This window comes from Echiichthys vipera, assembly GCF_963691815.1.
Source record: "Echiichthys vipera genome assembly, chromosome: X".
In the NCBI taxonomy this organism is placed as follows: domain Eukaryota; kingdom Metazoa; phylum Chordata; class Actinopteri; order Perciformes; family Trachinidae; genus Echiichthys; species Echiichthys vipera.
The window spans coordinates 25,096,888-25,168,976 of NC_139825.1; the positions used below are offsets into that span (position 1 = coordinate 25,096,888).

The 72,089-nt window shown below is 39.3% G+C and overlaps 3 protein-coding genes across 3 annotated transcripts in view; 1 reads left to right on the forward strand and 2 right to left on the reverse strand.

Moving 5' to 3' along the window:
- Positions 1 to 7,585: 7,585 nt before the first annotated feature.
- Positions 7,586 to 33,138, reverse strand: LOC310965805 (sodium- and chloride-dependent GABA transporter 2-like; the record flags this gene model as incomplete). Its single annotated transcript, XM_083939558.1, has 17 exons — positions 7,586 to 7,590; positions 8,564 to 8,744; positions 9,313 to 9,483; positions 10,398 to 10,498; positions 10,861 to 10,963; positions 11,264 to 11,401; positions 11,493 to 11,605; positions 11,702 to 11,826; positions 11,935 to 12,038; positions 12,518 to 12,652; positions 12,751 to 12,883; positions 12,964 to 13,042; positions 13,133 to 13,273; positions 13,864 to 13,998; positions 14,222 to 14,390; positions 32,540 to 32,808; positions 33,024 to 33,138. 17 exons carry the CDS (start codon positions 33,136 to 33,138, stop codon positions 7,586 to 7,588), a joined length of 2,217 nt encoding a protein of 738 aa, XP_083795684.1.
- Positions 33,139 to 50,167: 17,029 nt separating this feature from the next.
- LOC310965140 (sodium- and chloride-dependent GABA transporter 2-like) lies at positions 50,168 to 66,760 on the forward strand. Its single transcript, XM_083938566.1, has 15 exons — positions 50,168 to 50,329; positions 56,879 to 57,069; positions 57,699 to 57,833; positions 58,899 to 59,039; positions 59,637 to 59,724; positions 59,813 to 59,945; positions 60,567 to 60,701; positions 61,179 to 61,282; positions 61,631 to 61,755; positions 62,363 to 62,475; positions 62,645 to 62,782; positions 62,877 to 62,979; positions 63,065 to 63,165; positions 63,919 to 64,089; positions 64,191 to 66,760. The coding sequence occupies exons 2-15, from the start codon at positions 56,883 to 56,885 to the stop codon at positions 64,299 to 64,301; spliced, it is 1,785 nt and encodes a 594-aa protein (XP_083794692.1). The 5' UTR covers positions 50,168 to 50,329; positions 56,879 to 56,882; the 3' UTR covers positions 64,302 to 66,760.
- Positions 66,761 to 68,440: 1,680 nt separating this feature from the next.
- The window catches only part of fkbp5 (FKBP prolyl isomerase 5), a 16,159-nt gene continuing 12,510 nt past the window's right edge, over positions 68,441 to 72,089 (reverse strand). Inside the window, exon 11 of the mRNA XM_083938567.1 lies at positions 68,441 to 70,858. Coding sequence (XP_083794693.1) covers positions 70,757 to 70,858 — 102 coding nt within the window. The 3' untranslated portion in view covers positions 68,441 to 70,756. The remainder of the gene's footprint in view (positions 70,859 to 72,089) is intronic.

Genomic DNA, 72,089 nt, shown 5'->3' on the forward strand with positions numbered 1-72,089 from the left:
TTCATTTATTTAGTTACCAGAAAACAGCTATGTGATCTATATCATTATTAAGATATGGAGTTACCTCCATCAGGATATAATATTTTGGCCATATTGACCACTGTATATATAAACTCTGGCACTCTTCATATATACTACATTACGAATGTATATTCATTTGACCTTCTCATCTTAGTGATGGAAATCCAGTGCAACTTACTAAGAACAATTTGACTCAATCCGATGATATATGAACCAATCAAAATGTTTTTGTGTATTTGCATACATTTGTGTTCTGCCAATCAATAAAAAAAACAAACAGCAACTAATAAATTAACTTCTTGGCAATAATACAAGCTACAATTATACATACAAATAGGCATTCAAAATCTGTTTTAACATGGTTAAAAAAAAGGGTCAGAGTGGTGATTTGCTTATGTGGGGCATCTGGTACAAAAAGGATGTGAGAGCTGAGCTCTAAATGAGATTGATATAGAAGCTTGGAGGTACTCATAAGCCACAGGCAGGTGAGAAGTCTAAGGCTTAGATCAAAAGGGTGACTGCCTGCGTAAAGTCACACGTACACAACAGTTAATTGGGATTAGCTCTCTGCTTAGCAGCTACGCAAGTACTTAACACACTCCTGTGGAGGTTAAGTGTGTTGAAACTGTAACAGGAAGTACTGTACCTGTGACACACAGGAACTGTAGTTAATCTGTTAGCCGGTCAGGAAGACGCATTATATGACTGATCTAGAACAAATTGTGCCACATTGTGTCAATGAATAAACATATGTTGCAGAGCACACAGACTGCATGGTTTTATGTGATATTGAACAAACATGATATTCAGTATAATACATCATTTACTGCTATGGAGTAACAGCCTCCCAGATTTACTCACTTGATTTGACACAGAATAAAGAATCTGATTATTCTCAACCATAACAGAGTTTTGTTTCTGGGGCATAATACAGAGCCCTGTTTCTTAAGTTGTATGTAAAATAAGTACTTTCTATGACACATGGTTGCAAATGCAAAGCGGACTGAAAGGAAGGTTCATATGGCTGAATACAAACTCTCCGGGAGAGTTGGTGGCATGATAAACTATGTAAAAAGTGTTTTATTAGTGACCAACGCATTTTCTAATATCTGTAATTGACATTATTTTTGATTTGTTGTCCTGATAAATAATTCGTTCATAACTAGAAAACTTAGAGTTCTATGGGGAAACTTTTTGAATATTACTGTAAAATCATGATGAACTTCCTGTGTTTCTTGTTAGAGTATTCTATATAGGTCACTATGATGCAGTGGGGTACACATAAAATAGGTGAACACTTTCTCTCAGGACCTAATGTCACAGACTCTAGGTCTGTGCTCTATTTAATCTCTGACCTAGACACTCATGTGCAGTGAAGGATTAGGATTTAATGCTATCGTCTGCTATGGATATAGGTCTTTGCATAGATACTACAACCCATTGATACGGAATCCAACAGTTTATACTTGTTACAAACACATAAAATCTCTCTACAACAAATATATCTGCCAACATTACGTTGAGACAAAGCGGGACATTTTCTTCTAAACTGCAGAAGAATTGAATAAATGGAAGGATGTGAAAGTACAATGACTTTTAATTGGTCTTAAAATTAGAATAAATGCATATGCCTAAAAAACGTAGTTCTACAAAAAATTGATCATCAAAAGTCAACATGTCAAATTAACATCACAAAATGTCAAGTGTGTGTGTGTGTGTGTGTGTGTGTGTGTGTGTGTGTGTGTGTGTGTGTGTGTGTGGCAGCCTATAGTATGGGAGGCCGTTTAGGGTGAAACATTGAAATATATGCGCACACACACTGAAATACATGCACGTACACGCACACACTGAAATACATGCACGTACACACTGAAAACGTACACACACACACTGACAATGTGCAGAAACACACTGAAAGTGTCCACACCCTACCAACTTCTCACACAGCGAAATATAGGCTAACTGTGTGTGTGTGTCCGAGTATCTGAGTGTGCGTGTAAAATGTCAGTGCGCCCGGAAGTTGTTTCAATGTAACCGGAAGGCACCGCCGACAGCTACTTCTCTCTCCATAGGTTCAGGCATGTCGAACTAAATATTGTTATTATTATTATTTCGTTAATCTGTGAGCACGTGATAATTGTGCATATGGTTGCCTAGCTCCATAATCTGTAACTACGAGGCACATCACCTGCTCATAAATCTTATTTATCATTCGCCGTTATTTTATTTTGGAAAATTAGGACAGGAAGTAGTGACCTTTGACCGCGGACGACCCGGACCATCAAGTTCGTTGGAGAGAAAAAACTTGGACAGTCGCGATGGCGGGCAACAACTCGGAGGAGGCTATCGGTGTTTTGAGGAGGCTTCTCGGTTCACCAGAACTCATTAATTGTCTTGTGAACCAAGGAGCCTCTGTAAACACGAGAAATCCCGTCAACAATGAGAATAATGAGATAAGCGTGTTGTTTAGGCCAAACCAATGCCTAAATGTTAATATGAGGAGCGACACCCCCCCTCCCGCCGTGGCCCCACAGGCGCAGACACCGCGCTTCCAAGCCAGGCGATTCAGCAACTGGGGCGGGCCAAAGGCAAAGAGAAGGTGGGTGACATGCGAATGATTTTGCTTTATTATTTCCTGTGCCTCAATTAAACATAAATAAATGACGCCTATTCATTTTGTCCACTTTCCAGACCAAAACTATCGCCCCGCCGTGAAACAGCATTTTTTAAGGACGTAATATTGCTCTGCAGCCCCCGGGACAAAACCGTCCCAAAGCAACAAAAGAAGGCCATGTTATATGAAAAGGGCCACATCGTGAGTGCACTGGAGGTGGATAAAACATGGGACCACACGACCCTGCTACTCAATCTGCGTCAGGCGTTTGATGGGAAGATTCCTTCTGGAGCGAGGTATGTCATGTTAGCATGCTAGCGGAGCTAGCTCGATAAAGCTAACGTTTCGTAGTTGAGCTGAAATAAGACAGCTAGTCAGCTAAATGAAGCAAACCTTACGTTAACTAGCTAACGTTAATACTGGCAGCTAAAGAGTAAGCGGGACCTGTTAGCCATGAACGGGTAACGTTAGTTCTCCCTGTGTGTTAAATATTGTGAAGTAACGGTAATTATTGTGTTAAAGTTGTTTAGTAGGGTGTGATCTAAGTATTTGGATGTTCGTGTGTGTGCATGGATTCTTGTTTTTCTCAGTCTGGAGATGCTTCTGCCGTGTGGGAACACACTGGTTACACCCACGCTTAGCAGAGGTCAGCAGTTAGACGCTTCTATGGTGCACAAGATCTTCAAAAGAGCTCCGCTGTATATCAGGCCGTCAGTGGCCCTGGAGGTAAGCAGCGGAGGACAGATCCGCTGTATATCAGGCCGTCAGTGGCCCTGGAGGTAAGCAGCGGAGGACAGATGCATGAGAACTTGATCTGCCCCTGTCACATTTATGATGTAGCATTAGACTAAATATAGTAGAGCTTCATATTCATGTCAAATTTTAATACACCCCAGTCAGACTATCATTTTGACATATCTGTTAAATTGTTAAAAAAAAAAAATATATATATATATATATATGAGTGTTGCACGGTATACCGATACTAGAAAGGTACCGCGGTACCCAGCCGTTAAGAACGATACTTTTTCACGTTTTATTAGTATCGGTACTTTCTGAATTTTCTGCGACAGCATGTCTGTGCTGCTTCTCTCTGCTTCCTCGCTGCCTGCAGACGGAGTGGGCGTGGCTTTACGGTGACAGACAGTCGCAGAGCAGAGCGAGACAGACATGGCCGAAAGTCTCACGAGTGCTCCTGCCGACCGTCCGAGGCTTGTTGTAAAAGCAGACGCACGGAGCGAAATATGGAAATATTTCGCTTACATTGCAGACAGCGAGGGCAAGCCCACGGACACCACAAGGCCCGTATGTAAGAGATGCTATAAGTCGGTGATGACCAAGGAAGGCAACACGTCCAACCTGGAGAAGCGTCTCGCGGACAGACACCCCGATTTGCACCGAGAGTTCAAAGAGCTGCAGGTTAGCAATAGATAACGTTAAATATCCCCCGGATGAAGTCAAGCGAACTGTTTTCCCCATCAGAATTGCAGGAGGCAGTCAGGGGAGAAGCTGTTTAACAGTCCGATGTGGTTCCACATATCTCTGTCTGCTAACGCAACGTTCACACTGGTGACATGAACTTTACGATAACATGCGCTGGTGTTCACAAGTATGATAATCAACAACACTCATTTTAAGTCAATTGGTGCTAGTAATATAATCATAGCATGTACATTATTGTCAAAAATTTACAAGATATATTGTAATTTACATTATTAGAAAATGGTATGGTAAGAGCACAGACCTCCACCGGGTCTGGGTCATTTGTGTTATACTTTACTGCACTAATGTAGTTTGCAGGCTGATAATACAAGGTTTGAATTTTATCAACTTAAAATACAAATTGCAAATTTCCCTTTTGTGGGACGAATAAAGTATTATCTAATTTTATGAATTGCCAGATTTACAATTATTTTTATGCTGAATAGAATTGTAGTTAATGTGCTGTTAATTTTTTTCTACTACAAACACTGAGCTTTAAATGGAAAATCAGGTCATTAAATAATCTGTGAGAGCAAACAAGACAAATAAACAACACAAGACACTTGTCTTTTTGGACACAGAGATGCTTGTAACCACATTGGCAGCTAAGTTAACTATCAGCCTGAAATAATGATGATAATATTAGTAGTATTGAAGCATAAGCATACAGTTCTGCAGCTTTGACAAAAATCTCTATATTTATTTTGACTTTTTAAGTTTAAGTGTTGTAATGAATAAAAAATAAATAATTTTAAGTTCCACATTTTGTGATCTAATATTTTATTCCATTACTTTTGCTGATGTTTTAGTTTTCTGCCGTGGTATCGTTTCAGTATCGGTATCGAGATATTTTAGGCAGGTATCGTACCGAAGTCATAATTTTGGTATCGTGACAACGACACCTTGTAATGACTCTAAAAGAGTGGTACAGTCTCTTGCCTCGGGGCTTTCACCACGACGAACCACGTAAATCATAGAACTCCTTGTATGGTGCCACAGCTCAGTGAAGTGTCTGGCTACCGGGTTGTCTTGTATAGATTGGATGCAGTGCATGACGCGGACGAAGAAATCAGAAATGTCGTCCGTATTTGCAGAAACACAAGTCTTATCACAGGCTAAAAGGCCAACTACAATTAATAGTAATAACTGCATCTTCTCTTTGAAACGGCAACACCGCACAGCTACGTAGCCGAGGCCGAGGTCCAGGTCGCGAACTTGATGGTCCGGGTCGTCCGCGGTCAAAGGTCACTACTTCCTGTCCTAATTTTCCAAAATAAAATAACGGCGAATGATAAATAAGATTTATGAGCAGGTGATGTGCCTTGTAGTGACAGGTTATGGATCTAGGCAACAATATGCACAATTAATCACGTGCTCACAGATTAACGAAATAATAATAATAATAATAATATTTAGTTCGACATCCCTGAACCTATGGAGAGAGAAGTAGCTGTCGGCGGTGCCTTCCGGTTACATTGAAACAACTTCCGGGCGCACTGACATTTTACACGCACACACACACACACAGTTAGCCTATATTTCGCTGTGTGAGAAGTTGGTAGGGTGTGGACACTTTCAGTGTGTTTCTGCACATTGTCAGTGTGTGTGTGTATGTTTTCAGTGTGTACGTGCATGTATTTCAGTGTGTGTGTGTATGTTTTCAGTGTGTACGTGCACATTGTCAGTGTGTGTGTGTACGTTTTCAGTGTGTATGCACGTTTTCAGTGTGTATGTGCACATTGTCAGTGTGTGTGTGTACGTTTTCAGTGTGTATGTGCACATTGTCAGTGTGTGTGTGTGTACGTTTTCAGTGTGTACATGCATGTATTTCAGTGTGTGTGTGTGCACATATTTCAATGTTTTCACCCCAAACGGCCTCCCATACTATAGACCTCTGTGCCACCAAAATCACCGGGAATAACATCCAAAGTACAAGTGAGTGTTGCATTGTAATCGTATAGTTTCATCCTATGGAGAACTGAACCTGCCAAAATAAAAAAATAAAATGATGAATAAATCAATATACCAAGTAGCCCATGCAGAAAATACTATCTTGAGTCATGCATGCAGTGTGTGATGGTTACAGAGATGTATGGTGGGGTGTGCCAGAGTCCCACCGTGCGCGTGGGGAAGAGGGCCCGTTTAATGCTGTTTGCAGCTTTAATTTACTTTTGTGTAATTCCTGCATTTATTTACTTTCATATTTTTGCCACAGAGGGTAAAGCCAGTGTGAAGTCACAAATGTGACTACACTTCAATGTAGTGGTATAAAAAGGGGGAAGTTTTAAGTTTAACAGTGCAAAAAAATGCAAGACCATGAGTTCACTTGCTTCAATTATATTACAAAACAACATCATCATAAGTATCCTCTTCTGAGCATATGAGTGATGATCTCAGACAGCATAAGAACTACTTACACATTATATTATATTATATTATATTATATTATGAACAAGGAAAACATATATGGTGAACAGTCTAACAGCAAGACAATGACAGGTAACATTGGCATTGTAAAATAGTGTGGTGTAAATAGATTTTTTGCATTTGCTGCCCTCTGTTGGTCATTTAATAATGCTTAGCATGGTTCAATATCAGCAAATAAATGTTGGTGGTCGTTAGATACTGTATTTTAGAAACAGCCCAACATTACTGCCAATAATAATAAAAGATAAAATGCAAACCTTTACTGTGCTGGTCTAATATCGATTCAACTGCTGGTTAATTAGCTATAGGAGTTCAAACCACACTGTTAAATGACCAATTAATGATGCTCCACAGGATTCTGTAATATTTGTATGTTTCCTGTAATAGTTTTTTTAGAGAACATGTTTTTATTTTATATGCAATGCTTATGTCATTGGTCTTTATTTTTTCTGATTCATTAGAATTTTGCATTTTATTAATTGACCTATTGTATTTCGATTGTTTTTTTTTTTTTCATGTAGCGGCTCCGATACAAATGTCCTCTTCTAAATGTTAAGTTGCAGTGACATTATGTGGTCTAACTATAAAGAATATGCAAAAAATTGGGCATAAAGTTATTGCTTATTCCTACACCTTAGCAGAAGTTCCAGCTAGAGCTATGAATTTTCATATACAGCTTCATCAATGCAATGAACTCCTTTATCTGTGTCATGCGAAAAGTTGAGCCAAAAGATGTCCTACTGTCTACATCCACTTCATTTCAAAGTGCTTATAACTTTGTAGTTAAGCTAAGATAAACAAAACATATAAGCAACAATATTCTCACTATTCCTAGGTGGGAAGAAAATGACAAAAGTGACAAATTGCATAGGTACATGCCATGGATATACTCCTGCAGAAGCTGGAGACCTAACAAAACACATTGGTTTTGAAACAGAATGTTTTCAATAGAGGCCTACAGCGCCTCCAAGAGACCAAACGTTGGAATAGGTGACCTGTATGATAGAGCTATATCTTTTTTTTTTCACTTAAAAGGTAGAGTCATACTGTTAGAGAGTAAGAAAAAAGAACGTCGAGTCATAAGATAATTGTGACACAATGTATTCAGAAATGACAATATATATTTATATATAAATATGATATATGTGTATGTTGTTACTGCATTTGTTATGATGATACCTTAGCTTGTACACAACAAGCTTCATGTTGCAGCCCACACAATGTGTACTTGCACTGTAATTAAAGTGTATAACGGTTGGACAATGACACTTTATATTACTCTGTCATTTAAATGAGAAAAGCTCTTAACATGCATTGTGTTGAATTACAGCCTGCATACCTAGTGTTACACAGGTACACAGGTGGGGTCTGTTATACTTTCATTGATCCATTTCAAAGTGTTGTACTCACCAACTATCTTCTTTTTATTTAAATTGTATATGTTACCTACAGTAAGTATAGCATACATTTAGAGACAGTTTTATTCATAGGAATGGCTTTAGTGATGATTATAGTTATGTATTAAAGACTGTGTATTTAGAACGTTGTACTTTTTTAAGCATATCATCATGTTAAGCATATCATCATGAATGAGACAAAAACCTATATATTGGTGTTATTCTAAATATTCTTTAACAGCCATTCTCAACTGCCAACCAACATAACATGTACTGTATACAACACAAAATCAAAAAACATACACAAAACTATTCTGTAGCGTATTCGTAATGACAAATATGTATGAAAAAAAAAATACATTTCTTTACAAGTTCTGGTTTCATGACCCTGTAAAAATGATAATGCACTCTGTAGTTATTTAGTCTTCCAGAATTATCCCAATGAGATTTCCAAATGCATCTGCAACATAAATCATGTATATGTTGTCTTCACGCACAAGAATTAGAAGTATGTATGTATGTATGTATGAACGTACGTATGTATGTATGTATAGCATACATTCACAGCCTGGCAGATCATACTCCCTTGTTTTTTAGCAGTTTGACAAGTAAGACTGCTTACAATCTGCACTCCTCATGGTTATTGGTACTTTTCGCTGTTCCCTGTCGCCTTTGTCATCAGTACTTTCTGTCAAACAAAGTGTGTAGAAGTCCGTGAAAGTCTGAAATGCTTCTTTATTTAATGCCTTCTTCAACGTTGCTGTAGGTAAGTCCTTTGCCGGGGTGCACAAAACTTTCAGTCTCTGAGTGGAAAAAGAGAGGACAGTTTGCCGTTAATGTCTATAGTATGTTATAGTAACTGTGGTGAAATAACAAATCTGCTGAACTTTAATCATATTTCTCCATTGTTAACACTAACTGTCAGTAATGGTCAGGTTCTACGCCTAAAACCAATAACAACTATAATACAATTTTATTTGTTCTTTCAAATAAAAGCAGAACACAGGATGCCTTAGTACTGCATAAAAAGTGTCAAAGGAAATAGCAGCAAACACCAAAAACTTTTGGTACTTATTCTCTGATCTACAACTGGACCTACTTAAGAAGTAGTTGGTCAATCAATTAATCAATTGATATCAGAGATTTGGTGCTAATAATACCGGAGTATCCTTCAGATGTGACCAATATATACAGTAACGCTTTGTTTTCAATGTCACTATACAAAGTTACATTAATTCATTCAGCTATCCTGTTGCAGACCCTAAGTTGAGGCACTCTGAAACTAATTTATACCTTTATGACTCTTAGTTTCTATACTAACTCTATTGTTTGGTCTACTTTTGTTTTTTAACAGTAACAACATGCGACTACCTGTCTCAGTGTTCCTGGAGTGACACTCACGGCATATAGCATCCACAGAGGAACCATGAGTGTTGAAGAGAGAGTGAAGAATCCTCCAATGGTGTAGCCCCACCAGGGATATTCATAAGTGTTGTTAAATTTGAGTGGAGTGTATTTGACCAAGGAGAAGAGAAAGGTGCACTAAAGCACAAGCAGAGAGAAGAGAAGAGAAGAGGAGAGAAGACACAAATGATCAGATTATTCATTCATATTACACACAGAAAGAAAATTCACAATTCAAATCAAAATTCATGCAACTCCTCTATGTACTCCACCAATCAGGCCATAGCTGTCAAAAGTTTAAATTTGGTCTCTCTCTGATGTCAGTTGTCATTCCAGGTTGTCATGTTGGCAAACACCCACCTCCACCCCATACACCTCCAAGTCCCTGCAGCAGCTCCATCATCAGGACTTCTTCTCCAGTCTCAGACATCTCCTCCTAACCACTACCAGTGTTAAGACTCCATCAGGGGTACCCTGCTCTACCCTTGGCTTCATTACCCCTTATACAAGATGTCTCGATGGAGGTTAATCATCAAAGACTCTCCTTCTATCTACTATTTGTCATGCATTCTTAATACATTCTTGCTTTCACATCTAAAACCGGAATCCTTGTCTTCCTGATTGGAATATCCATATATGTTTTCAGTTCTATCTAACTATCTAACACTATAACTATTTGCAATACTTGAAATGGTCAACCATTTTGACTTGAAAATAAAATTTAAATAGTGAATCATCTCAGGTTACATTACTATCCCTGACTACTGATTTTGAGTTTGGTTATTGTTGTTGTTGCCAATGTAAAGATTGAAAATAATTCCATCTCTTCTTTTTGCTGACAATGGTGACAACTACAGAATACATTTTTCCAAAAAGACTGCATATTCTTCATTCTCTAAAGGTAAGCATAGCCTTGAGTTACAATACAGTGTCCATCAATGGTGCTGGTCTCTATCTGGTTGAGACACTGACCACCTTTAGGACAAAAGCCTCTGGCAGCTGTCAAATACACTCGCTTGTTATCAAAGCATGCCTACATCTCTAATACTTACAGTACAGATAGCTGGTGTGAAGTATTGCCAACAATATTTCATATAAGGCCATGGTCGATATCCAATCATGTCCTTTATATTATCATACTGACGATCTGCACCTGAGGACAATAAGTAGTGTTAGTTAGATCAGTGTTATGGCCATGAAATTGAAAATTCCAATGTTGGATCATTTATAAAGCTCTTCCAAATCCAGCCTCAGATAGAAACTTTTGGATCTCAGCTTGCATTCAAAATAATAGTTATGGCTCAGTGGTTAGAGCAGGAGCCCCATAAACAGGGGTTATATGTCATCACCACAGCAGCCTTTGTTCGACTCTGACCAGAGGTCCTTTCTGCATGTCTCTGAAGAGGTTAACCAAATCACTAATGTATTCATTTTTCTCTATCCTATCCTGTCAACTATCTTGCGACCGCTCAGTTGTAGAACTACTGGTTTAAAAACTGTGAAATGTTTCCTTACCATAGACCCATCCAATACAGACAGACTGAAGAACAGCAAAAAACAAGAGTGTCATCCCACTGCAGGCGTAGTAGTCAAACAGCTGGAAGATGTAAAGGCCTCCCTGTTAAGGAGAAGAAGAGTCTCTCGGTGAAAGTTAAAACACGGATGTCATTGCATCATCCACACTCGGTGGTTTTTCAAAAGGTTGTTGTACAAGGTATTTACCATGTACAACCGAAAATATATTCTACAAAAGAGTATTGTTCATGCCAATATAAACCGTTGAATAAGGCTGTTCCTCTCTCTTTTATGTCTTCACCTTCACACTAACAGTAGCTGCATTTATCACATTGATATATATTGTAAATTAAAGCTTAGTTGCTTTAAAAAAAATCAATATCACAATGTTCTCACCACTCACCTCTGTAACCATCAGAAGCCCAATAAAGAAACTTCCAACAGAAATGGCAAGAAGAAGAAGTTTGCGGCGACATTGGCTTTGAAAGAAGTCAGGATACATGTCCGAGATGGTTGTGACCAATGCCTCTTGACATACAAACTGAATGGTGATGAAAGAGATGATTTTGTATTCATACAATGTACATGTATTACTGTGTGTGAATCTAATCCAAACATATTGTTAGTCCTACCTCACTATCTAAACCTAAGAAGATGATCATAACGAAGAAGAAAACAGCCCAGAGCTGGGGAAGTGGCATTAGAGCCACGGCATGAGGATAAGCAATAAATGCCAACCCTGGACCTGCAAAGGTACATGGAAAGAAAATAGACATATTCTTTTAACAATTCAAAACAGAGTAACTCTGGGTTTCTGCCAAGCATTATAACCCTCCCATACCTGATTCAGCCACCATTGATATATCAACTCCTTGCTCTTTTGCCATAAAACCAAGCACAGAAAAGATGGCGAAACCAGCTACAAAGCTGGTTAAACTGTTTAACAGGCACAGGTAAACACAGTCTCTGTATGGGAAATATAGAAACATCAGTAAACCTCTAATTCAAACCACAGCATGATATGAATGAAATTTTGAATTGAGCACAGTTAGTGCAGATGAAAGAAATATAAACCTGTAGCAGTTGTTGCTGTATTTGTTGTAACTGCCTAAAGATGTCAAGACGCCTGTGCAAACTCCATAGGAGTAGAAAATTTGGCTGCCAGCATCCATCCATACCTGGGGGGTTTGAATGACTTTATATGTGTCACAGGATGTCCATAATGTTAGTATGCAAAATGATCCTGTGTCATTTGCTTTTCTACAAGTCTGCCCATACAATGCAATATCTGCCCATAGCAACTTAAGCGTGATGTACATTGTTTGTCATTGTGCTGCTTTTAGAGTTGTTAATAATTAAAAGTTAAACAAGTTAAAAAGTGAAGTGTGTATAGGATTTGGTGGTTAAGTGACATCTAGCAGTGAAGTGCCAATTGCAGCCACGTGTGTAGTAGAACCTACGATGGCATTCAGGTATCATTTAACGTAAAACCTTCATGATGAAGTGATAAAGTGCACCTCAGTCTGAAACTATTGCATTGCATTTTGTGCCCCAATGCAGCGCTTTTCATTAGGTGGAAGATAGAGCCTTTGGGGGTTTTTTTTTGGTTATATTTAGGCACTCAAAGCACTTGCTTAAGGTTAGGGAAAGGTCATACCTCAGGATCCATGAGGCGGGATGGGTCTGGGTAGAGGTAGAACATGATTCCGTCTTTTGCCCCCTGTAATGTAAGACCACGAACAAGCAGCACCACTAGCATTACATATGGAAATGTGGCAGTGAAGTAGACAACCTAAGACAGAACCAACAGCGTATTTGTTACTTTTTAAGAATAAACAATTTAAGGGTTTACATTAAATCAGAAATTACAAATTAACATTACAATTGTACCTTTCCCGTGGACTTTACTCCATTCCAGACACAGAAGTAACACAATGTCCATGCAAGAATTAGACAAAGGGCTAAGTCCCAACGAACATTTCCAATTTCCTCAATTCCACTGGACAGGCCTAAGATTCTCCTCCTGAAACAAAGCTTGTTAAGGAACATATACAACAAAAAACACACCAGCCCTTATATGATGCTTTAATTCATGCTACTTACTCCCAAAATTCTACAACTGAAGAAGTGCTATTTTCATGCAGAGGGGATGTTTGATTGTGACCATGCTCAAAACAGCCATCTTACATGAAAGAATTCGTGAAAATGGATTAGGTAAGTGAATGTGTTGCGCAGTTTTATGTGTCATAGCTGGAAAACAAAGTGTTGGTACCTGTGTTCCAGCTGTTGTGACAGCTTGCCCATGGAAGCTCAGAGCTAAAGGATGAAAACAGGTAGAGAAACGTCCAAGCAAGTATGATGATGTAATACACCCCTGTGTACAAAACAACCACTTGGCTTCCGTAACCCAAGCCTGTAGAGACATAGAGATTTCATAATGTAATACCATGAAAAATCGCTACGTTTGTACTTTACTTGAGTACAATTCTGAGGTACTTGTACTTTACTTGAGTATTTCCATTTTGTGCTGCTTAATAATTTTACTCCACAACATTTAAGAGTAAAATACTGCACATGATAATCTTATAAAATACAATGAATTGTTTCAGATTAAATCTTGTTTGTGACCTCTTACAGAAAAATCAGTGTGTGGTTAAGGCCCCTTGTTACAATTCAGACAGTTGTTAGAGTCTCCACAAAAGAGGGATTCCTTCTTTAAACTTCTTCAACTTTGAAATGTTACAAGGAGCTACAGTAATAGCAACAAGTTTTGCATTTTTTAATTTAAAAATATGAGATAAAAGTCAAAATACAAATGCAATTTTGCTTAGAATAACCAATGGTTATTTTGCCAACCAACCTGATCCCTTGGTTGGCAAACACTGAACTATTTACCATGAGGGACCCCTTTCACATACACAATCATTTGAAACAAATAACCAGTATGCTTTAAGTACAGAAAAAATGAAACTAAAAACCTGGCTAAACATTGTGAAGACTTACCTTCAAAAAGAGGGCAGATTTTTCTCCAACATGTTATTCCACCTTGACTGGTGTACTGGCCCATTGATGTCTCCAGGAAGAAGAGTGGAATGCCACAGGTGAACAAAAACAAAACATATGGTATGAAGAAAACCCCTTTAAAATAAAAAATGAAATATCATGTCAAAAATATTGATGAAATCACATAGACATTTACACACAAATAATAACTGGTAGAAATTAAATATTTTTGACATTAAAATTCCTAATCACTATAATAATACTGACACAACATTTTCAGAATGTTGTCAAACAAGCCAATTATTAACTGACTACAATCTTTGATTATTTACATCCGGCCGCAAGAACAAACATTTACCTCCTCCATTTTTGTAGCAAAGGTATGGAAACCTCCAGATGTTTCCCAGACCAACAATATGCCCGGCCACTGCCAGGATGAACTCAATCTTGCTGCCCCACTGGTCCCTCTCCTGTGGTTTCGCCTGAGTATTTCCTGCTCTGATGTCATTCATCAGATTCATTTTCATCTGTGAAAATTGAATTGAATGTCATTGTGTCAAGCTCTTGTACACAGGGATACATGTCAGATTACATTCAGTATTTTCAGTCAGTATAAGTATAGCTAAAATGCTTCTCATGAATTGTTTCCTGAATGGCACAACACATATGCCATAATAGATACTAGACCATAACAAGGGCAGAGATAAGCTGCACACCTCACTTGCCACCTTCTAAATTAGATATTACAGTCAAACATTATGAAACAAGACTAAGAGTCTAAAGACATGACAGCGGCTCTGTAAGGTACAGCAGGGCTATGAGCTAAATGCTAATGTCAGCATCCTAATATGCTTAAAATATCAGTCTTCATTTGGACATCAGCTCCAAAATGACATTGAGTCATTATATTTGTTTAGTTTGTTCACAGCAGTTACATTTATAATTTTTAATTTTCTATAAATGGGACATGTACCCTCAGTTTACATAATGATCTAATCACTTGTTCGACCTGATCCGAGATACCAGGACACGGGTATTCTAATTGTGCCTAATTATATTATAGGCTTTTTTTGTTGGTTTTTTTGTTTTTTTCAAATCTCTTTATTGAGTTTTTGCAGACAGGCAAATAAAAGTACAACAGTTGTATATTGAGTCGGAGTGTCTGCTTTAATGTGAAAAGGAAAAACAAAAAAACAACAACATGAATCCCATTATCCCTCCCAGCAACCCGTGTCAGATGTAGTCACACTAAATACCTAGGTAATTAACTAGCATATAACATAAGTAAATGATTAAGATACAATGAGATAAAATAGAGTTAAAGAAAATTTAAATAATAGTTAAAGTGAATAAAGAAAGAAAAGGGGGGGGGCTCCCCTTCCAATTATTAGGAAGCATGCTCAGCATCATCAGGAATAACAATAAGACTATTACTAGTAAAAGCTAGTAGTGGGTCCCAAGTTTTGTGAAATGTTGCCAAACATCCCCTCTCTGAAAACCTTATGTGGGTTCTCTTAAAATGTGCAAGAACATTCCTTGTTTATTTTTTTCGGTTTCTATCATCTTGGTGGTGGTAGTAATAGTAGAGTAGGACTTCATTTCCCAGAATCCTCTGTTTCCTTCTTCTCTTGTTCTTTGCTTTTTGCGGGAGATTGTGTGATAATGGAGTCTGAGAGATGCGTGCAGCAAGTGAAGCAGAAAAACAAAAATTAATACCGAGGTGACTGATGCTTGTAGACTTAAATACTGTTAAAGTATTGGCACAAATATCATTTCGCAGTTAACTGTCCTGTGCAACTCGCAGTTTGGGACTTGTTCTTTTCCGTTTTGTGTGAAGTGCGGCCAGGTTAACTGCGTTTGTTGTTTTCACTAGCTTTGAAAAAAGCGTTAAGTTTGAACTGTAAAACATGAAGGTTTAAGTTAGCACTGTCGTGCCGGACAGTCTGCTGTGAACGCCAGCCGCAGCTTTTCATCAAGGACCCGGGAAAGACGAGGACTTCGCTGGAGGACTGTGCTAGTTAGCCGCTAACGCTACTGCCTGCGAGGAGGGGACCCGCCAGACCTTTGTTGCAACGCGGACGCTTGCCTGTTGAGACCTCGACTGAAGCTGTTCCACCATCTACTCAGCTCATCGACTCTACCACAATGCTTCTTCATTACCGTGGATACGTGCGTAACGGAGGTGTTTTCTCTATAGGACCCGGAGTGTGTCGGAGTAATATAAGGATCAAAGGATTTGTTTTTCATACGTGCACCAACTTATGGGCCCCAACGGTAAAAAACCCAAGCGCTTGGTACAGTTCTGAACATTTAAAACCAAAGGCTTAACTGGTTGACCACCCACAAGGTTTAATTTCATTCACTGTTGACTGTGTTAAAATGTAACTGTGTCTCATATTTCATGTGGAAGTGCAGTCTAGTGAAGAATATTGGTTAAGCTAAAAAAGGGAACTAATTACTAATAACTAAGAGTTAAATAGTCAAGAACAAAGAGTAAACAACACTTTTGTTTGCATTTAATATTTTCTTTGAGGATTTTGTTGACTATGATTGTGTTAGAACAGTAAAGCAACAGAAAGAAATGGTTTATGTTGACTATCACAGGATAATTTGAGAGTGAACCAAATAAGGACAAACAATTTGAATACAGCAAGAAGAAAACTAAATTAGACTTGAAGCAAATAAATATACTTTTGTAATACGTTACATTGGGTTGTCCTGCATATTTCATTTAACTAAGGTTTGTGTAAATCTAAAATATTTAACATTTGTTTCTGGGGAAATAACAATATAACTTAAAGACTGTGAGTTTAATTATTCCTCAGTGGAGGCACCGCGCAATTATTTCTTTATTTCATGGTAGTTACAAGCCTGTGATACTAACATCTATTGGTAAAGGGGAATTTAGTTAATTCACCATCAACTGCTAAGGGCTCAGGATCCTGTTTGTTAAACCTTTTATTTTAGTAACCTTATCTCATACATACTTCCAGCACCAGGAAGGGGTTACAGTTATCTTCTCTAACCTTAGACATTGTAAAATTTCACGTATCCAACTATTATGAGTCGGTGAAGAAACATGTTTCCATTTAAGGAGAGTGTTGTCTGGTGAGCAGGGTGGTAAAGGTCATGACTCGCTGTGTAGTGATGGGCCAATTTTTTAGACAGAGGGAGCCCAAAAAGAGCAGTCAGGGGATTTGGTTCCAAATTTGTGTTGAGAGCCTGTTTGAGAGTTTGGAATATATTGGACCAAAATTCAGCAAGCTTCGGGCACGTCCAGAACGGTGGCGGCTGCTGGTTTTTCAAGGAGAGGAAGCTCATTTTTCCGGCCTACATCATAAATGTGTTTGTTTATTTATATGTAAATTCTACCCTTCGTTCCTTTTCAAGAAAATGATCTTTGACCTTGTCGTACCAAGGACTTGACCAGTGTCCTCTCAATAGCCAGCAGAGCTAGGCTGCTTGAACAGCCTTGGCCCAGCTGGAGTGTGACCACCTGTGAGTGTGAGTGACGGGGGGAGAAGCTCAAACAGCTGCCGCTGCTCATTGGGGCAAGAAACCGCAGAGTGACAGAACAGAATCGCCAAAAACAATGCTAGTAGTTTTTAACAAAGATAAAGTCGCTTGGGATCGGTAAAGTCTCTGGAAATGTGGGAATTGCTTTTGGATAAAATGTGGGAATTGCTTTTTGATCTTTTGAAGGTACCGGAAAAGGATAAAGGGAAAAAAAGGATATTAGGCAGGCTGTATTTGTCCAACATAAATGCAAAGAATGCAAAAACAACTTTGTCATACAGGTCATTCAGCAGTTTGAGGCCCTTATCCCACCATACGCGAAACGTAGGATCGGTGCAAGAAGGGAGAAATGCATTATTATTCAAAACTGGGACAAGAGTCGAAGCCCTGTGCAACCCGTGCTGCTTCCTGAACTGGATCCAGATTTTCATTGGTGAAGACCGGATTAGGTGAGACCTTATGGGCAGTTATGGGGAGCTGTGAACGAATCGTACAGTTCAAAGAGCAGGATGAAGATGTTATCTCTGCAACTTCACCATGGAGCCAATATTAGGTTTATTAATGTTGCAGGCCCAGAAGTAGTGGTGGAAATTAGAGAATGCTAGTCCCCCTTCAGGTTTATGGAGTTGTAGAATATGTTTTTGACACAGGCTGGTTTATTCTGCCGAATAAAAGCATTAAGTTGGTCTAGAATAGCAAAAATAATTTTAATAAGACAAATTGGGAGGTGTTAAAAAAGATACAGAAACTTCACTATAATGGCCATCTCAGTAAGATTAACCTAGTCTGCAAGGGACAGGGGGAGGACCGCCCATCTAGACTACTTGCATTTATCTAATAGCGGCTGGAACTTCTTTTGTAAAAAGATCCCTGAATGAGCTGGTGATAAACAACCCCAAATATTTGAACCTTGTGTAAGGTGTTTTAAAGGTAAGTATGGATTGTGGGGGTGACAAAAAATAACTCACCTTTCTGAATATTCAATTTATACCCCGATTGGTGTCCAAACTGATCCAGAATTTAAAAAAACTGGTGGGAGAGAGAATGTGGGATTTGAAATGAATAAGAGGTTGTCCGCATATAAAGATAGTTTGTGGACTAGACCAAAGCAAGTGATGCCTTCAAACTCATTCTTCTTTCTAAGCCAAATGGCTAATGGCTCATTGGCTAAGTTAAACAACAAGGGTAAGCCGTGCCGGGTCCCACGTTTGAGAGGGAAATATGCTTAACGGACATCGTCAGTCCGAGAGGCAGAGGGGGTTACATACAAAAGTTTAACCCAAGAAATAAAATTAGAGTCAAAGCCAAATTTCTCCAAAATGAAAAACAAAAGGCCCCAATCCACCCGGTCGAAGGCTTTCTCTGCATCTAGCACCACTACAACCTCAGGAGTGTCCGACCCAGGTGAGAATATGATGTTGAGCAGCCTTCTGGTGTTGAAGCCTGTCTGGTCTAGTGTAATTATTGACATCACACTTTGGAGGTGGAGAGTGAGGACCTTGGCAAGGATCCTACAATCTATGTTTAAAAGTGAGACCGGTCTGTAGCTACCACATCAAGTAGGATCTCTGTCTTTCTTCAGGAGCAATCAAACAGATGTCTCATACAAGGTCGGTGGCAGTCTGCCTTCAGTAAAGGAGTCATTGAACATTCTCAGGTCATGAAGTCGTTACTACTGAGGGTTATAGGAATACATGGCTCAATAGAGCTGTGGCTCTCTGTCAGCCTGGCTACAGTGCTGAAAAGAAATCTAGGATTGTTCTTATTCTCCTCTATTAAAGATGAGTAATAGGCTGCTCTGGCATTACGGAGGGCCTTCCTATATGTTTTTAGACTTTCTTGCCAAACTAAGCGAGATTCCTCCAATTTAGTAGAGCGCCATTTACTTTCCAATTTTCGTGATATTTGTTTTAATTCACGGGTTTGGGAGTTATACCACGGAGCTAACTTCCTCTGTTTCATTATCTTCTTTTTTAAAGGAGCAACAGAGTCGAGTGTTGTTCATAGTGAGCCTGCAACACTTTCAACAAGGTGATCAATTTCAGAGAAACTAACGTCAGTACAGGAATCTTGAATATTTGGATAAGGCATTAAATTAAATGCAGATGGAATCGCTTCTATAAATTTAGTTCAAGCACTATCAGATAAACATCTAGAGTAGAAACTTTTGCCCAGAGGTGAGTAGTCCTGTTATACGAATTCAAAAGTTATTAAATAATGGTCTGATAAAATAGTGTAATAGTGTATAGCTCCTCGTTTGTTAATTTTTTATTTAATTTATTTAGATGATTGTGAAGCACACAGCGTTTGTATAGGATAGTGAGCTGGAAAGTGATCCACAGAGAGCGCGGGGAGGTGTGTAAGACTGCAACTCTGCTTCCTGTGCGTCTGTGGTAAGGGCAGCACAGAGAGGTGTATTAAACTGCGACTCTGCATCCTGATCCCAACAATGGGTTGTTGTCAGGAGGTGGTGGTGGTGCAGGACTGGACAGTCAGGTCAATGTTGACGGATAAAAGTCTTGAGCCCTCCTGGTTAGGGTGTAGGCCATTATGTTTAAAAAGCATGGGTCTGTTTAAGAAAGCCGTAAAGTTGTCCACAAATGGAATACTTTTCCCCAGGCAGTATCCTTCAAGCCACAAGTGCAGCTAGCGGAGGCAGCTGTACATGACGTCACCAAATTGCGGCGGAAGAAGCGGGCCGGAAATAATTGGACGCTTTCTAGCAGGCGGTCCACCATGGACCTAAAGTCCTACTTGAGGTTCATGCGTGTAAATAATGCCCCGACCAGTACCGGCAAGATTCTCTGTTACAAAACGTAAAAAAAGTAACAGAAGAACACAGAGAACAGTAACAAAACTTTGGCCTGCCATTGTCTCAGCGTTTTCTGTGCAGACGTGGTCTCCCCTGTCAAGACTGTCCGCTGTTACCCTAATAACAGGCCATGGGTAACGCGGGAAGTTAAGGCTTTCCTCAACAAGAAGAAGGCTGCCTTCAGGAGCATGGACAGGGAGACCATGAAGGCAGCACAGCAGGAGGTGAAACACTGTGTGAGGGAAGCTAAGGAAAGCTACAGGAGAAAGGTGGAGCCACAGACCAGGTCAGAAGACAGCTGAGGAAGCTCTGACCCAGCAGGCCGGAAGAAAGTGTGTCCGAGACTACTAAAGACCTGCGCTGCAGATCTGGGAGAACCACTACAATGGATCTTAAACCTTAGCCTGCAGCTAGGGAGAGCGCCTACCCTCTGGAAGACATCCTGCATCGTTCCGGTTCCCAAGAAGAACAGGCCCAGCGAGCTGAATGACTTCCGACCGGTGGCACTCACTTCACACCTGATGAAGACGTTAGTGCGGCCACTCACTTCACACCTGATGAAGACGTTGGAGCGACTCTTCCTCAGCCTCTTTAGACCCCAGGTACAACACGCCCATGACTGCCTGCAGTTTGCGTACAAGCCAGATGTTGGTGTGGAGGATGTCATCGTCTACATGCTGCACAGAGTCCACTCACATCCGGATAAGGGAAGCAAGGGTTCTCTTCTTGGACTTCTCCAGTGCCTTTAAAACCATCCAGCCCCCTATACTTCAGGACAAATTGAACAGGATGGGAGTGGACCCCTATCTGGTGGACTGGGTCAGAGACTACCTCACTGACAGGCCACAGTACGTCAGGCTGAAGGACACCACGTCTGACACTGTGGTCAGCAGCACTGGAGCCCCTCGTGGAACAGTGCTGGCCTCTCATCTCTTCACCCTGTACACCTCAGACTTCTGCTACAACTCGGAACTGTGTCACATACAGAAGTATGCCGATGACACAGCCAATGTGGGATGTATCAGGGGTGACATAGAGGAGGAGTATCGGAGTCTGGTGGGGGACTTTGCTCTCCGGTGCCACACTAACCACCTACAGCTCAACACCTCCAAGACGAAGGAGCTGGTCAACGATTTTAGGAGGTCCAGACCAAGACCGCGACCAGTTCTGCTAGAGGGAGCTGAGATGGAGGCTGTGGACTCAAAAACCTCGGGCTGTGACTGGACAATAAACTGGACTGGACAACACACACCAGCCACCTGTACAGGAAGACACAAAGCATGTTGTACCTCCTGAGAAGACTGCAGTCCTTCAACATTTGCAGCAAACTGCTGTGGATGTTTTACCAGTCTGTGGTCACCAGTGTCCTCTTCTACACTGTGGTGTGCTGAGGGGGCAGCATATCCAAGAAGGACACCTCCAGACTGGAAAAACTGATCAGACGGGCCGGCTCTGTGGTCAGCAAGAAACTGGACTCACTGGTGACGGTGGCAGAGAGGAGGACACTGGACAAACTGCTGGACATTATGGTCAATGCTAGCCATCCCCTGCACACCGTCATCAGCACCCAGAGGAGCCTGTTCATCGGAAGGCTGCTCCTGTCCAAGTGTAGGACCAACAAGCTCAAGAACTCCTTTGTCCCTCAGGCCATCATCCTCTACAACTCTTCACTCGGGGGAGGAGGAAATAAAGAGGACAGAAGGAGTGGGAGCCACTTACTGTAACATTAATAATCTACTCTACATACCTGGACACTTATATTCTTTTTTTTGTGTGCAATAACTTTATCCACCACTTAAGTGCAATAATTGAATCTTACTGCTCATTTCTGTCATATACAGTCATACATATCTTATCTTATACATTTCCTCTACATTTAACTTATCCCATTTAATTTTCCGTGAATTTTATTTTACATGTAATCTCACATCTACCTCATTCATTTTTGACTAAGAGTTTACTGTTTACTGTATATACTGTATACTTTCTGTATCTATTTAGCTAAGAGTTTATTGGTTATCTTATACTGTATTTATTTTTTTTATACCTCCCTTGTGTTTTTGTAAGCTGCTGGAAATTCAATTTCCTTGCGGGAGTCATCCCAAAGAGATCAATAAAGACAATTTCTAAGTTTAGGTCTATGCACAGAATGTAATTAATTTGACAAAACAAACGAAAAAAGACTAAAACAAACTAATAACAAAGTTAAAAAAAAAACAGGACGGGAGCTGCGGCTACAAGCTGCCGCCTGAGGCAGCGCCAGAGAGTAAAAAAGCATTGCATCTCCTTTTTACAGTCATTGCAAATAACAGAACAGTAATACAGTAACACCAAACAATAGCATGAATTTGTGGTCGATAAACATATAGTGAATTCAAGATATATATGTTTTTGGATCAAATACATTTCCTGTAGAAAAGTAATCAATGCATGTGTTGCTTAATATGCTCTTGCATACGTTTTGCCTTAAATTGTCCATGTCTATGAATAGGCGCAGTAAAGAACAACTGATTCAACTGCATACAAAACAAATTCAAAGACTCCCATTGATACCTCAAACAAAGGCAAAGCATCAGCTAAACTTTAATATCATGTAAAAAATAGTCAAAGTCAAACCTGAAAGATGCCCACTTTAACTTGGGCAGTTGAAGTGCTTCCTTCACCAGTCCCCTCCAAGAATAACTTGAGTAAAATGGGTTTCTTTGAGGAGTGGCCACTGAGACTAACTTAACCAGTCTGGTCTTTAGCAACCAATAGAAACCAATAGAGCAGGGCACACACACACACACACACACACACACACACACACACACACACACACACACACACACAGTGTCATTGTGTTGTTAGTTTTCCCAGTAAATCAGATAGCCACTTGTGTGTCTTTTTGTGTGAGGAGGGGGGTTGACTTTATCTTGGGGATACAGGTTTACATGCAGCACATTTGTTTCCCTCTTGTTGTTCTTGTTGTATTTTTGAAAGAGCCTGGTCATAAGAAAAAGTAGCGCTGTTCCTGTAGTTAGTTTTTCATGAATCAAAATGTTATGAAACAATGGACTAATCTACCTAAATGTGAATGAAGTACTTTAAAAGCAGCCACCTCAAACTGTTACAACAGTAAAATGCTACTTGGTCATTTTTGCACTAGTTCCCAACCTGTGGGTCCAGACCACACCAGAGCTTGACAGGGGCATTGCAAGGCCGTCTTTATTTGAAAAGATCAGCTAAAACCTAAAAACATTTTTTATAGCTGACATTCGATTTGTAATTTTTGTATTTAGTAGTGTTGTTTATTAATTCAGGTCAAAATCTTGGCATTCAAGTGCAAAGTATTCAAATTATATATATTGTGTTATCAATATGGACAGACTGCTGTGACACTGACCTCTACTGGTTTTCAATTGAAATTGGCTATTGGCTGTTCTGGCAGCATTTGTTTCTGCAATTACTTATTTGTTTATTCCTGTATTTATTCATTATTTATTATTACTAAATCATATGAAAGATGTGCGGTCAATGCTGGTAAGAGACGTTTCAGTTTGGGGAAAAATATCAAACATTCTGGATCATAAATAGTTGTACACTCTGTTCACTTGTACAGTATCTGGATTACTGTGAAGTTTGGGGCAACACCAACAAACTGACTCTACAATCATTATGCATACTACAAAAAAGAACCATGAGTACAGTACAGTTAAGGATATCTTGAACACACTAACAATGTGTTTTTTAAGTCTCATGCTCTGAGTTTGTTGGATCAGATTGGGTAGAATTTTAGACTGCACAAAAAAATGTATAAGGCGAGAAATAATTTAGTTTCAGGAAACATACAAAAAATGTTCTCAGACTAAGGGGGTGGGGTTCAATGACAAAAACAGTCTGTTAGTACCCTGAAGAATAAGTGGATTTCAGTTTGTGGGGTGAGTTGGTTGAATGGGTTGATGAAGAAATACAGCAAAGTCCAAATACAAATCAATTAATGAAGATTTACAAAATTAAAAAAAATGAGAGACTGGAGGGACTGGAAATCCTCTCTGTTGCTTTGTCAATGGAAAATTATTTCTTACAACACGATTGAGCTAGCACAGCAGTTTTGTGACTATAAGTGCGGTATTTATTCAGTTACAATCTCTACAAGGGTGACGCTCAACTGACTAGTTTGACTGAGTGCTACTTTATGTTTTCTATTGTGCTTATTAGTAATTTCAAATCATTTCACATAAAGTCATGTTAACAGTAAAGCTACACTTTCAACTGGGTTTGAAGGCTTACTTGAACAGGTTTTTCCTCTTTTCAAATACCTCTAACAATACATAACAAAAGGAACAAAAGAAGCCAATCAGAGGATAAGATTTCTCACTTTTCTCAGTATCATTGTTCATCCAAGAAATTAGAGTGGAAACCACTCGTTTTTATTTAGTATGTGGTCTTATGGTGTCTTTACACAGTTCTGATTACTTGACAGTTGTAAATGAGCATACATATAGGTAAATTAAAAGAATATTTGAGCTTTCTTCCTTGTTTTAAAGTGATGCTGCTGAGTGAATGGTACTATTTTAGTTTTATGAAAAGGATGATGATGATCATTTCAATCACAATAAAATGCCTTCAGCCTTTCATGTACAGGCTCTGCCAATCAGCCATAAAAGTCTCCAGAGAATGTTTTCAGTTTTCTTTGCCTTTTGCCTAGTGCATGGTGAAAAAAGCTTCAGGTTTGTAAGCATATGACAAATACACCCATCAGCATCTGAATAGGCATCCTGCATCATCCATAGGCACTGAAGGCACGCACAACAAGAAAAACTTTTTGTATTTCAATATGTGGGGTTAAATTATGGAACAGTCTGGAGGGGACACTTAGGGAACTTAGGGAATGTCCAAACATAAACCAGTTTTAAAAAATAGAAGAATAAGATGATTTTTACAAGGTACAGAAATGAGGAGGGTGTATGATTAGTACTGTGTGTATATTGTGTATTTACTTTGTCATCTATGTATCTATGTGTTATCTTCAGTATGTGTGTGTGTGTATGTCATATCTATGTATGTATGTGTATATATGTGTGTGTGTGTGTGTATACGTCCGTGTGTATGTATGTTTATATAGGTAGCTATATTGTACTATTATACTCATGCTTTGTTAGATATAGAACAAGGATAATTGAAGAATGACAAATGGAAACTATTATTATTGTTATATTACTAAATAGATAGAAGGCAAAATATTTCAGGACATGTTATTTCAGTAATATTTATTAAAAAGGGTTGGAATAAAATAATACTTCTTCCCACCCCTTTTCAGATATGTAAAGAGAATTTATATTTTTCAGTTTACTTTGTTATACTTTATTGTACATTTATTTTTCTCTCTGTTTTTTTCCTTTTCTTTATGACTGCCCATTACTGTATGATAATTTTGTTTTTTCACATATTTGAAATAAACAGTTGTAGTAATGCAGTTATCAGGAAACAAATTCTTAGAATTTGTGTACTATTCAATTCAATTCAATTCAATTCAATTCAATTCAATTTTATTTATAGTGTTGAATCCTAAAAAAAGTTATCTCAGGAAACTTTACAGAGTAGGTAAAGACCACACTCAATGACTTATTTATGATTTACATAGACCCAACAATTCCTCTGTAGAGTACGGTGGCAACGAAAACCTTCCCTTTAACAGGCAGGAACGTCGGACAGACCCAGCTCTGTGGAGGACGGACATCTGTCTTGACCGGTTGGGGAGGAAGAAAAGGAGAGAGAAACAGAGAAAAGACACACAGATGGACAGAGAGAGACAGACAGACACACTTCCAGAGATGCAAGCAAATCCTAACAGTAACTATATAATATTTATAGTAATGTGAATATAACGTATGTGTTAAGACAGTTGATACAACAGAATAGTAGAAACAAGCACAGCTAAGGTGACAGAATATGAAAATGATAATAATTATGGTGGCCAACATGATCAATGATGAGTAGTGGCAATAGCAGCTACGATACAGCTACAAATTTTATAGTTTATTAAACTAGTGATAGTATATATGAGTAATAGCAGCAGGAATCGTCATGTAGGACCACCGCAGCAGGCACCACCACATTCAGCAGAGACCTGCGAGACGACAAAACACTCCGGGGAAGAAGCTGAATTAGTAACATGCATTGATGAGACATGAATGGTACAGACAGAGAGGAGAGAAGCTCAGAGTATCAGGAAAAGTATTATCCCCCGGCAGACTAGGCCTATAGCAGCATAATTAAGCAGAATTAAATCTTATCGTAAGCCCTAGCTGTAAGCTTTATCAAAAAGGAAAGTTTTAAGTTTACTCTTAAATATGGGGACATAGTCTGCCTCCCGAATAACATTTGGGAGTTTGTTCCACAGGAGAGGAGCTTGGTAGCTGAAGGCTCTGCCTCCACTTCTACTTCTGGAGACTCAAGGAACGACGAGTAGCCCTGCATTCTCAGAGCGCAGAGATCTAGTCGGGTGATGTGGTACTATGAGCTCTTTAAGATACGACGGAGCCTGACCAATAAGAGCTTTGTAGGTAAGGAGAAGGATTTTAAATTCTAGTCTAGATTTTACAGGTAGCCAGTGCAAAGAAGCTAATACAGGAGAAATATCTTCTCTTCTATTTGTTTTAGTTAGTACACGAGCTGCAGCATTTTGGACCAACTGGAGACTCTTAACAGACTTATTGCAGCAGCCGGATAATAAGGAGTTGCAATAGTCCAGCCTAGAAGTAACAAATGCATGGACAAGTTTCTCTGCATCTTTCTGAGACACAATGTTCCTAATTTTTGCAATATTACGCAGGTGAAAATATGCAGTCCTTGTTGTTAGTTTTATGTGAGAATCGAAGGACATATCCTGATCAAAAATAACACCCAGATTCCTTACTGTGGTGCTGGAGGACAACACAACATCATCCAGAGTAACAATGTCTTTAGTTATTGAGTTTCGGAGGCCTTTGGGGCCTAGTACAATAACTTCAGTTTTATCTGAGTTTAAGATCAGAAAATTGCAAGTTATCCAGCTTTTTATTTCTTTAATGCACATTTGAAGTTTATCTAACTGATGGGTTTCTTCTGGTTTGATCGACAAATATAATTGTGTATCATCAGCATAACAATGAAAATTTATGGAGTGCTTCCTTATAATATTTCCTATGGGAAGCATATATAAGGTGAAAAGAATCGGTCCAAGGACAGAACCCTGTGGGACTCCGTGACTAACTTTAGTGTGCATGGAGGATTTGTCATTAACATGTACAAACTGAGATCTATCTGATAAATATGACTTAAACCAGCTCAGTGCGTATTCCTTTAATGCCAATTAGATGCTCCAGTCTCTGTAGCAGGATGTGATGGTCAATAGTGTCGAAGGCCGCACTAAGATCTAGTAAAACAAGCACAGAGACAAGTCCTTTGTCTGAAGCTATTAGAAGGTCGTTACGAATTTTCACCAGTGCTGTCTCAGTGCTATGATTTGCTCTAAATCCTGACTGGAAATCCTCAAATATCTTATTATTATGTAAAAAGTCACACAGCTGATTGGCGACTAATTTCTCGGGGATCTTAGAGAGAAACGGAAGGTTAGATATAGGTCTATAGTTGGCTAGTACCTCAGGATCAAGACTGGGCTTTTTAAGAAGGGAAGCTTGGAGGGGAGGACGGTGCAAGGGAAGGTTGTGCCGAGTCGCACACACGCATACACGCACACGCACACACTTGAAGTATGGTGCTTGTCACTAAGCTCCGCCATGACCTGGGCAAAGACTTTGGACATAAAATTTGATCCCTGGTCACTTTGAATACGTTTTGGGAGGCCAAATTTGGAAAAGAACTTGATGAGAGCTTTCACAACCGCACAACATTTTAATGAGCACAGCGGGATCGCCTTAGGGTAACGGGTGGCGGCACACATTACAGTGAGGATGTAGTGAGTACCGGATTTTGTTATGGTAACGGCCCAACACAGTCAGTTATTACCTGCTCAAAAGGTTCTCCAATGACAGGGATTGGTTTTAACAGGCTGCTGAAATTCCCTGATTTGGTTTATCTGAGACTTGACAGGTATGGCATGAACGACAGAATTTCACAATGTCTGACTTAAGACCGGGCCAGAGGAAATATTGAAGGACACAATTATAAGTTGTGTTTATTCCGAGGTGACTGGAAGTACTATGGTCACGGGGTAAGGTCAAGACTTGGGAACGGAACAGCTGTGGCACCACAATTTGGCACACAGACTCATGCGTAAATCCAGAGCTAGGAGAACACCATCATCATGAAAGTAAGACACACTCTTGTCACCTGTTAGACTTTTACTGATTTTTCCTTGTAATGTAGCAGCAGTTCCTTGTAATGTAGCAGCATGGTCAAGTTATAACAACTAACAACTTCCTGTTGGACAGGAACATTCAACTTTGCCACACCAACACGCCAACAGCATCGCATGGACATGCAAATGGCAATAAGCATTTGATCCTGAAAGTCTTTAGATGCTACTGACCAAGTTTTAAGTTGATTATATCAAATTTGTAGTAGGAGATTCTTAAAGTATAAAACATGTCACTTCCTGTCACCAGTAGGGGTGCTATGATTAAACTAAATATGGTGATGTGGGGCTACACGGTGGTGTAGTGGTTAGCACTGTCGCCTCACAGCAAGAAGGTCACAGGTACGCATCCCGGCCTCGGCCTTTCTGTGCGGAGTTTGCATGTTCTCCCCGTGTCTGCGTGGGTTTTCTCCGGGTTCTCCGGTTTCCTCCCACAATCCAAAAGACATGCATGTGTTAGGTTAATTGATGACTCTAAAATTGTCCGTAGGTGTGAATGGTTGTCTGTCTCTGTACGTCTCTATGTGCCCTGTGATAGACTGGCGTCCTGTCCAGGGTGGACCCCGCCTCACGCCCAATGTCAGCTGGGATCGGCTCCAGCACCCCCGCGACCCCGACCCCGGGATAAGCGGTTGAAGATGAATGAAATGAATGAATGAATGGTGATGTGGTTGCGTTCATGACTGGACACTCATTACTCATAAGACATTTGGAGCCGATTTGAAAATAATTGCTGAAGTTATAGCTATTTTCTTTTTTCTGATATAATGCCAATGTTCACCGCCAGCTACGCCACGCAACCATAATTAGGTTACCATATCAGGTAACTTTGATCACTAAGGTCTTTAGACTAGGACTTTGTTAATGTATGACACCATCAAAAAGCCCTTAATTTCCTGTCGCCAATAGGGGGTGTTCTGACTATGAATGAGTGAATATTGCGGGGCCAGACTCTCGTCAACCATCATGGGTTTGGAGCAGATTGGACAACTTATCCTGCGGGGCCAGACTCTCGTCAACCATCATGGGTTTGGAGCAGATTGGACAACTTATCCTGAAGTTATTAGCTACTTCCTGTTTCATGGAAAAACGCCAATATTCGCCTCCACACTCACAAGATGGTCTTGAGATGGAACAGGCCAATTTTGGAGTTGATCAGGTCAAATCTCTAGGACATGGGTGTCAAAGTCAAGGCCCGTGGGCCAGATCCGGCCCGCGAATTAATTATCTTGGCCCACGGGATGATATATGATTAGTATTAAAACCGGCCCGCACGCCACAGCCGCCTGCTGGTGTTTTTCACGCAACAAAACTACATTACCCACAATGCAATGGCAGCCCGCGAACTCACTGCAGTGCCGCAAGTGGGCCGCCTCAGCCTCATTATTCATCAGCATTCAGGGCAGAAGTCAACTTCCAGCAACCCCCCTCCCCAATAATGGCTAAACGGAAGGTGGACGATGAGAACAGGTTGTTTCAAGTTAGGTGGGAGGCAGAGTGCATGTTCACGGAGGTAAAGGGCAAATCTGTGTGTCTTTATCTTGATATTAAGGATTACGTTTTATTTTTGACTGACATTTGCTTTTTTGCTGTTTGCCTGTTGAAAATGTTTTTCTTGAAATAACTAAAGTCATAAGAAAATCTTGCTTTATTCATTTAATGTACAGGACATGTGTTTTCTCTTTGAAGGAAGTTTGTTTTTGTCTGTGAGCCTGTTGAAAAATGTTTTCATTTGAAATTACTGACAGAGCCATACAAAAATATTGGATTATTCATTTAATTATTGAATAAAATTTTGTGACTTTGACATCACTGCTCTAGGAGGAGTTCATTAAAGTACGGGACCTTCAAAAGGCCAAATATGGACTACATTTGCATATTTGATCAAAAATGGCCGACTTTCTGGTAGATTGAGGATATGGCTTCTTGAGGCATTTTTGTGCATCACCTCACTCTCTATGAGCCTACCGATTTTCATAACTGTAGGTGAAACCTCATCAAGGGGCTCAATCTTAGCAACGCCCATGCATGGGACCCATAAAATACCTACATTTACACCAGACTTGACAAGTCATATGTTGAGGCCCTCAAAAAGACAATTAATTTAATAAAAGAAAAATAATAATCAGAGCCGCAAGCTGTGATGAACGGGTCCTCGCACCTGCCGTGCGTAGGGGGAGCCCGGCGGGAGCGGCCGTGTGCTTAGTGCCGCGTGCATTTGGTGTTATATTTGTGCCACTTTAGTGAAGGAGCAAAGTGAGATTTTAAGCACAGAAAAATACATTTTGCAAGCACATATTCTCATATTGCTCAAGTTGGCACAGCGTTACAAATGTGCCACATTTCCAACCAATCGGAGATCTAGAAAAGCTCAATTCAGATTGGCTGTTTTGTCTCCAATCAGCTCGCTAGTAGAAGTATTACAGCGTACATCCCGGAAGCATTCAAAGACATCAACAGACCACAGTGGAGTGCAGTAGAGTTGTTCGACTAAAGCTGGATTATTATTTTTTATTATTTACTAATGTGCCTCATTCGTAGCGCCCTGGCTGATTCTAGGGGGCGCCAGCAAGCCAATTTGCTACGCCCATTGCTGAAAGCAATGAAATACGTATACTGAGCTTGATTTTCTTGTGAATTTGGAGGAGTTTTTGAATACGATAAAGCTTCCAAAAAGGCAATTTATTTGCATGAATGATAAAAAAATTAAAATAATAATAATAATCAAAGCCGCAAGCTACGATGAACGGGCTCTCGCACCTGCTGCGCGTCGAGAGAGCCTGCCAGACCCTGGCGGGGAAGAGGGGCCGTGGGATATCAATCGTCATTCTTGCAGTGCTTCTTGCATCCCCCCTGTGGCGCTAGAGACGCTTTGTGTTGCTCTTCATCAAGTGTAGAACACCCATTGAAATATTCATGTAAATCAGATGAATATTGTCCTATCAGGCTGACATCCTGTTGCCAGTAGGTGGTGCTGTGGCCGCTGGTGTTGCGTCCTTAAGCAGACATGACTTCATCTCTTCCATTTGGCAACTTTTATTCACCTCAGTCCGTGGTTATTGTTGTTTTACAACAAGAAAGAAAACTGTCCCGCACCTCAGCACAAAACAAGGGCCGTAAATACACACCGTAACTCCACTGTTTTTCTACGCTCCACCGCGCACATTAATGGCATCACTTCTGAACTCTGACCTCTACTAAGTGATATTAATCAGGATTATATTTGGCATATTCACAAAATCAAAATATGACGAAAAACAAAGAATAGCTTATAACTATTTCAGCATACTGTAATTTAAATAATTAATATGCCAATTCCCAAATAATTCTAGGTTGCAACACCCTCCCCCACTAAAACAAAATGTTACCAAACATTGACTTTACCATTCCTTAACCTATACTAAGCAACATCTTAACAATAGAACATTTGGTGGAAGGTGAGTACACAGGTAAGTATAACAACTACTACTACAACATACTATACAGGGTTATTAGGCTGTACTATCTTATAGGTCCATTTTTCCTCTTTGCAAAAAAGTCTCTCATGGCCACGATACAAGACTTAGTGTCCATAGTCCATTAGTATTCAAGGGTGAATAGTCCATTGAAGTCTTGGTGGGGCCCCCAGATCTTCGCAAACGGGCCAAGGAAAATACCATATACACCCACTACTGTGTGTTTACACATTTTAAAGCCATGCATTCAGTAAGTCTATTCTATAAGTGTACACACTATTTATTTATTTCTTTAGTGCATATGTACCACACTACCAGCTTAACTCCCAAAATCCTAACAGAGTGACCCCATGTCTGTACTTATTATTACAATAGCTGTTCAGATAACCTGTTTCTATGTGTCAGTTACTACCTCACCATGGCCTCTAAATTACTAAATTAAAATTACAAATAACCAAGTTTATGAAACTGTCATATCTAATCATGATAAAAAGGATACATGGGTGATGATCTGTTGGGCTGGTCATGGTTGGTCCCTAAGGCTCTTCTCACACTGACAGGGCAGGGGTGCAGCTGCTGAAAGGTCGGCTGACCTAGCTGGTCATACGTGTAGGCACGCCTGGGCTGTCGGACTCTCTTAGGTCTGTCTCTCTGTGTTTCAGCATCACTCTTCTCATTTTCGGGTTCATCAGCCGGCACTTTAGTCTTGTCCTCCTCGCTATATCTCTCCTCAATGTGTTCCTGTTCAGGGTCATTCTCAGGTACGATCTCCATCTCCGGCCTGTCTCGGGGTGTCTCACTCCTTGGACAGAACTCTGCTTCTGCATTGAGGGGCGGATCAGCTTGTCTTATTGTTATCTACAAGTGATACTCCTCTTCACTGGAACTGTCACTGTCTGTCAGGTAAGTATTGTGCTTGTCCTTATGTTGTTGTCTTGTTCTGGGTTTTGTTTTGTTTTCATTACTTTCTGTTTCATGTTAGTTTCCTGGGCCTCTGGCTCTTCAACCAGGTATGGGCATGGAAGGAGTAGATTACGGTGGAGCACACGTCCTCTTCCTGTTCCTTGCAGTGGCTCAACCATGTACACTGGGCGATCAGGGCCCCTTCTTTCCTTGACAACATGGATCATGTCTTCCCAGTAGCTGCGCATTTTTCCGGTGCCGCCTCTTGGCGTGAGGTTTCTCACAAGGACATGGTCCCCTGGCTCAAGGGTAGAACTCCATGTGCGCTGATTGTAGTTTTTCTGTCCTCTCCTTGCTCTTTTCTTCATATTCTTCCTTGTAATGGAGAAAGCCTCTTGCATGACCTCTCTCCACTTCTCTGCATATGTTCGGCTTCTTTTTCCTGATGCAACGACATACCTGGGTGACATAGTGTTCTATCTCCTGTCTCATCTTAGGCCAGAAGAACTGTTCTCTCGCAAGAGCCACCAATCTGTTTGCACCTAAACGTCCCATTTCCTTGTGTAGGTGTTTATATGTAACTGACTACAGTGACTCCGGAATGACAAGCTGTGTTCTCGTCGCAGTCTCTCTTCTGTGGATGCCTTTGCCATCCATCCGCAGATGAGGCCACTCTCTGAGAAGCAGTTGGACAGGTTCCGTCTATCAATTTGTCCCTATGTTTCAGGTGGGTATGTGTCTTTTTCAAGGCCAAAACTCTGCTTATGACCGGGTCTGCATTTTGGGCAGTTCTCACGTCTCTCACGGGATGTTGCAGCCTTCTGGCAGCGCATCTTCATTACAGGTAAAGACAAAGATCCAATTAACTTCCCCTGCTTCATCTCTCTTTGAGGCTTTCCCAATGCATTCAATGGTTTCTTGTTGGCATTCCTCCGTGCATTCTCGCATGACCTCTTCAATGGGCTTTGATCTGCGTGACAGGAAGTCTGCATCTGTACTTGTTGTTCCAGGCCTGTATTTCAATGTGAACCTATAATCGACTAACTTTGCCATCCAGCGGTGTCAAGCTGCGTTGAGTTTCGCTGACTTGGTAACATATGTCGTGGGATTATTGTCACTGTATACAGTAAAGTGAGGTGCATGAAACAGATTGTCCCGAAATCGCTCTATTATTGCCCATTTCAGCACCAGGAATTCTAATTTGCCTGAATGCAACCTGTAATTCCGTTCTGCAGCTGTAACGGTCCTTGAGCCATATGCCACCACTCTGAGAGTACTGTCCTGACGCTGGTACAAAACTGCCCCTAGACCCTCTTCTGAAGCATCCACATGGAGCACAAAGGGTTTCTCCAAGTCGGGATATGCCATCGCTGGTGGGTTTGTTAGCTGATCTACAATTTCGTTCACTATCTCCTTGTGGAGTGCAGTCCATCGAACTGGCTGAAAAGGTGACAACTGAACAGATTTTCGACTAACTCCATTTTTCTTTGGGCTTTGCTTCACCTCTGATTTGGGCTTTGCTAACTGTTCATAGAGGGGCTTGGGTGTCCTAGAGAAGTCTGGAATGTAGGATCTGTAATAACTGAGAAATCCCATCATTTTTCTCACCTCTCGCACGGTGATTGTAGTCTCATGTTTCAAAGCTTGGACTGCTTCCACTTCTTTGGGATTCATCTTGTATCCATCTGCAGAGATTACTCGACCAACATAGCAAACCTCACTTTTGAAAAAGTCACATTTCTTTGGCCTCAGCTTTATGCCACACTCTCACTGTCGTTTGATCACATTTTCAATGTGCTTATCAAAACTGGGGCTAAATACAAGGACATCGTCTAAACATGGGACGCATACCTCATCTCTGAAGTCTGCCATACATCCCTCCATGTAGCACTGAAAGCAGGCAGGTGAGTTGGTTAGTCCGAATGGGATTCTCACCCATTCCTACAGTCCCCATGGCATTATGAATGCGGTGCAGGGTCTACTTTTCTCACTCACAAAGCCCTGGTGATAAGTCTTCCCTTGGTCTAACATCGTGAACCAAGAGTTGCCACCAAGGTTCTCCAGAATCTCCTGTATCCTCGGAATGGGATGACGGTCAGGCAATGTTTTCCCGTTCAGTAGCCTGTCGTCTTCACACAGCCGCAGACTGCCCTCTTTCTTCCTGACGCATACTACAGGGGAGGAGTAGGAGGAGCAGGATTTCTGGATCCAGCCTCGATAAAGTATGTCATGTATGTCTGTTTTCATTTCTTGATAGAGATGTTTAGGTATTGCATTGTATGTTCTCTCTAATGCTGAGCACAGTCTCTTTACCATGTGACCAGAGAAAATACAGTTTTCACGTGTGTCATTTGTCAGGGCTACTTCTTCAATTACATTAAAGCCAATGATTGGGCGTTCAATGTCATGGCCAGCAACCAGGACCGGCACCACAACAGGTGTCACTCATCCCAGCTACAGCGTCTTTGGACAAGGTAATTTCAATTTCCATTCATCCCTCATATGGTATGTTGGTTTTACTTGCAGCTGAGAGCTCCAGTGATCCATCTTCAAGCAGCTCTGTCACTGGTCTCACCTCGACATCTGGCAGGTACTATTGATACCTGTGAACCAGTGTCCCACAGTATTATAGTGTCGATTCCCCCTAGAGAGGCTCGAATTAGGCATTTCTTCCCTACCAGCTTCGCTGCTTGCTGTTGTTTACCAGTGAGTGGTACTTCCAGAGGGAACAGATCTACTTTCTCTATGTTTTCAGCAGGCTGGTGGAGGAGTTCAGTTTTGCTGGTGCTGGCTGAGACGTTTTTTTTTCGACAACCCGATGCCCAGTGTTCTGTGCTGCGGCACTTGTAGCGGTGACCACACTTTCCATCAGGATTGTACTGTTGACATGTCTGACACTTTCTGGAATTTATAGTCTTATGCTGTGCTCTGTATTTTCTATCTGGCTCTTCACTCACCCTCCTCTGTTGAGATGTTGGGGTCTGCTGCAGGCAAGTTCATTTTCCTCATTTTCCTCTCTAATAGCTTCAACTCTAATAGTGTTTGCTTTTGTTATAGCTGACAACTTGTTTTTTGGCAATTTGTTGTCTGAGATCCATTGTTCTAATCAAAAACTGTATGGGTGTTTCTTTAGGCTCCAGAACTGCACGTGTGAGGTAGTGGTACAGCTCTGTAGCATCCTTTTCCGCATAATGTTTGAGCACTTGCATCAGCGCTTGCCAGGTCAAATCTACTATACTTTCAAGATAACTCTTCAGCTTTGTTCCTGGAGCTATAGCTTGAATGACAGCTTCTATGACTTCTCCCTCATCATATCCTTTTATCAGTGCCCTTTGGATTTGTCTTTCCAAACTAGTGTAGGTTAGTCTATCCTTTTGATTTGGTTCCGCAATTTGCCCTATTATTTTCAAATCTCTCCTGTACAGCGGATGGACATAAGAGACATTCTTACTTACTACAGAGTTTGCTGCAGTTGTATTATGTGGAGAAACACTTCCTTTTTGTTCTTTTGATTTATCAGGTGCATTTTCGTGGTGCACTTGGTTTTTTTGAGGCAGGGGTTTGTCCTTAGAGGCTGGCTTTCCTCTTAGCTCGTCAATTTCGTCATTTAGTTGCAATAATAAACTCATCCCTGCATCCTCACTTGAAATTACATCATCCGCTTCTATCTGTTGCAGAATAAGCCTCCTCAACTTGCGGGGTATCTCTGTATCTACTGTAAGACTTAGAGTTTCGCATACCTTTTGCAATTCCGGTGCATTCAGTGTAAACAACTTTTCTTCTATCTCTGCCACAAGACTTTCCCAGTCCGACGACATCTCTTCTACTTCCGACATGATAGAAAACTCTTACTTTCACTGTTTCTTTTGTAGCGCCGCAGTATTGACGTCCAGTGTGCTTGGTTAGCCACTACTGTTAGCAATTGCCGTTAGCTCCCGTCTTCTCTTTCTTTGTGGTGAAAACCGTCGATAAACGGGCGGAAACACCAATTTTATGTTGCATCCTCAAGCAGACATGACATCGTCTCTTCCATTTTGCAACTTTTATTCACCTCAGTCCTTAGTAATCGTGGTTTTACAACAAGAAAGAAAACTAGCCCGCACCTCAAGGGCCTTAAATAAACACAGTGACTCCACTGTTTTTCTACGCTCCACCACGCACATTAATGACATCACTTCTGAATTCTGACCTCTACTAAGTGACATTAATCAGGATTATATTTGGCATATTAACAAAATCAAAATATGACGAAAAACAAAGAATAGCTTCTGTTTAAACAGAATAACTATTTCAGCGTACTGTAATTCAAATAATTGATATGCCAATTCCCAAATAATTCTAGGTCGCAACACCGGCATGTGTTTGTCGTCAGGCCTGGACTCTGATCATGTATAGAAAATTTAATGCAGTTTGGAGAATGTATATTTAAGTTAGAGCGACTTCCTGTTTTATGTGGGGAAGCCCAAAATGGCCACTATGTTATTATGCAACATGCACAAAACATGCCTTATGTTTCCATACATGAAGTTTAGAATCCACAATGGAAATTTCATATAAATCGGATAACTCTGGTCCACAATTGACCTTTTAACAAACAAAAATTTTAATAGATCCAAAACACCAGCTGACGCCCTTTGTGAGGATTTTGCAGACCACTTCAGAAATAAAATCAATGACATCAGATCGAGTCTTTTACCCCAACAGATTTCCAATGTTGACACACCTGGATCATCTATTTTACCCGAGGAAACACTGGAGAGTTTTGCCCTGGTTGTTGCAGGGACACTTGGTCGAGTCCTCTCCCAAGTAAAGTCCACAACCTGCCTATTAGATCCAATTCCCATACCGTTTTTTAAAACACTTTGTGGATTCTTTGAGAATCAGCTTTTATACATGGTGAATTGCTCTCTTCAGACAGGGGTCTTCCCCGCCTCCTTTAAAACAGCGGTGGTGAAGCCCCTTCTGAAGAAGAGCAATTTAGCCTTCGATACAGTAGACCATCACATTTTATTAGAGAGACTGAAGAACCTGGTCGGCCTCTCTGGTACTGTTCTTAACTGGTTCATTTCTTACCTCACAGATCGACACTTCTTTGTAAGTATGGATACATGTTCCTCAGAAACCCACATAATTAATTGTGGTGTTCCCCAAGGGTCAATTTTAGGTCCAACTCTTTTTAATCTTTACATGCTTCCCCTTGGGGACGTCATCAGGAGGCACGGCATCAGCTTTCATAGTTATGCTGACGATACGCAACTGTATATCGCCGTGTCTCCTGATGACACAGGGCCTATTGATGTCTTTTTTAACTGCACTTTAGATATCAAGACATGGTCTGCAGGGAATTTCCTACAGCTCAACCAGGACAAAACCGAGGGCCAGAAAGAGAAACTTTTACCAAAAGTAAAGAATTTTAAACTATCACAATCTGCAAAAAATCTGGGTGGGATTTTTGACTCTGAGCTCAGTTTTATTCAACACATCACTCCCTGTGACTTTGGACTGGGATCTCTCCCAGTGTGGTTAGCCCCCCAAAGGTAGCTTCCCCTAGCCTCCTCTGTACCTCAGGTCTCGCTGCCCGGCCATGTCTCTGTAGTGGCAGCTAGTGTTTGTGTAGGTGTGAGTGTGTGTGTCTCTGTGTCTGTGTCAGCGTGGCTGTGTGTGTTTGTGTGAATGTGTGTATGAACGTATATATATTTGTATATGTCTCTATGCATGACTGTGGGAGGGTTGGGTTCTTTTAACTTTCTTCTCCTGATTTTATTTGATGTTTCTCTTTTTCTGTACATCTCTGTAAGGCACTTTGTGATACTTTTCTGTATGAAAAGCGTCATATAAATAACGGATGATTTGATTTGATTTGATTTGAACTGATGATGTTTGTCATTTTTCATCCTGCCAATAGGGGGGCGCTATCACTATGAGTCAATTTTGAGATGTAGGTGTTGTCAGGCCATTAGTCTTGTCATGCATGAGAAAATCAGTGCAGTTTGGACAATATTTGCCCACAGCTTTACTACGTCCTATTTGAAGGGGAGAGGCTAAATTTGGAGGGGGGAAAAAAAGTGCTGAGTATCAATTGATCAGACATGTCTTTACATGATACTGGCCTATGTTGAAGTTGATCGTGTTCAATATTGAGAGGATTTTGTTAAAGTACGACACATGCAAATGTACAAAATGGCCGACTTCCTGTTGAGTTTGGCATATCGCTCCAAGAGGCTTTTTTGTATGTCTGGATGAGTTATATATATATTATATTTTCATAAATTCACATCAGTCCTCCTGGAGAGGCTGTAATTAACTGTTTGCCAATAAGGGGGCGTTATCATTGTGAGTCAATATTGATAGATAGATAGATAGATACAGCTGACTGTAGCGCCATGCCATGCTCATACAGTGCAGCTGAGTATCGTTTGGTCACTCATGTTTTAAGATGGTACTAACCAATTTTGAAGTCGATCATGTTAGCTCTCTAGGAGGAGTTAGTTAAAGTATAAAGACATGTAAAAACACGTGACTTCCTGTCGCCAGCATGGGGTGCTATGACTATGAGTCCATATTGAGATGTAGGTGTGTTCAGGCCATGACTCTTGACCAGAACGATCTGGCCAAAACATGGACCCCGCAGACACAGAGGCTGACCTTCAGAGTTTCTCAGTCCGCCAAGCTGTGTCCACTCAAGGAATTCTGCTTGGTCAATATCCCCAAATGCTGCAAGGAATCTTGGAGAATCTTTGTCAGCCTGCCACCTGTAATTCTCGTGTGGAGGGAAAACAGGTTAGGCCTCTTGTTGCATTCTCTGCTCATGCTGACTAATCATTACTCCTGTGGGCAATCTTCTGCCCCGAGAACCTTATGTCCCGGCACCAGAGCGATATGATGGGAAGTTTGGAGAATGTAAGATTTTCCTGCTCCAATGCTCTTTAGTTTTATAATCAATTATTTTGATAACTTTTGGTCAGGACCATCTAAACATTACGTGTATAAATTTTCATCTAGGCGGAGTTAGAAAAGGTTAGGTTTTGTATATATATCGTGATCCTGCAAAGAAAGTGTAGGCGGAAATGGGCGTGGCCTATATCCAGAGATTCACGTAGGTTCATGGAATGCCTGAATTTAAGAATTGTGGATGTGCTAGGTACGATGTGGGAATAACAGGCAAAAACAAATTCAACTTGATTATAGCGCACCCTGCTGGAGAACACGTGTCCTTTTTGGTGTCTGCCGTACGTGCAGGGGTCTGAACCAAAAGTTTCACCTCCATAACTTGTACGGTGTAGGCTGCAGTATGAGTTTTACCCATGGTAAAATAAAAATAATTAAAAAAACAAAACAGAAAATACAATAGGGTGCCAACACTGCTGTTACTGGGAGCCACGCTGCTGAACGGGCCCTCACACCCGGTGCACGTCGGGGTAAACTGACACTGCACAAAGGGTGTGGGTCTGCAGGCAATCTATGGTAACTATTTCCTGCGTCAGACGGGGGGCACTAGAGAGCACCTACCAAACATGCTTTGCCTTGTTGTATATCAAAGGAAGAACACATATTATAATTTTGATGTAAATGATGTTTGTTTGTCATATTAGGCAGACTTCCTGTTGCCAACAACAAAATAGAAAAGGTGCGGAGTATCGTTTTGTCAGACCTGTCTTAAGATGATACTGGCTGATTGAAATGTATGGTCAAGTTAAAAAACGCTGAGTATGGTTTGATCAGACATGCCATTAGATGGTACTGACTGATTTTGTTCCTGTTGCCAGCAAGGGGCGCTATGACTTGTGTTAAGGGGCGTGACTCTTATGAATGAAATATGAAGGAAATTTGAGGAAGATTGGGCAATGTATGGTGAATTTACAGCGTTTGGTCACACATGTCTTTCGATGATACTGGATCATTTTGAAGATGATCGTGTCAATTTTTTGCACGTGTCATACTTGACATGCAAAAGTGGAAAAATGACCTCATTCAAGTTTGGCGAGTTTTTGAACTTCCAAAAGCTTCCAAAAAGGAGATTTATTTGCATGAATGACAACAAACAAAAAAAATTAAATCAAATAATTCCTTCAATTTCAACAGGGCCTTCACTGGCCTGACATTCGTCGGTACTTGGGCCATTATTAAAGCTGCAACTAGCGACAAACGGTGAGTTAATGTTGAGATGATAGTGTGTTCAGGCTGGGGGGTCTTATAAATCTTTTACAGAAATTAGGTGATGATTGGACGATGTATGCTAAAGTTGCAGCAACTGTTTCACAACCTGCCCTACTTCCTGCGTCCACTGTGTGGTGCTAAAGAGTGCCTATACAACTTGCTTTGCTTGCTGTACACCAAATGAAGAACACACGCTTAGAATTTGATGTAAATTGGATGGAGTTTGTCATATTAGGCTGTCTTCCTGTTGCCAACAGATGGCACTGTGGCTGTGAGTTAATATTGAGTTGTTGGTGTGTTCAGGCTTGGGGTCTCAGAAATTCAGTGATTGGACAATGTATGCTTAACTTACAGCAACTTTGTGTTTCATAACATGTTCCTGTTAAGGTTTAGCATTTCGCTCCAAGAGGCCTTTTTGTACGTCTTGATGTGTTATATATGCCTATGTCATGCAAGAGACATTTGGGGCAGATTGACCAGTTATTGCTCAAGTTATAGCTACTTTCTATGTTCTGATGTGACGCCAATGTTCACCGCCACACCACGGCCTCCTGTTGGGTATAGGATATGGCTTCTTGAGACTTTTTCATGCGTCTCCTCAGTCTCTATGAGCCTTCTGATTTTTGTAACTCTAGGTGAAACCTCATTGAGGGGTTCAATTTTAGCAACTTTCTAGGGGCGCTACTGAGTGAGTTTGTTAAAGTATAAAGAAGATGTAAAAACATGTGACTTCCTGTCTCCAGCAGAGAGCACTATGACTGTGATTCCATATTGAGATGTAGGTGTGTTCAGGCCTGGACCCTCATCATGTATGAGAACTTTGGTGCAGATTGAACAATGTATGGTCAAGTTACAAAAACTTCCTGTTGTTGGTGATACAGGTGGATTTGGGGCCACGCCACGTCTACATAGTAAAGGTAAAACGTAAACGCTGAGTGTGGTTAGATCAGACATGTCTTTAGATGGTACTGACTGATTTTGCAGTTAATCGTGTAAAATCTGTAGGAGTAGTTCTTTAAAGTATAAAGCCTGTGAATGGTCTTAATTTGTCCAGGTCATTGTTATCCCTAAAGCAATTTCAGTCAAAAGCGACTGGACTTGGTTATTTGTCTAGGAAGATGTTTCACCTCTCATCCAAGAGGCTTCATCAGTTCATCTGACAAGGTTGGAACTGGTCCAACTATCTGGTGTGGAGATCCAGGTATTTAACCTTTCACAAGGCCGATGATGTCACTGGGACCCTTTATGCTCCAAGTGTCAACGACCGCCGTTGGAGTGACAGTTGTTGGTGGGAAGTAGGTTTCAACTTTGTTAGTGCTCTATTGAGTCATAATGACAAGTCGTTGGAGTCACAGGAGGCCAATTGTGAACAGTTGTTCTTTGGGAGTTCGTTAAAGTATGACACCATCCAAAAGCCACATATTTCCTGTCGCCAATAGGGGGCGTTCCGACTAAAAGTGAATATTGTGAGGTGGTTCTCTTCAGGGACGGACTCTTGTCAACCATCAGATATTTGCTGAAGATTGGACAATGTATGCTCAAGTTACAGCAACTTCCTGTTTTATACCGTGACAACAATATTTGCCGCCAAGCCACGGCAACATACTTCAGAAAAATGAAACAATATGAGGTATCTTTGATCACAGAGGTCTTCCGATGGTACTGGTTGGTTTTGAAATAAATCAGGTTAAACTCTAGTAGGAGTTTGTTAAAGTTTGACACATGCAAATGTCGGAAAATGGCCATAAAATCCAAAATGGCCCACTTCCCGTTGAGTTTTTATTTTCATAAAAGTACATCCATCCTGGAGGAGGGGCTGTAATTTAAGGTGTGCCAGTAGGGGGCGCTCTCACTGTGAGTCAATGTTGTCATCTAGGTTTGTTCATTGCGGGGCTCTTGTCAGGCATGAGATATTTGGGCCTGATTGGACAATTATTGCTCAAGTTATAGCTACTTTATGTGTTCTGATGAGATACCAATGTTCACGGCCATGCCACGGCAACACCCTCCAGAAAAAACGAAACGACATTAATTAACTTCGATCACAAATGCCTTTAGATGGAACAGACAGATTTTGAAGCCGCTCGGGCTGAATCTCTTGGAGGAGTTTGTTTTATGTATGAAATCATCAAAAAGCAACATATTTCCTGCGGTAGCTCTGACTATGACTGAATATTGAGACGTGGATCTGTTCAGGGCTGGACCCTCATCAACCACTTCAACTCACCCACTGTGAGTAAATATTGAGATGGAGGTGTGGTCAGGTGCTGATCAGTGTTGCATGTAATGGCGTTATTTTTTCAGTAACGGGGTAATCTAACTAATTACTGTTTCCGTCATTACAACGCTGTTACAACGCCGTTACAACGCCGCTACAACGCCGTTACAACGCCGTTACAACACTGTTACTGTTACTGAACGTTAAATGCAGTGCGTTAGTATAAATCAATTAAATAAACTGCGTAATCCGAATGCCACCCTGGCTCCATGCTCCACACACAAACTGCTAGAAAGGAGACCGGGTGGGTTAACAACCAGATAAGCGATTGGTTAAGGCAGAGTCATGTTTCATGGTAGCCAATCAGATCTGGTGTTTTTAAACACATGCCAGGACATGCCGCCCAACACACACAGACACACACAAACACCACCTGATTCGAAGAAGCAGCAGAAATGGCGAGTCTGGGGCAATCCGATGAAAAGTTGGCATTATCTAAGTGGCGATATAGGCACTACTTCAAATTCATTGAGGTCAAAGGCAAGAACGTGCATGTAAAGTGTACATTATGTCCAGGAGTGAAGATTTTGTTGATATCTATCTCTAATTTAGTGAAGCATCTCACAATGACACTCTGTGCCACTGACGGCTACATGAATAGATGAGTATTTTGGAAGGAGTGTATAGATGGGTAGATGAATATCTTGGAGCTATAGTTCAAACTTTAAAAGCACCTAATGCTGTTTAACTGTTTACTTTTTTAATGAAGAAAATACTTGAAATACAGTAGCCTATTTATTTGTCTCAGGTTGTAAGAGTTTGATTTATTTAATTTGCTAAAGTTACTGTAAACTTACTTTATATTGTGTTTACTTTTGAAGAAAATACTTGTCGTCTGAGATTGGGAGTTTGATTTATTCAATTAAGACTACAGAGTTGAATGCACCTTTTGGTTTAAATGTTGACCTTTGTTGCAAACAAAATACTTTGAAGTACAGTTGTTTACTTGACCACTTGTCTCAGGTTGTGAGAGTTTGATTTAATTTGATATAGAGTTAAACAGACTTTATATTGTTTACTTATACTGTTTACTTTTGTTACAAAGATAATACTTGAAGTGCAGGATAGACCTCTTACGGTCTGTTGATGTGCAATAAATATTAAAGGTTATTTAAGTACCTGCCTGTCTTGTGAAAACTGCTGAGAAAAATCCAAATTCTTTGACATACAGCAACTTTTTTAACAGTAATGCAAATAGTTACTTTCCCAGGCAACTAGTTACTTTTATTATAGAGTAATTCAGTTACTAACGCAGTTACTTTTTGGAACAAGTAGTGAGTAACTATAACTAATTACTTTTTTTAAGTAACGTTACCAACACTGGTGCTGATTGGATAATGTATGCTCAAGTTACAGCTACTGTTAGAAGGAGAAAGGCCAATTTTGGGCACCATGCCACAGTGACACTGAGCAAAAAATAGAAAAAGTGCCAAGTATTGTTTGATCAGACATGTCTTTAGATGATACTGATTGATTTTAAAGTCAATCTTCTTAAATCCTAGCAGTAGTTTCTTAAAGTATGACACGTGCAAATGTGCAAAAATGGCAACAAAATTCAAAATGGCCAACTCCCACCACTTACTTTAGCATATCGCTCCAAGAGCCCTTTTTTGTACTGGAGAAGTCCAAGAAGAAAATCTTCGCTGTGCTGCTTCACTTTTCCAAATGGGAGTGTACTCATGTATGGTGCAGCATGTAGAGGATGGCATCCTCCACACCAACATCCCGCTGGTACGCAAACTGCAGTCGGTCCTGGGCGTGTTGTACCTGGGGTCTGAGGAGGCTGAGGAAGAGTCACCTCCAAGAGGCTTTTTTGTACGTCTGTGTGGGTTCTATATGTTCACTGGTTTGAACATATACATATACACATACATACATTTACATCAATCTGGGAGTTGGGGCTGAATTCTAGGGGGCGCCAGAGAGTCAATTTGCCATGCCCAATTTTGAAAACACTGAAATACGTAAATTTTTACCACCCCTGAATGATCTGTGAAGTTTGGTGAGTTTTTGAATATGATAAAGTTTCCAAAAAGGCAATTCGTTGGGGAAAAAAACTAATATAATAATAAAAATAAATAATAATAATTTTAGCAGACAGAAAGTCTGTGCTCGGGCCCTAATAAAAATAATAATTCCTTAAATTTCAATAGGGCCTTCACTGGCCTGATGTTATAATTTTAGCAATTGGAAAAGGTCCCTCTCCGAGGACTTCGTCGTTGCTCGGACCCTAATAATATTTTAGCAAATTCCATAGAGCCTTGTTGCCTTTGCTGGCCCGACTTTCATCTGTCCTAATAATAGGGAAGAATAATCCTTACAATTACTATAGGTCCCTCGCTGACAATGTCAGCGCTCAAGTCCTAATAATAATCATTACAAAAGCAATAGGTCCCTCGCTGACGCTGTCGGCGCTCAGGCCCTTATAATCAAAATAATAATCATTACAAATACAATAGGTCCCTCGATGACGACTTTTCTGGTGCTCGGGCTCTAATAAGCCTAAAGAGACACTTAAAGTATGTGTAACTCAATATTAGGAAGAAAAAAAGGCTTATGTTGCTATGTCAGGTGACAGCTGTGTTTCTTTGAACTTGAGTACCACTGCAGGCAGAGGTGGCCAAAGATAATTCATTAACAACAACAAGTATAATGATTTGTCCAACATCTTTAACCTGTCATGCACACTTCTTCTCCTCTGTCAGATATTCATGCATTGGTACTTAACAAGACGAGTAGTTAGAGATGGAAAAACTTGAAATAAAGTCAGAACACCCACAAAAGTCTGCTTCAGAGAATGACAAATGGTGAGTATACTTAAGATCTGTTTGCCCTTTTTATTGGTATGCCATTTTACTGTCTCCTCAGCGGAGCAACTGTTTGCCAATGTATTTGCTATGCTTGAAAGGTAGTTTATTTTTATATTTATTATATTCAGGCAAAATTAAAGAAGTTAGATGTAACAAAACATTACAACTATAGAAAAAAGGGGTATGAATGGGTAACATCAAACTGCTCAGGAATTAAATGACCAGTGGTGGAAGGATAACTTTCACTTATGTAAAAAAGAAACTGAGAACACTCTGAAATACTCCACAACAGTAACAGTTATGCATTTAAAACCCTACTTACGTGTAATTAAAATATTGTAGGTATTATCAGCAAAATGTACGTAAATTAACAATTTGCAGTATAATCTCCCTATCACGGATTTTCTATTATAAATAATGTCTTTGCATTAATGTGTATGTTGTATATGTCCTTTAAATTCTGCTGGGTAGTTTATAGCAATTCATCATGATCTATGAGCTCATCATTATGGAGGATCACATACCTCCAAAAAGTCCACTTAAATGGTCCTGGTTTCACTTAAATAGGAGGGAATATATATTTGAAAGCACTACAGAATAACCTAGCCTTACTCTATTATATTCCATTATTATTTTATAATCTGAATTTAACTTGTTGATGCTAAACTTTTCAGTATCTCCACCCAATGCTTGAAAACTGATTTGCAATAGTCCCTGTGTCCAGTGGCGTTACTGACAAAACACATGCCCTGCCCTTCGTGAATGTTCTGTGATGTGCATTTTCAGGCATCTTAGTATGAACAAATTAGCTCTGAAATTGTGCTAAAACACCTGTGAGGACAGAGATGGTTTTTGATTTAAAATAACTTTTGCAAAAACTGAAAATGTCCTGTGGGTATGTAGCCTTAATGCACCAGACAGTGTGTGCTTACTGTATACTTTAGTGGTATGTCACAGAACGTGTGTTGACTATAGCAAAAGGTTGTTGCAAAAGGCTGTGGATGTTCGAACTCAGTGTGCCTGTGTGGGGCAGAGACTGGCGCAGAGGGAGGGAGAGAAAGGATCATCTTGGGTCACCAGCTGTGCCTTTGTGTCAGTAAAAAGGATTTTGCTGCTGTGAGAAATTGTTTTCCTACTCAAGTATTAAGACACATTAAGACCATGCCGTTTTAGACATGTTCCTCAAAAAATGTGAGGTTTGTTAAAATAATGAGTAGATAGAGCCATATTGCATCTCTTCGCCTTCAATTAGGATATTCTCTTTTTCCGTTCCAGTGCTGCACTTTTTTAATATTTCACATTTTGGCAATTGCTTGTTTTTTTATTCATTAATGGTTTAGTTTTTATATTAGATGATTTAGTCTCTGAGTAGTATCTCCATTTTTAATATCATAATACAGAAATAGTTTGTTGGATTAATTTTAGGCAAAGTAAAGTGGTGTAACTCCATGTCTGTAGGAGTTGAGTCTCTGCCCGGCTTCACAATGAATATGTATATGAAATGTTGCTGTAGGCAGAAATTCAAGGCTGTACCCGGAGCCCATTCTCAATCCCAGGGCATCAAATACCACCTGTTTTGTCACGGCCCCTTGGCGATTGACACCAATGCACAAGGCACCTTTGAGCACACACCAGGAGGCGACGGGAAGATACAGTGAAGCAGTGATGATTTGAGTCTATCGCAATCTTCCGTCAGCATAGTGATCACACAAACGATGCAGGACAGGAATTATTTACCAGAGATGTTTATTATATAAAATAGTATACCTAACTTTGCCATGGGTTAATAGAGACTTATTTTATTGATTAGGCCTATTGATTTCATTGTGCCATTAGCTATCACTAAAGCCATTTACACACAGAGATTCCGTACCAGCATCACAATGAAGGAATGCTGGAACGCTGTTTTAGCAAATTTCGCATTTCACAGACCAGGCAAAGGCGGGATAAAGTAGCCCCAGTTGTAATTTCACACAGAATGCCGACATTCCGGGAACAAAAGATGCGTCATGATCTAATGTGTGTAATCAAATCAACATCAAAAGGCATTATACTATCGCTGCTCTGTTACTTTTTGGCCTGCTTGTTGGTCGACTCATGCATCACTACGTTGTCGCATTCCGCCCTGCCCATCTATCTTCTGTCTGAACCAATCAAATCTTTTCAAAACATTCATACCTAACAATGGGGTCAACACTTAGGTCAAGGTTTCTGTCCCTCCTTTGCTTGGAGTTGTTCTGAGAATGTCCACATGATATTTTTATTCTGAGCGCCAGCATCTTTTTTCAGTTGTTCCAAATGAAGAGAGAGCGTATGCACCCCCCTAGAGAAAAGGTGCTGTACCCAGCTTTTTTTCAGAGCGCTCTGCCTTTTTTGTGTGGTGCACTTGAGTTGAAAATCTCTGAACTTTTCAGCAAATTGCTGTCACTTTTTTTCAGAGCAATGTCGCAACAAAGACAGAAAGGCCCAATTGTGGTCCCAGATCAGCCAGACACTGAATGTTGCTGGTGAGTGTTGTGCTCGTACGCTTTGTTAGTGTGTCATTTGCTTTGCAGTCAACCATCTATTAACGTAGCATTAAGTTAGCTAGGTAACTCCTTATATTGTTGATGACGTAGTCAGAGAAACAAAACCCACAGGCGGTGTTCATCCAGGGCGGTGTTCATCAAGGGCTCAGCCACCGCCTTTCTGCCAGAGAAAAACGCTATGGACACAGGTCCTATGCTCAGACTACTTGGAAGAATTTATTAGGTTAAGTTAGGTGATTAGCTGTTTGGCAGTTATATTGATATTTGCCATTTATATTGTAAAATGGTAGCATTTGCTAATTAGCAATAAACACAGTGTAGGATAGAGGCCGATCAGAATGCCATTGATGTCAAGAGATTACTACAGTCATTGGTGGAACAGTGGTTAGAGCAGTCACCCCATGTGGGGAGGCTGGGAGTCCTTGAGGCAGTGGCCATAGGTTCAATTCTGACCTGCGGCCCTTTGCTTCATGTCTCCCCTCTCTCTCACCCCTTTTCCTGTCTGTCCTATTATTATTTATTGGTTTATTTTGGGCATGTCAGATCAATCATAATCACACGTAATCTTATTTTAAATCATACAATTCACATGTCCGAAAGGGAAAGCGGAAGAAGTAAAAGCTTATCTAGTCCCACCCACGTTAACCACAGAATACATTATCTTCATTATACTATTTTTCTTATGACATTGACATAACATGTTTAACAGCAGGTAGTAATCAGAGCTGCTGCCTAGCTTGAGACAGTCAAACAGACTACGAGTGTGTCTGCACATATTGTCCATATTAGTCGGTCATGAATGAATAACAGTCTTGTCTTGTTTCCTGGCATGTCACAAAGTCACAAAGAAAAAAAAAGAAAGAAAAAAAACAACATGTTGCTTACGCAACTATATAATAAAGGTTTGGAAAACGGCCCGAAAAGAATCTTTAATAAAAAAAGGGATTACTATATTTATTGGGATTCCCCCTCTGGGAATCATATCCACTCAATACATAGTTGAGACATCCAACTAAAATGGAAGGAATCTGTTTATCCTTTGAATGTCTCGACAACTGTTAATCCGATCGACTTCACCACACACTTGGCAGGTGTATTGCTGAGGACCCAAGGAAGTGCAGTGTGGAGTATGAAGTTGTTTGGCTGAGCGGTTCTAGAGAAAGCCCGGCCAGGCACATTTTGAACAGGCACTGAACAACCTGCTGTTGGTACTAGATGAAAAAATAAATGTTTAATTCACTCTGAATGAAAGCAGTTATTCAGATTTCTCTCTCTGTACCAAATTGTCGAACATCCTGTATGACAACCTACATTAGCCACCGCCCACAGAGCCATACAGCTACAGTGCAAATCCCCTCCCCTCTACTGCGAGACCATGTGGCCTCTATGAACAGTCTCCGCCTTAAGTTGCTCATTCAGAAACACATAACTACCCCGCCCCCTCCTCCCTCACTCTGTCCCCATTGCTCTTTCTCTCTCTCTCATTGTCAAACAAACACAGCTCTCACAAACTTCTACTCATGGGCTCATTCATGGTCAAAGCTGGGAAGAGCACTTGTCCCGGAGAGACTGGGGGATCTAGATTTGTAATTTCCCCAAAAGACGCCAGATGAATCCCAGCATAATTCAGAGCCATAGACAACAGACGTGAAGCAACCTTTCTCAGGTACTGTTTACATTGCCTTCAGGTCAAAAGCAGCTTTTTAATTAGTCTATAAATAATATTCTATATAGTAAATGTCCTTTGTATAAATTCTGAGCTTGCACTACTGTGGTTTCTTTTCTTGAATAGGAAACTAGTGGTGTCTTTGCTGTTCAGAGACAGCTGGGCTTTTGTGGCTGCACTCATGCTTGGCGCCTGTAGCTGTATTATGTAGGCCAAAGGTTACTGTCTACACTGCAGTGAGAGCAGCTATTTCCCTTGTTGAGTGTGACACCTCAGGCTGCTCTGTGATCATTGTTTGTTCTCACATTGTTTTAAAAAAATACATTTGTGCAAATATTTGAACAGGTTGCACAATAATAAACTATTTTAAAAGTGACTTTTACTGTTATTAAATTAATAAATCCCCTGCAATTATTGCTTTCAGAAATTAAATCTGACATACATAAATAAAAGTGTTTTCATGTGTTAGCAATTTAATGAATTTGTTGGTTTGTGCATATGGTACTTACAGAATATTATTTACATAATGGTCCGATTATCAAAACTCCATCATTATTGGTGGTGGACTAGGATAAAAAAAAAAGGAACCTCAGTAGCCCAAATGATCAACACCTATTCCTTACACTGCCAAGGACCGGTTACATGTAGAGCAAAAATATTATCTGGGATATTTTTTTGATAAAACCACCACAACTTGTTGACAGCATTTGATTTTTGCACCTGATTTTTGCATATTTCTTTTTTTGTACCGTGTTGCAACAAACCTTTTCCTCAGGTCATCTGTTCCACCAGCCTTAGCCAGACAAAAATTGACCAGTGTTTGTTTTTTTAAAGCTGGAACGTAATACTGCTTTATTTCGCTTAGTCTTGTTGTCTTGTCCTGACTCATTTATTCAGTTCCACAAAGCAAATTCAACATTTTGTGGTCTGCATTGAAATGTCCCAACAATGGTTGGATTTCTATGAAGAAAGCTATTTCTGAGTTAATGAATCATGCCATCTTAGGTGATCCCTGACTTTTTGGTTAATGCCACAAGCCGGTAAATATTTCAGTTTGTCCAATACTTTGGTTTATAACTAAATACACAAAACGAATGACATTCCTTTCAGGCTCACATTACTTTGCAATCAGTGCTAATTAATGAATGATGAATTAATTCTAAGCAGGCTATTAACTCACGGTGGTCATACATACCAATGTAGTATGTTGAGTACTGCACAGTAACCCTTTAGAAAACAAAAGGACTTACATAAAGTTGCTCGAAGCTTTAGTTTAGAAGCCTAGTCCGACCTTCAAAGGTGGACAAGAATTTCCCTGCTTATGATAAGTATGATGGTTTTATACAGCTATACAACTTTTATGTACTGACTTTAGAAACACACCATCCGTACTTTTTGTTACAGTTGGATTTATAGGGTTAGAGTGAGAGTAAGTACTGTTTAGATTTTTCTGTGGACAATAAAACACAAACCTGTGCCACAGCCATAATAAGTCCTAACTGTTATTCTAACAAACTTTGTGTTAATGTGTTTGAGTTCAGCATGTCTGGTTTAAAGAGGATTCAAGTCTAAGTAGTGATATATATTGAACAAAACAATTGTATACTAATTAGATTATTTTAAACCAAGTTATGTATTTGCTAACCTGTGTTAATTTGCTACATATGAATGAATAAGACCCATTTTGAGTGAACATGCTGTCTTTGTGTTTAGCAGTTCTGCTCCAATACAGTGTCTTCCTGGACAATGACACCATTTATAGGACATTAACTGAATGATAAACATGACAGTTATGCAGTCTTTTGCCTGTTTCAACCATACACCAAGGGGAGGAATGTGTCTAGTGAAAAGAAACATGAGGGAGGAATGTGTAGGGACATTACCCTTGATAGGGGTCGATGGGTTAAAAAATCCCAAATGTTTGAGAAAGACACTGAGTTCCTGCATCCTAGCACTAGTATATTATATCTTCTGTACTATATCACAATGATCATCAAGGCGAAACAAACAAATTTGTACAACCACGTCTGAACTGTTTAAAGCTGTTTTGAATGTCCACACTTAAGAGCAGGGTGAGAGGGGTGAGACGTGACTATCAGTCAATTATGGGCCACACTTTAGAAGTATCCTTCTTTATTGTCTTGTTAATTGCACTCTTTTGTACATACAAAAAGTGACAAAAATTGTCCGATGCAGCCCCAATTTTTTCAACGTCTTTATCAACATTCCCTTGGCATCAGGAAATAGTTGAGACAGTTGATACAGGAAGGCAAATAAGCCATCCATTTATCTACAAGTACTGTTACCCCCTCAAGCAGAAGTTGGACAACAACATATTTGATCAATTCATGCAACTTGTCAACACCAATTTAAGACTGCCTTTTCCAGTTCAGCAGTTATTGCAGTGTCAATGTTTGACGCTCACAAACAAAAAAGAAGATGCATCATTTAGTAAACAAGTGTTTAACCAACTGCAATTGGCAACCATTTTCAAAAACTGGCAACCAATGTTTCACCTTTGGTTGCAATCAAAGGCATTCACTTTTTATCATATAAAAATAGGGACAGCACACAGGAAAATGTCTATCCCAAAATAAATAAGTTTTTTAATATTTGTTGCATTAGTGATATTCACATATAAGAGTCAGAACCTGAACCAGACAACTGAACATGACAACTGAACATGACAACCAACGTGCGTTAGTGGCATTTGTTTTAGATATGCTGGTGAAACAAATTTTGGTGTTTGACTGTGGGGTGAACAGTTAGACTAACTGTCAATATCACAAACAAATGTGGAAATTGATTTAACTAACAATCAATTATTTATGTTGTGATTTGGCACTGTAAGTAATATTGAATTTAATCAGTCGTAACCAACATCAACAGAGACTGACAATAGCCTCTGTTCTCTTTGAAGACTCAATCCTTTCAGATCTACGGACAGTAGGTGTTTCATTACCCCAAAAATGTGGGTAGACCATCTCTTTATCTGTGGGGATACAGTTGGGTTTTGTTTTTTCATGTTTTTATCTGTTTGTCCATCCCATTGTGAACGAGATATCTCAGGAACCCATGGAAGTAATGTCTTTACATTTGGCAAAAATGTTCGCTTGGACTCAATGATAAACTGATTTTTAAGGTAAAAGATAAAGGTCACTGTGACCTAATAAAAACACACTTTTGGCCATAACCGAAGATGAACATACAAATTATTCTAAAAAAAACCCTTCTTAAACCTTTTTTGTGTCTTCTATTTTGCCCTTTAATGCATTTCTATAAATTCCGATTGTTAATGATGTGTCCACAAGAGCTAGTCTGATGAATTTCCAGGCATTATTTCGGTTGATGTAAGTTTACTGTAGATATATCATATTGGTATATATTTCCGCTGATAAGTAACAAGAAATTGCACACCACTATTAACCATTTTAGTTCATAGTTTGTTTACAGTAGAGCTGACTAATGAAAATGTCAATCTGTATGCATCTTGGTTACAAATGGAAAATAAGAAATAGAAATCTAAAGGATCCATGTAAAGAATGTTTGTCATGTGATTATGTTATATAATACATACATTATTCAATAAATAGCAATATTAGCAAACTATTAGCCTCAAAAATACAGTAGAAGTCGGGCTAAAGTGTCCACTGATGCACAAGTCAAACTTGTTGTGCATAAGCTTTGTTTGTCATATAATCAGCAGGATTATGGAAAAAACTACTGGACTAATTTTCATGATAACGGGTAGAAAGCTGATGTATGGGCCAAGGAAGAACCCATAACATTTTGGAGCGTATCCGAATCAAGGGGGGAATACATAATTATTATACAAATTATTTTTTGAGATAGGTCAGGGTCTATGCTCTCCATGTGCCTTTCTAGTTTTGCATAATTATTATAGGTCTTCTGCCTCTTGAAACTGCAGTTATTTAACACATTATCCCGGCCCTTTGTTGTTGTTGACACATTCTCTGCAGATTTGTACAATTCTTCTCTAACTAAATGATCCCTAAAACACTTAAGGAGCATCTCAGCATTTTAAACTGTTTAACAGTAATGTAGTAGCACACATATTTTCCAGTCTATTTGCTCCACTCCCACCTCTTCAAATTCAAGGCAGAAAACACAAAAGCAACATTGATAGAAGAATTACCCTCGTGCCAAGTGGCACTGACCCTCTGTTGACCTAATACAGCAAGAGTGCATGCATTGTGCGGATTATGAACATTCATATATAGTGATTAAATCATGTCACTATTTCTGCTGTGGTTAGTGATTATGTTGTTTTCTTGGTACTTTAAGTGAAATTTGAATAAACAAATGTATTAATTTATGTATATATCAAGCTTATATAACCGAAAGGTTGTAGGTTGAAGCCAAGACTTGCAGTGCATCCGGAAAGTATTCACAGCGTTTCACTTTTTCCACATTTTATTACGTTACAGCCTTATTCCAAATTGTATTAAATTAATCTCTGTCCTCAAAATTGTACACATAATGCCCCATTATGACCATGTGAAAAAAGTTTTCTTGAGAGTTTAGAAAATGTATTAAAATTAAAAAACAAAGAAATCACATTTACGTAAGTATTCACAGCCTTTACCATGAAGTTCAAAATTGAGCTCAGGTGCATCCTGTTTCCACTGATCATCCCTGAGATGTTTCTACAGCTTAAATGGAGTCCACCTGTGGTAAATCCAGTTGATTGGCCATGATTTGGAAAGGCACACACCTGTCTATATAAGGTCCCACAGTTGACTGCATGTCAGAGCGCAAATACCAAGCATGAAGTCAAAGGAATTGTCTGTAGACCTCAGAGACAAAATTGTCTCGAGGTACAAATCTGGGGAAGGATACAGAAAAATATCTGCTGCTTTGAATGTCCCACTGAGCACAGTGGCCTCCATCATTCATAAATGGAAGAAGTTTGGAACCACCAGGACTCTTCCTAGAGCTGGACGGCCGTCTAAATTGAGCAATCGGGGGAGAAGGGCGTTGGTCAGGGAAGTGACCAAGAACCCAATGGTCACTCTGTCAGAGCTCCAGCGTTCCCCCGTGGAGAGAGGAGAACCTTGCAGAAGGACAACCATCTCTGCAGCAATCCACCAATCAGGCCTGTATGGCAGAGTGGCCAGGCGAAAGCCACTCCTTAGTAAAAGGCACAAGGCAGCCCGTCTGGAATTTGCCAAAAGGCACCTGAAGGACTCTCAGACCATGAGAAACAAAATTATCTGGTCTGATGAGACAAAGATTGAACTCTTTGGTGTGAATGCCAGGCGTCATGTTTGGAGGAAACCAGGCACTGCTCATCACAAGGCCAATACCATCCCTACAGTCAAGCATGGTGGTGGCAGCATCATGCTATGGGGATATTTTTCAGCAGCAGGAACTGGCAGACTAGTAAGGATAGAGGGAAAGATGAATGCAGCAATGTACAGAGACATCCTGGATGAAAACCTGCTCCAGAGTGCTCTTGACCTCAGACTAGGGCAACGGTTCATGACCCCAAGCACACAGCCAAGATCTCAGAGGAGTGGCTCCAGAACCACTCTGTGTTTGTCCTGGAGTGGCCCAGCCAGAGCCCAGACTTGAATACGATTGAACATCTCTGGAGAGATCTGAAAATGGCTGTGCACAGACGTCTCCCATTCAACCTGATAGAGCTTGAGAGGTACTGCAAAGAAGAATGGGCAAAACTGCCTAAAGAGAGGTGTGCCAAGCTTGTGGCATCATATTCAAAAAGACTTGAGGCTGTAGAGGCTGCCAAAGGTGGTTCTACAAAGTATTAAGCAAAGGTTGTGAATACTTATGTAAATATGATTTCTTTGTTTTCTGATTTGAATACATTTTCAAAACTCTCAAACTTTTTTCACGTGGTCATAATGGGGCATTATGTGAAGAATTTTGAGAACAGAGATTAATTTAATACAATTTGGAATAAGGTTGTAACGTAATAAAATGTGGAAAAAGTGAAACGCTGTGAATACTTTCCGGATGCACGGTATATACCCCTACCCCTTTTACCTTGAAAAAATATACAAAATACAAAAGGATCAGATCACAGACATTTAAAACTAATCAGTACACTTCAGTATTTCTGAACACATACTGTAATGAGAAATTATGTTCTTATAAAGTCTTTTAAAGCCGACTAGAGTACAGCAAAATTTAATATTTTCAGGACAATTATTCCCGATGTTAACCCCTCTAACAGGAAGACAGTGATTTTTTTACAGTAGTTCGAGTATTTGGTTTCTCAAGTAACGGCGGAAGTTTATTTTTTGCTTTGTTCATGGTTTGTATTGTAATGTAATCAACTAAGTCCCTGAATTTCAAAATGTTCAAGTGACACTTAGAATGTGCTATTAAGTCACCATTTGCTACTGCAAATAAAATCATCAACATGAATACATGAATAATTAGAATTGATACCGAAACACTACAGAGTTGAAACATTTTTTTAACTAATTATCATGTGAACATTATAATTCTGTCACTGAAACCCACTGAAATGATATGTTTTTGGTAACCCTCCTCTCATTACAGTGCAATGGACAAGCCTTATGGTCCAGAGGTCAAATTCAGGCTGGATATTGGCACAACCCATCCTGCACCTGGAACCCTGACCAGAGGAGAGTGGTCAAGCAAAGTCGAGTACCTCTTGGCTGTTGCAGGACAAATCATAGGCCTCGGAAATGTGTGGAGATTCCCATACCTGTGCTACAAAAATGGAGGAGGTGAGTTTGATTATTGTCAAAGAAATGAGGAACAACACACTGCTACTTTCTTCAAAAGTACACACAGAATGTAAGAACTCAAACTTTGATAGCACTTGATTGCCAAAATAAATAAGTATTGAGTTAAGATTGAATGCTACAAAATCTTTTTTTATCATAATAATGTTTGTCTATATATTATCAGAATCTAATTTTATGTACTTTTCGGTGGTGAATGCAGTGGGCTCCATGCAGTGTGGCAAAGTTAAGCAAATCACATCTGGCCACTATGCAAGCAATTTCCCACCCAACTGTCAGGTTGTTGTACAGAAGCCAAGAGAGCTCAGCCCAAAATGCAAATAAATAAAAGAAAACATCTCTTCCATGTACACACCACTACATCTCTGCAAATACAGAAAACACAACATATACAGACAAAATGACACCGCAGATGTTTCCAAAGGACTAATTGACAGACTGCTGAACTAAAGTTGGAAAATGAATGTTGATGTTTATTTTAGATATTTTGGAGATTGCTTTTTCATAACTGAGCTCTCTGGTGCTTAACACATCTTAATGTGAGTGTAGTGGATTACCATAAATCATCAACCACAAACAACTTATGTGTTGTAACTTTCCATTTTTCATAGGGGTGTTCTTTATCCCTTATGTCCTCTTCCTCTTTACCTGCGGCATCCCCCTGTTTCTCCTGGAGACATCTCTCGGCCAGTACACTAAACAGGGAAGTATTACCTGCTGGACGAAAATTTGCCCCCTTTTTCAAGGTAAATATGTAGAATTTCTGTCAGAGTATCTGTACATAAATCAATAAATAAATACACGTTTATAAAATTTGAATATATGTATATGACATGGTGACAAAATGACTGACTGTGCTTTTAAGTCATGTAGAAAACTTTACACATTAGGTACAAAATATTAAAACACATCAATAAATGGGACATTTGTATAATGAGATCAGCAATACTGTATTATAGTAGGTAGAGAGAAACAGAGACGCTAGTAAAACACCTTCCACATCTTTAGGATTAAGCCAGTCAAGTCTTAGTTAACTACATTCCTTTCAAAGGGAATAACACATGTACCTTTGTCCCTGGAGTGTTACAGAAAATATTTAAATAAAACTTTACACAGGCCTAGGAATATTCTCAGTAGTCCGGGTCATGGTTATCCCCAAAGCTAAGCAAAGCAAAACTTAACACAGTTTTCACCCAGTTTTCTTAACATATTTTCTCAGAAATCCAACAAACTGTATCAGGTTTTAACACGGAATAAGTCTTTGACATGGCTCGCATTGGTTTAGTTACAAAACTGATGTTGGTTTGACCCGATAGCAGAGTTTGATTGCCGGCTGGACATTTGCTGCATGTTATTTAAAAAAAAATCTTTAACAAAAAAAAGATCAAGGGCACATATCTTTAGTTAAACTACAACAGTAGAAATGTGTTCACTACACTGCATTTACTCTGCAATAACCTGTTAAAGCATTGGTACAATCATGTTTTGTCACATTGATTTACTTTAAAAATAGGTTATTAGAATATTTAATTTGATAGTTGAATACTGTTTCATTTATATTTAATTTATCATTTTAAACATGTTGTTTTTCACTCTAATTGCTACAGTGTTTTTAGAAACATATTAGTATTTGAATGTAAATTATGTATTTACTTTATAATTTGCTGTTTTATGTAAAACTAATCAAACGTGTCTTTGATATTTGCACAAAAAAGGCTCAGTAACAGCTGCATGCTGGACTCTATTTACTCTAAAACCATTTGATTATTCCCTAAAACTATTTAGACTTTCTGTTGTTTTGTTTTTGTCAGGTATGGGTTATGGCAGTCAGGTGGTTGTTTTATACTCCAGCATCTATTACATCATCATATTGGCCTGGGCATTTCTGTATCTCTTCTGCTCGTTCAACTCTGAACTTCCCTGGGCGAGTTGCAGAAACAGCTGGAACACAGGTAGGTCCCAGAAGTCATGTATGTGATCTGACAGAATTAGAAACAAACAAATAACTGTTATTTTGAAGCTTTTGTTCAGTAATGACTAATTTCATTTGCACAAAGTTTAGTGAGTTTAGTCTTGAAGGTTTGCTCCACCTGGCTTAGAGATCCTCTCCAGACACACCTCTTGTGAAAATAGTGTTCATTGCAAACGTTTAACCAACTGGAAACAAGATGTATCACTGAAAAGTACATTTTCAGTGAGTGTGAACTTGAGGTTTCAAGTTTCCATATCGCACTTGAGTAAATTGCATATGGAACCAAAACTGAGTTCCGAACTAGTTGACATCTTAAACTGAGATTTTAGGCGAACACAGAAAATCCTTCTCGCTTTAGACACAACAAATTACAGTAGTGGGAAATTGTATTGTAATCAATTTTATTTATTTTTAATGAAATATGGCTGTATGGAAATGCCCATCATTCCATTTGTGTAGCAAAATTAGTACATATGATAAAATGAAGGCTTTGACAACGGCAACACTTGTCTATGTATCCTTGAATGCCTTTTTTTTTTTAAATAATAATAAAACATCCTGTATGCCCTTGCAATAGAGAATTGTGTGGAGTTTGATCGACAGGCCAATTATTTGAACTGGACTGTAGCTGTAAATGCAACATCACCAGTGAGAGAGTTTTGGGAGTGAGTATGAAAACTAAATCTGAAAATGACAATAAGCTCTGAAAGCGACTTGACATTTATGAATTAAAGCTGGAAATGTGATTTGCAGGAGAAGAGTTCTGAATGTCACAGGAAGTGTCCATGAGTTAGGCAGCGTACGATGGGAGCTGGCTCTATGTCTTCTGTTGTCCTGGATCATCTGTTACTTTTGTGTCTGGAAAGGAGTGAAGTCCACTGGAAAGGTAGGAGAAAGACTTAAGCATTTTGAACGTTGTATGTTAAGTACCAAGGAACTCTTCAACTGTTAAAGGATGATGCATTAGCATTTGTCTCTTGCTGCAATCATAACACTTTACCAAATACACTGCCTCTATCACTACAGTTTAACATGAGGTGCTTGTACGAAAAGTTTATGGTTAATCCTTTCCCAGCACACAAGTAAAAAATAAAAAAGAGCACCAGAGGGAGGCCATTACAAAGGACCTAAGATAATTGTTGCACCACCTCAAACATGATTTTTCATGTTTAAAACTGCTGTCAGGTGTCCTAAATTATTTTTATCAATCACGTTAGACGGGTAGCTGTAGTCTAGGCAAAGTCAGTCTGACAGGTGGTTGCCACCTGGTCACCGAAAGTAAACACACATCTTTTTAATCTTGAAGGCCTGTATGTTAGAATAGTCATACATGTTTGATAGGCTACATGCTACAGTCCCTCAAACTGAGTGAAATAAAGCAATTCTGAATGAAATTTCTGGAGCTCCTTAGGTGATGGTGATCACGCAACTTCCATTCTGACCAACTTCAAACAGAGTTAACCATAGTCCACAATGTTGTCACAAATTAACCTTCACTCTTCCATAGGTAGTTTACTTTACTGCCACATTTCCATACCTGATGCTGGCAGTGTTGCTTGTTCGTGGACTCACATTGCCGGGGGCAATAGATGGGATCAAGTTCTACCTATACCCAGATCCATCCCGCCTCACTGATCCACAGGTATAAGCACATTTCACTATTTCTCTGTTTGAATGATATGTGGCCTTCTTGAACCTACTACCTTTACAACCCTTGTGTACCCACAGGTGATCCCATCATTACAAACACATGCTATCTGGAAAAGCATTGTTACCTTTAAAAAAAATCAAAAAATATAAAGCTGAATTATACAGAAGTGTGTATACAATTGTTGGGTCTCATCATAATCCTGGAACAAACATGTACAGAACATTAACATATGTGACACCCTTTAGTCGAAAGTTAAGGGGATGTCTGAGTTTGTGATTGAAAGGATTGGTTACCTATTCGCTGTTTGAAATGGCATCATATTTTCATTGTCGGTGGCACGTGTCAGCAGTGTAAAACATTAGCAAATGTGCACTATGTGGTTTTGTAGTTTCAGAGTTGCAACACACAGTAAACACTTTTCATATGTTATTTATTGTAGATGAAATGTGTACTTTATATCTCTTGCAGGTGTGGATGGATGCTGGCACGCAAATATTTTATTCCTATGCTATTTGCATTGGGTGCCTAACTGCACTTGGCAGTTATAACAAGTACAACAACAACTGTTACAAGTGAGTTTGATATAATGATTTAATATATTTCATGCATTTTTCACTTTGGATAATGTGGATTTACACAAAACACAAACAAAGAGAAGGAATATATCTAACAGCAAGATGGCCAACTTGCAGATTCAGTAGGCCAGAATGAATAGCAAAAGACAATATACAAGACATTTTGAGCCAGTCACCAGAACATCTTCAATGCCCATTTCAAGCAATACGTTTTGGAGTAGTATATACAAAGAATCCACATCGTTGCTCCTCCAAAAAAAGTCACATGTCACAACTATGAAAAGAAAAATGTTACATATTTATTAAAATAATTGAGTATACCTTTATTTGTGGTTTTGTTTTTAGGGACTGTGTGTACTTGTGCCTTCTGAACAGTGGAACCAGTTTTGTAGCTGGCTTTGCTATCTTCTCTGCACTTGGATTTATGGCATATGAGCAGAACACAGACATATCAAAAGTGGCAGAGTCGGGTAAGGATATGGAAAATGTTATTAATTAGAGAATACTTCAAGGAATAAATGAGCATTTCACTTTTAGGTCAACAGTAGCACAACATGCACTTAAAGATCCCATATTATAAGTGAGATTTCCATGTCTTTTATTATAAAGCATGTTGAGGTGCTTTATATACTGTATATTGATAAAGGATCAAAATGCTTGGCCATGTTCAGAAACTGTGCCTTTAACTGAGCCGTCAGGACTTCAGTATGGTTGTGATGTCATACTATAATATAGGTAAAAAGGCATCGTTACAGTGCTGCAATGATGGTGCAGAGATGCAAAGGATGCAGATGCAGAAGACCCAGAAACACTGAACAATCAGAGCAGACTGGGCTTTTTCAGGAGGGGGTCTTAAAGAGCGATCCGCTAAAATGGAGTGTTTCAGACAGAGAGTTAAAACAGGTATATTCAGACAGACAGTATGAGAAAAATAATGTGTTTTAATGCATGTAAACATGTTCTAGTAGAAACCCAAAATATAAATAGAAATCTGAAAATGAGCACAATATGGGACCTTTAATTCTATTAACAGCAGAAAAATGTTAACTTCTGTTGACCATCTTATTCTCACTGCAGGTCCTGGCTTGGCGTTCATTGCCTATCCTCGCGCAGTCGCCATGATGCCTTTTCCTCAGGTCTGGGCGATATTCTTTTTCATTATGATCATCCTACTGGGACTCGATAGTGAGGTAAGCTGACTCTCCTTTAACACTGAGAATCAGAAACAGCAGTTGTGTTACAAAGTTTAATTTCAAGTTACATTTTTTGTCGCTATTAATAATTGTGATAGAATAACTTGACTTGACTGAAATTATCTGCATATGTACAGTTATTGTGTAACTGGGAGCTATGTTTCAGTTTGTAGGTCTGGAAGCTCTCGTAACAGCAATTTCTGACACGAATCCTTCCTTCTTCCACTTTGGCCATCGACGCAAACTTCTTCTCCTTGCCATCAGTGTTTTTAGCTTCTTCATTGGCCTTGTGATGGTTACAGAAGTAAGATCATATTAAAACGTGTAGCTCCTTATTTTCAATTCCCTTTTTTCTTATGTTAAAAGACCGTTGCACAATTGCTAACTCTCACACTCAGGGTGGACTGTACATCTTCCAGTTGTTTGACTATTATGCCTGCAGTGGGATGACTCTACTTCTCTTTGCAATACTGCAGTCTGTTTGTATTGGATGGATATATGGTGAGATAATAAAGAAGAAGAATATGCATGATTTATTTACTGTGATGTTGAATTCCCTAACAACAGCGTTTCCATCTACTTACAGGTGCAGACCGGTTTTACGAAAACATAGAGGACATGATTGGATACAAGCCTTTACCCCTGATTAAGTATTGTTTGAAATATGTCACTCCAGTAATATGTATGGTGAGTTGCAGTAAAGTTCACTTAGTCAGTATATATTGTCACTTTATGGGGGCGACTGGGGCTCAGGAGGTAGAGCTGGTTGTACTTTCGTTTTTGACATGTTCCTCATCATTACTGACGCACAAGGCCCTCACACGCATTAATGTGAGTTGGGAAGTGAAGAAGCACCACTTACCCTTCCCTCATTACCACCACTGAGGTGCCCTTGAGCAAGGCCCATAAGGCCAAAACCGCTCCAGTGGAGCTACTCAGTGGCCTGCAGAGCAGACTGCAGTTGTACTGGGCAGCTTCCAGGTGTGAATGTGAAACTGTGTGAATGTGATCAGGGTGTTCCCATAAAAGAGAGCATTGCTCTCAGTGTTCTCCCCCTGAAAAAATAAAAAAGGTAATTAACACAAAACAAAATACAGAGAAGCTCAGATTACAACACTCAGAGGGAGAATGACATCATTAATGCACTATAACTTTACATAGAATATATTTGTTTGCTGCATTATTAATGCTCTGAATGTTGAGTAAGGAGAGGGGTTAGTCGTTGAGGATTGAAGCTCATCACTTGTTTCTAGGCTTCAAAACTTGAATTAATCGACATTTTGCATGTTACTCAGAACAATTACATGTTGATTTATTCTTTATTGTTCAATTATTTTTTTTACTTTCACTCTGTTGTAGCTTGGGGTGATTCGGGGTACTTTTATAAGATCTTTGTAAATGTTCTAACCAAGGCTTATTTATTTTCTTCGCTATTTTCAGGGCACGTTTGTTTTCTCCTTGATCAAATACACTCCTCTGAAGTTCAACAACACAATTGAGTATCCTTGGTGGGGTTATGCTCTTGGCTGGTGGTTTACTCTCTCCTCTACACTCATGGTTCCTCTATTTATGTTGTACGGTGTAAGCACCACTCCCGGCACACTGCGACAGGTAAGCTTTTTGCATCTTGGTTAACATGTCTCCAAGAAGCTATGTGTTTGTGTGCTTTTTTGTTTTTGTTTTTAATTCAAACCTATATTCTTCTTTGTTAGAGGATCTCCATCTTATGTACTCCAGCTGAGGACCTGTCTTCAAACAAATCAGAGAAGAAAGGATTTGAACTGCTCGACGTGACCTCATGTCCTGACAGTGTGGTGTCCTAGTGGCGACAAGCAAACTGCAGCAGCTTCAGAATTACGAAACACCCATTGGTCTTATTCCTTATTATCCACTTATCAGTGGTTCGCATTGAATATGAATACCAGTTGTGACCAGTTCAACCAAATCAACCAAGACTTATTTTAGCCTGAAAAAAGAAATATTAAAGGGGGGAAAAAAAATTTCAGCAGAAATGGGTTTTTTTTCTGCTCTTCTGTCCCAACCTTGGGAATTGCTGCACAAAAGGAATGGCTTCAAATGCAGTGTTATTTCACTCCGTTACTTAGAGTTTAAATGCTGACTCGGCATAAGTCATTTCAAGAACATTTGTTTTCTCTGTGCTTCTGAGCTGTCAGCCACATTTTATGGTCTTCCTTCATACAATGTAGCTGTCTCAGGCGTCATCTCGTGAGCTCCCATTGCTGACAGCACTGACAGCTAGCAAGTAGGGCTGCTGATTCCTTTCATTATCTATTGATCTATTGATTTATACTTTATTCATTTAGTTTTTTTAATGTCCAAAAATAGTGACAATGCACATCGAGACAATTTCCAACCACAAAAAAAGACCCCATAGGTTGTTTGTACAAGCAGCTTCTTACAACCATAGACTGTATAAAAAATGGACGTAGCATTCCCACCGGGGTCCGTTCTCTCAACTTGATCCAATCATACTCACCTACGGGAGTCTGCATCTTTTCAGACTTTGACTCCGCCTCATTTCCTCTTACCAAAAAAGTGTGACGTTGGGGGGGGGGACATATGCCTAATTATATCCCCCCCCCCCCCCCCTAATTTGTGGCACTTACTTATTGAATCATCAAATTATAGAGGCAGTGGCCTCTAGGGGCCAAAGTAATTATGATGGGAGTAAAGCAGGAAGTTGGTTGACATAGTATGAAGACAAAGTTGGTTTGACCCATCCACTACCCCAGTCTGCCTCCTTACGTAGAGTTGGGGCATGTGAGCCTGTGATTTGCACGTGATCTTGCATGATCTCATGTTATTGCGAGAATTCAACTGGTGATGGGTTGGATGGACAGGACCGTCACCCAGGAGAACATTGTTTGTCTCCCATGTTAAAAGGATATGTCGTACATAACTTTACATTTAACATCACATGTTAGGTCACGCAACAAATATTCCTTTTTTAACCCAAACCACGATCTTTCTTAAACCTACCCAATTAGTTTTATTGCCAAAATCAAACAGTATCCACATGTTTAAAACTGTGACCATTATGTTGAGTATGAGTATGCGTTGTTTTGCTGCCATTGGTTTGGGCTCTAATCTAGGAAATCTTCCTGTCGATCTTAGAGTATTAGAGGGTAGCAACAAATTATGTATGTGGTGATATGGCTAGATGGACTTGTTGTTTGCATATCACAATTTCCCAAAGCTGTGAGTTGATCTCTTTAGATGTCTTAAAAACATTAAATTTACAATAATATATAACATGTTAAAAAAAGTTATCAATTAGTAATTCTGTTGATATTTTCAATTGTTTTTAGTTGAAAAAGTGTTGAGAATATGAGAATTTGTTTTGTTTTATTTTGTTTTAACCAGGTTGTATAGCTATGTGGGGTAAAGTCACACTTATAATCACTTGCCAAATAAGCCGTACAGATTGAACACTTGAGTCACTTTTAGGTCACTGTGAATGGCATTAATTTCAAATATAACTAATTTCAATATAACTAAATAAAGCCGTGAAATGAAAGTGGAAATGTCAACGGTCATATTCAAACCTTGAACATTGCCTGCACCTTAAATGTCTGAGCCACCGTGCGGCCCTACACTAAAGTGTTTCTGACCTGTGCAAAGTATTGCTACTGTAAAAACGTGCACCTACTGCTCACACAGGTAGGAAACAATTCAGGATTTACAAGCTTGCGTTTGGTTTTAGATTAAACAATAATGCCAGTGAGAAAGATTGTGATGAGAGAGGAAGCACCAAATGCAAACCAGTTGGCTGTGACAGTCAGAATCACAAGTCTTGAAGAGTTTATTTTTAACAGAGCTTTGTAGATTATATTTTTTACTGTAGTTTGTTTATTTGGGTTTTATACACAATGGTCATCAAGTTTGTAGGTTAATATTCTATCACTGCAATTTGTGGCAATAGTCCTTTGTTTTTACATGTAATTGCTGTAAAATGACATTCTTCACATTAAAGATCAATCATCTGTTTTTAAAATGTCTGTATTCAAAAGATATATGTGACATAAACTGTGTGAATTCATGTTTAAATTAAGTATGCCACATTTTATATTTCCTTTTGTTAACAGTAAATAAATCATGAATTAGCTAATGTTTTATTATTGAAAATGTCTGTGTGATTGACTGAATCATAGGACTGTTGTATAATAAGTTAAATTAATTATTTGAATCTTGTTAAACAAGGTGTGCTTCTTAAAATATTGTCCATAAATGAGGCAATCTTTGTGTGTTTAAGTTAGGCTAAACTGGCGGCTCATTGTTATTGATTTATTTCCTTGTTTTAATGTCATTATTTGGTCCATCTTGAATGGTGACCAAGACCTGCAGTTTTCAAGGAATTTCAGATAAATTACTAATTTAGAACATAACAAGATGATGAATATTAAAATAACTATAATCAATATAATAATTTAATAACAATTTATTAAAAGACTACATGAAAACAATGTGAAAGGATTGCTCGTAATTCTGAACCTACACCATCATCAGCCTCCCATTCTTTAAAGTTAAGCTACAGCATTTTGGTTCATTCTTACTGCGATTATAGTGTTGTTTTCTGATTCAACTATTTTCAGTGAAAACCTTTTAAAACCTGCCTGCTCAGCACCAAACAGCAGTCAGACAGCTAGTGACCAGCTGGGAAACATAGTAGAATATTTAGTTGTTAAATAGGCAGATCTTTTCCTCAGGAGTTGACAGAGAGTGCAATCAGAGGAGAGAGTTAAGAGGCAGTAAATATTGGACTTGCATTCACCAGTTGGCCACAAACATGACTCCAAATGAATGTTTACTTAGCTCTGTAACAGGATGTACAAATAAGGAACAAGTCCACCCCATAAACTTAAAAGATATGTCAATATTGTGTTCATATTTGTTTCCCAAATGGCCAAAAAAAAATCTGTTATTGTAGGTTTAAGAAAATTATGTAAAAGTAATGTATAGCTGCCACCTGATGTGAACCTAAACTGTAGCTCTCATCCACATTTATGATTGACAAAGCCAAACAATGGAGGGACTACTCCTACTATATCTGGATATATACCCCCTAAAATACTGAATTGAAAGCTGAAATCCACAAAAATCAGTCCAGGATCAGAGAATTAAATGTGGTGTTTCCTTAATACTAAGTGTTTCCTGGCAAAGGTTAAAAGGGGGTAAAAATTGTGTCAGACTGAAATCTTAAGTTGATACAAAATGTGTCTCTTGTCTATATTGCACAGATGTTGCTCTACCAACCAGTATTTTAATGTGTCTACTAACCTTGGTGAATATGGAGAAGTTTCATGTTTGGTAAGCAAAGTTAAAGGGGATTTGATCAGACTGCATTTAGGGTCTGTAATACATCCCCTTCTGTATAATGGAAAATTGATTCCCTGCCACAAAATGTTTTTAAGGTCATTGGGTACTCCTGTAGCTCAACTAGTAGGGCACTGGTCCTAAAACCAAACTTCTTAGCAGAAGCAAAGGTTTGAATCATCCTCAGGCCTATGGTTGTATGTTGTCAGACTTTGTACCAATGATTTTGTATTATAGGGGTACAATAATTTGTGGCAGTCTGAAAATGCAGTGTTACACCAATTGTATCCCCTGATACCATAGTAACCCAGGTAATTAGGTATGGTCTGAAATACAGCATACAAGATAAACTATTTGCTAGTAGAGCAATGTGTTGAGGCAGGTTGAAAATGCAGCCTGACAGAATTTGTTTGACCCTATAACTTTTTCCAGGAAATTGATCAAGTCGTTCATTATTAAATTAAACCCTGACAGGGCGAAAACAGTGACCTATTACTTAATGAATGACGTATTTCAATGCAAATTTTTGGATTTATTTAATGCTTTTAAAGTGCAAAAAAAATAAAAATATATATATATTAAGAAGACATGAACAAATGTACCTTACTTGGTTTTATGTCTGAAAATATTTCTTTTGCATAAATGCCAGTTTAAAACTTTGATCAAATTTTTCTGTACATAGTGAAGATCTTTTGAATACATGTAAACATTTTGTATGACAGAACAGTTTCTAATAAAAACCAATCTCACGCCGGCAGTACAACAGTTTAACAGTTGCATTTTATCCTGTTTGTTTGTGTCAAAATCTTCCAAATGATTCCTGTAATTTGTCAAGTTATCAAAAATGATGAATGTAGCACTAAGAGGCCTGGGGATCTGTTTGTAGTTGACAGTGAGGGATACATATCCTGTATATTCATAAATGCAAATTATAACTGCTAGAAAAAGTACTTCATGCTCATTTCCACTGTACAAAATGTTTGAATGTTTAGAGCCAGCAGTACTTGAAAACATATAGCAAGAAGCTGTTTAAAACCTTGCTAACATACAACAATAGGTATATATTAACACACAAACTTACACACTGTTGCTTTTTATACACAAAATATTTAAGACAGCTAAGGTTTTCATTCTGAACCAACCAATGTTTATAAAACATCTCAAGACTTTATCCAGACATTTGATGAAGAGATAACAGTGTTGGTTTGACAAGTGCAGCGTCGCTATAATATTTACTAACATTCACACATTGAAAAATAAAAAAATATGAATAGGTGCAATGAAATAAGGGGAGACACCAGTTCTGGGACTGGGGCAAAAGGGATTACCAGAGTTGAAAAAGAAAAGAACGTGTTAAAGATTGAAAGAAAACTGTGGCAGCTTTAAAGCTTAACAGTGTTTCCCATTTGCACTCACAGGGTCAATACTCGTGTGCCTGCCCCGTCAAATACAAAAATGGGAATGATGATATGATGTTATGATCAAATTACTTCTTTTGTAAGAAGTTTCCATCATAATTATGAGATTTAATGAAAGCCAGCTGCTGTTGAATGAAGATTGTAAGTGTTGAAGATTGTGTTGTCCTTGTTTATGCAATAAGCTCAGGAGTCACAACATTTATCTGTTTATATTTGTATATATGTACATTTTACAATTATATATATATAACTTGTGTATTATTTATATTATAAAGTCGTTGCAGCTGCCACTGTTTTTAAAATGTAATCAGTCAATGAAAATTAAGTTATCAGCTGTTATCCCGCCCATAGATCATCCCTGCTTTACTGCAATACCAGACTGGCTTCTCATTGAAAAAAATAAACTGTTGGTGTGTTTAATGGATAAAACACAAGGTTTCGACAAATTAAAAATGTCTCATGTCTCATATCATGTATTCATGAATAAATTATTTTAGTGCACGACCGTAGTCTTATCCATCGTAAAACAATGCCTCACTTTTGCCCAAAACAAAGGGCTAAATTTGAATCTGGAAATAATCTCTCTACACCACAGTTTAGGTTTGTTTTTTTTAAATGATAAAAAAAAAGTACTAATTTGGCTTAATAGGTAGTATAGCTTTATATCACAAAACAATATTAATTCAGCTGTTACTAGCAAAAAACAAAATTAATTGTGAATGTGCCAGAATGCCAGAATTAAGGATTTATGTTTTGGTATAATTTAGTATCTGTAGTTTGTGCTTGATTCAGACTACTCTCCTCTCTCGCCATTACTGATCAGTGGATGTGTAGTTTTTTTTGTATTTCTGTATTTTCATCTCCAAACATTAAATGAATGCAGGCTTTTCTACACTATGCTTATCTTTTATGAACCAAGGCTAAGTTATTGGCTTTTAGCCTTTACTACTTTTGCACAGAAAGGTTTAAACTACCACTGAACTAAAGGGACTTGTTAAACCCTTATCCAAAAATATATATTGCACAAAGTTTCAAGTCTGAATCCCAAACACCTTGTGATGCATGCATGCAGCTGCCCAAGAAAAAGCGTAATACCAAATACATGCCAAAGATCTGAAAACCAGCACGTACAGAAACACACTGCGGAGGCATTGTGTATCTGAACTCTACAAAGTAGCCTATAAATATAATGGAATTCCTCTGTTTTTGAAGAAATAAACTAGATTATTTCAAAATAAAAGGTGGAGGCTAGAAGTGTTCACGAAACTTGACTCACTGATTCTACAGTACTAATTCCACTGGGAGGTATGTCCTGGCAGTCGCACAGTCCATGTGAAAGGAGAAGTTTGGCTTGCAAACGTCCCCGCTTGCACTCTGCTTTATATGCAGGAATGGTAACGTTGGATTTTAGGATAAAGAGGTTTGGATTAGAGGCTTTTATACGACTTTGTTCCTGCCTCTGCTCCTGGGGCTTGGAAAGCAAATGAAGGCATGTCTTTCTTTTTCTCCCTTTCAAATGTCACTTTTTACGATGGACAGTCCTGACTCCTCCGCCGTCGTTTGATGCCCACTTCACCGTTCATGCCGCTCCTCATGATCTCATCCCGCCTCCTTTTTGGCTTTCCAACCTGTTGAGGGGAGATGAAGCAAGCATGATTTGATCTTGCATTATCAGGCATAGTTTGAGGATCAAGGTTATCTGTTAACTAAAATGCAGATGTTTTTGTAATGAGAACCAGCAGGCTCTACAAAGCTCACAGAAAACACTTAAAAAGAGAGAGGCTTGAATTGAAACTTCTCTCTGTGCTATATCACATAGATGGTAGACTATGTGGTCTCTTGCCTTATCTAACACAGCAAAGCTAAACAATATATTATGTAAGTTGAATGATAGAGACAGAGACGGAATGTAAGCCTATTTATTAAAAATAAATCAAAAGAACCTCAATTTTTATTCTTGCACTTTCAATGATCAATTTGAATTTCTCAAATTTATAAACATTCAAGGATTTCAAGGACCCAAACAAATTTTGTTTGTTTGTTGCTTTTAGATTCTTGGGATAAGTTCTCCTTTTTAACAGAGAAGAGCATCTGCATCAAACTGTGATAAAACCAACAAATCTGTGAATGAACACTAGAGGTCAGCATAATACTGAAGAAAGCACAGTAATACCCAGGACGGCGATACAGTACAGCATTTTGCTAACCAAATGTAATTGAAACCTTTGAAGAAAAAATGATCAGCTATATTATTGTAATATATGTGATTGAGGGGAGTACTGGCAAGAATATTCAAATATTGTGGTGGTGGTGGTGGTGGGATGGATCTCCTTCAATTCTATCAATTCTAATCTCAACAGGATCTAAAATGGCTGACCATTAGTTGAAGAAAATAAGGAATATTCCCTAATTTATGATGTGCACAAAGTAATTTCCAGGTCTAAAATACAGATTAATTTCTCATCACAGTTCACACTGTTACATACATGCTAAAAATAACACACCTCCACTTCATAACACTGTGAAGTCCTCAACTATCGATTGAAAGCTACTTATCTAAGGATAATAAATACAGTGGACCTTGATATCGTCAGAAAGTGAGGAAGTGTAATTTTTATGGTGCTGATTTGTTTTAATTTTTCCTTTGTAGAGTATTTTGTAACATTGTTGCAAGGTGCTATATAGATAAAGTTGTTTTCAAGGATACTCATGTGTGTGTGTGTGTGTGTGTGTGTGTGTGTGTGTGTGTGTGTGTGTGTGTGTGTGTGTGTGTGTATGTGTATGTGTGTGTATGTGTGTGTTACTTTAGAGTTGTAATTGTTTCTTCTGATTTAAGATTCTTTATAAGAAAAGAAAACA

What these genes read in the sequence shown, in the direction of transcription:
- LOC310965140 (XM_083938566.1), top strand. Translation starts at nt 56,883, where the DNA reads ATGGACAAGCCTTATGGTCCAGAGGTCAAATTCAGGCTGGATATTGGC. An exon ending in TTGTATTGGATGGATATATG is followed by an intron (nt 62,980 to 63,064) that starts GTGAGATAATAA and finishes ATCTACTTACAG; the next exon opens with GTGCAGACCGGTTTTACGAA. An exon ending in TCACTCCAGTAATATGTATG is followed by an intron (nt 63,166 to 63,918) that starts GTGAGTTGCAGT and finishes CGCTATTTTCAG; the next exon opens with GGCACGTTTGTTTTCTCCTT.